The following is a 71,025-nucleotide window of genomic DNA, read 5'->3' on the forward strand; positions in this document are numbered from 1 at the left end:
ATGGGGATTGTGGAAGAGAGGTGAAAAAGGCGGGGTGGAATGGGTGGAGAAGAGTGTCAGGAGTAATTTGTGACAGACGGGTATCAGCAGGAGTGAAAGGGAAGGTCTACAGGACGGTAGTGAGACCAGCTGTGTTATATAGGTTGGAGACCGTGGCACTGACCAGAAAGCAGGAGACAGAGCTGGAGGTGGCAGAGTTAAAGAAGCTAAGATTTGCACTGGGTGTGACGAGTATGGATAGGATTAGAAATGAGTACATTAGAGGGTCAGCTCAAGTTATACGGTTAGGAGACAAAGTCAGAGAGGTGAGATTGCGTTGGTTTGGACATGTGCAGAGGAGAGATGGTGGGTATATTGTGAAAAGGATGCTAAGGATAGAGCTGCCAGGGAAGAGGAAAAGAGGAAGGCCTAAGCGAAGGTTTATGGATGTGGTGAGAGAGGGCATGCAGGTGATGGGTGTAACAGAGCAAGATGCAGAGGACAGAAAGACATGGAAGAAGATGATCCACTGTGGCAACCCCTAACGGGAGCAGCCGAAAGAAGATGTTTTTCCCCCCACTTTCCTGTCCTTTTACCAAATTGGGGAGGTGGTAAGGTATACCTAGCAGCCAAAATACTAGGAAAGTTTTTTTTAGATACCCCAGTGCTGAATATTTGTCTTTGTTCACTTAAATAATACTTACACCTGCATTATAGGGCTGAACTGCTATATTTGTCTCATCTCAGTGTTTGATACATCATTGTGATTTTGTATTTTTTTTTTACCTCTAAATGGATATTTTTGCATATGTAAGTAAATGTTGTATAGCTTTATATTTTTCCCATATTCTTGAATTTTTTTTTCAGTAATTCTTTCCTGAGGTTATATAAACAACTCAATTATGCCTTTTGCTTGTAATAGTGAAAATAAGCAACAGCACAATCGATGGCACTTTTGGGTATAATCATTATTGATTCCTTGGGTGTCCTAGGGGACCTGCCTGCCACTATCATTCTACAGCCCTTTCAGGACATTTACTGTATATGGTTTATACTCCGAACAACTCAATGATACCGCAAAAGGAAAATGTTCCTATTATACCTTAATATGTGGCCCTGTTGACTGTTAATGATAAAGTCTAAATCCAAGCAAATTTACCATGATATGCCACTCTGTCTATAGTATGAATGCCTTTCTAATTTAAATCCATCTTAGAAACATGACAATGGGTTATATAGTTATCACAGAAGAAAAGTATACAAAACAGCTGAAGTATCAGCTTGCATAGTTCTTGTTAGAAAAGTAAGTCAGATCTTGTCAGTTCTGCATGGAAACTTAGTAAAAGAATTCTTATCTCCTGCAGAAAAATTTGGGTCCCTATGCGTTTGCAAGTACTTACTGTAATTTTCTTTCAGCTGTCTACAATCTACACGGTATGCTCAAATGTATTAAGTACATCGACCTCAAGCTCAGTCCCAACATGTGTGAACAGCTGCATATTGTGCCTATTGTGCACATTCTTTTAGGCTTCCTTTAAACTAGTATTTTTGTTCTTGTTTTACCATTTTTAAATTTTGCTTCTGCCTTTTGCCTTTATCATCTGTATTGAGTACACAGGAATGGACCAGGTAATAAACAGACAGGTCCTTCCATGACTTTATAATAGATAGGTAAATTCATTCAGATAATGTTCAAAAAGCCAGGTGGTCACAGCACATAGAAAACAGAAGATGACACAAGAAAGGAACTGAAGTGTACATATTTAGTAAGAAAATACCTCAAAGAAACTCTGATGTCTATAAGCAAAAACTACCTCAAAGCTCCTGGGCTGCAGCTAAACATGGCAAGAACTATGCCATTTCTGTATTGTGAAGTATTGTTTCACAACTACAGATTAGGACATGCATGCATACTAATCTGCTTTCAAATGAGAAAATATGATGAGATTATGAGCCGAGAAAGAGAGAGCTGGACAGAGATAAGGGTAAATGTTTTTTAAGAAAAAATAAGTAGTGTGAATAGCAGAGAATGAAAGAAGTGGTCATTTGCTTTAATTTTAATTCTACTTTTCATTAAAACCAGAATTCATGTTTTTCTATTATAGGATATGAATAACACTATTTCTGCTTTTTCCGAATGGCAAATCACCAAGTGTGGCATACTGGCTAAAGCAATGGTTTTCACCTTTTTTCTATTACACCACAGTTACAGTTTCAAGGAGTCAAGCTGCCCATGCACAAGAAAAAATCACTGCATTCTTATGAGCAGAAATATTGAATGAAAAACATAGGAACAACAACACCATTTATTTACGTAGCACATACTCGTTTAAAGAATGTAGGTGCTTTACAAGATGTCAACGATAAAGTTGAAAAACAAAACTAAAAAATTAAAATAGGTAAATTTAAGACTAAGTAAATGGTATAACAAGAATAACACATAAGAAAAAATCAATACATGGTTACATAATAGTTCTTTACTTTTTGTATAGCATTTTTTTCACTACTCAAGGAGCTCTCCACACAAGGAAGGAGACAGGACATGAGCCCATGATCTCCTGACCGCAAAACAGCAGTACTACCACTGCGCCACTTCACTAAGATATACAAATAATGCAAAAAGTACAATCCTTATTCATTGATTAGTATTTAAATCTCTCTATTATATAAAAAAATCTTTCGACGCGACAAGACTTTTTAAGAGATGAGACTATTTGGAAAAGATGTTTTCAAGTCCTGCGAGATGAGAATATTTATATGAGATTCTTTCAGGTCACGCCCTTCTATCAACCATTTTCAAACAAGACCATGGTACTCACACCTCTCAGTCTTGTGAATGCTTTTGTTAGACACACTTCCTGCGCTCTCAGCTCTTATAAATTTTAATGTTTTCCTCACTTTCAGTTCCCAATTAAAGAAGACCCCATACGTGAGTGGCAGAACCACAGAGGCTAATGCGTAGTATTGGCCTGGGGGTTGGCGAACGAAGCGAGCAGGGGACAAAGCCCCCTAGCCTAATAAATCCAAGTTTTATGGTCAGATGACTGTGGAGTATAGAAAAAATAATAAAAGCTCTGAAATGCTTGATTAAGAAAACAAAATCTTCTGGGTTTCCAAGCACAGAAGTCCACCAAGGTCATACTGGAAATTCTAACAAAAATTTCATAATTTAAGTGAATATTGAATAACATGGGTGATGAAAGCAGGTTTTATATTCTTTCTTAAAGATTAAAGTCCTGAAAAATTGTGACACACTACTACTCCATTCAATCTCTGAAGGCTGAAGGCAGATCAGTTCCATGTGAAAGTGTAAGTTGGAATTTCTGTACGATGGGACTAGAAGAAGTGTGAACATTCATAAACATCTGCTTCCATTACTATATTCCAAACTGCAACATCTAACTGGGATAACTAATACAGAATGTTAAAATAACTCATTGCTGAAAAACACAATTGAACAAGGGCCCTTTAGATTTCCAATTTAATGCTATCCCAACTGCACTATTTCAGCCACCTGAAGTTTCTTCATGTATATATGGATAGTAAAAAATATCACAGCTTACTGAAGTATAGCATTTAATTCAGATTTCTAAGGTTCAATCTTTCCTCAAGTTCGATTTAATATGGATCTGTGGTAAATGCATTAAAGCAGTTTTTCAGGGGATTTTACTACATCCATCATAAGATTTTAAGTGTGCCACCTTTTTCTGTTTCACAGCTACATACGGCCTGTTTACTCTATTAACAGATATTCAAAACAAATGTCAAAACAAAATGCTGCATTTCCAAATCCATATTCTAAATTAACATCTGCTAGGCTTAGTTCTTCAAGGTTGATATGGTGGTCTCCAGTATCCAACTGTTAACTCAAACATATGTAAGGGATGGTATTTTTTTCCGTCATGAAAGCCACCAAGGTGATGTCCGTGCATTTGTAATGGTACAAGTTTCTTGTGAAGGGAAATTCATGTGAGAATACGCAGAACATCCTTCTTTTCGTGTCCCGCATTGTTAAAATTTCAGAAAGACTTGTTTTGGAATGAGAGAAAAATTTCATCATTAAAGCTAATATTGGTAAAGCTAGGTGTTGAAAATAGGTTTTTGTATCTGCTGCTCATTCTGTTTTTCTTAAAGAAAAAAGCATTTGCACTGCTTCTGTGAACAATTGTGACACACGATTTAAATTGCTACCCAATTCTGTCTCTACAGGTGAAGGTAGACCGGTTCCACTCGAAGATGTTATTCAGAAATTGTATACTCTGGGAGAAGTGGACGTGTGAACATTCATGAACCTTGACTTCCATTACTGTTTTTCCTACTGCAACATATGACCGGGACAAGTTGTACGCAATGTTAAAACAGGTCACTGCCGAAACCCGGGATCTTTAGATCTTCAGTCTAACACTCTCCCAACTGAGCTATTTCGACCACAAATATCACTGTGTTTTTCATTAAGATTTTCGGCGACATGGTAAAAAATATCACGCTGTCCTGAAGTATAGCATTTAATTCAGATATGTAAGGGTCAATCTTCCTTCAAGTGCGATTTAATGTGGATCTGTGGTAAATGCATTAAAGCAGTTTTTCAGGGGATTTTAGTGCATCCATTGTAAGATTTTAAGTGTGCCACCTTTTTCTGCTACACTGCTACATGTGGCCTGTTTATTCCATTAACAGATATTCAAAACAAATATCTAAACATAATGGAGCATTTCCAAATCCATATTCTAAATTAACATCTGCTAGGCTTAGTTCTTCAAGGTTGATATGGTCGTCTCCAGTATCCAACTGTTAACTCAAACATATGTAAGGGATGGTATTTTTTTCCTTCATGAAAGCCACCAAGGTTATGTCTGTGCATTCGTAATGGTACAAGTTTCTTGTGAAGTGAAATTCATGTGAGATTACGCAGAACATCCTTCCTTTCGTGTCCCGCATTGTCAAAATTTCAGACAGACTTGTTTTGGAATGAGAGAAAAATTTCATCATTAAAGCTAATATTGGTAAAGCTTGGTGTCGAAAATAGGTTTTGTATCTGCTGCTCATTCTGTTTCTTTCTTAAAGAAAACAGCATTTGCACTGCTTTTGTTAACAATTGTGACACAATTTCAATTGCTACCCAATTCTGTCTCTGCAGGTGAAGGCAGACCGGTTCCACTCGAAGATGTTATTCAGAAATTGTTTACTCTGGGAGAAGCGGATGTGTGAACGTTCATGAACCTTGACTTCCATTACTGTTTTTCCTACTGCAACATATGACTGGGACAAGTTGTACACCATGTTAAAACAGGTCACTGCCGAAACCCGGGATCGAACCAGGGACCTTTAGATCTTCAGTCTAATGCTCTCCCAACTGAGTGCCAAGGATATCGCGTATTATTCGAGGTATAGCTGCGATTCTTGAGAGACAATCTACCAGATATTATTGCAGGGATCCGGGTTTGAATCCCGCTCATGGCACATTGCTGAGTGAAAGAATATATCTCTAAAATATATATTTTTTAAACTTTCTCTTTGACGAACGGTGCTTTGAATTCTACTTTGCAGATTTAGTTGTTTATTTTTATTTTTTGATTAAACAAAAACTGTTTAATGAATGATTGATTTGTTAAGGAACATATGGACAACAAGCATAGTTAAAACCACAATTAAACAAACTGCCTGCAAATTCTATTGAATCATAATTATAACAAAAAATTACGCATTTCACTTACTTATATAGCACCTTTACCATGGTCTCAGACGGCCGCACAGATAATCAAGAGGGGTACAATAAAAATGAAAGCACAATAAGAATGTATAAATAATAGTTCACAGCCTTGTGTTTGTATGTATTTATAAAATTTGGGAAGTAATATATTCTAGTTGATGCTGACATTTAATTAATTTGAAGTAGGTAAAAATAAATATTTGGAAATATTGCAAAGGGAAATGTTTATATACTTATAGTAAACAGCACACACATCATTTAGTTAATTATATACATCTTCTTCTTCTTCATTCGGCTGCTCCCATCAGGGAATGCCACAGCGGATCATCTTTTATATACAGGTGCTGGTCATAAAATTAGAATATCATGACAAAGTTGATTTATTTCAGTAATTCCATTCAAAAAGTGAAACTTGTATATTTGATTCATTCATTACACACAGAATGATGTATTTCAAATGTTTATTTCTTTTAATGTTGATGATGATAACTGACAACTAATGAAAGTCCCAAATTCAGTATCTCAGAAAATTAGAATATTGTGAAAAGGTTCAATATTGAAGACACGTGGTGCCACACTCTAATCAGCTAATTAACTCAAAACACCTGCAAAAGCCTTTAAATGGTCTCTCAGTCTAGTTCTGTAGGCTACACAATCATGGGGAAGACTGCTGACTTGACAGTTGTCCAAAAGATGACCATTGACACCTTGCACAAGGAGGGCAAGACATAAAAGGTCATTGCTAAAAAGGCTGGCTGTTCACAGAGCTCTGTGTCCAAGCACATTAATAGAGAGGCGAAGGGAAGGACAAGATGTGGTAGAAAAAAGTGTACAAGCAATAGGGATAACCGCACCCTGGAGAGGATTGTGAAACAAAACCCATTCAAAAATGTGGGGGAGATTCACAAAAAGTGGACTGCAGCTGGAGTCAGTGCTTCAAGAACCACCATGCACAGACGTATGCAAGACGTGGGTTTCAGCTGTTGCGTTCCTTGTGTCAAGCCACTCTTGAACAAGAGACAGCGTCAGAAGCGTCTATCCTGGGCTAAAGACAAAAAGGACTGGACTGCTGCTGAGTGGTCCAAAGTTATGTTCTCTTATGAAAGTAAATTTTGCATTTCCTTTGGAAATCAAGGTCCCAGAGTCTGGAGGAAGAGAGGAGAGGCACAGAATCCACGTTGCTTGAGGTCCAGTGTAAAGTTTCCACAGTCAGTGATGGTTTGGGGTGCCATGTCATCTGTTGGTGTTGATCCATTGTGTTTTCTGAGGTCCAAGGTCAACGCAGCCGTCTACCAGGAAGTTTTAGAGCACTTCATGCTTCCTGCTGCTGACAAACTTTATGGAGATGCAGATTTCATTTTCCAACAGGACCTGGCACAAAAGCTACCAGTACCTGGTTTAAGGACCATGGTATCCCTGTTCTTGATTGGCCAGCAAACTCGCCTGACCTTAACCCCATAGAAAATCTATGGGGTATTGTGAAGAGGAAGATGCAATACGCCAGACCCAACAATTCAGGAGAGCTGAAGGCCACTATCAGAGCAACATGGGCTCTCATAACACCTGAGCAGTGCCACAGACTGATCGACTCCATGCCACGCCGCATTGCTGCAGTAATCCAGGCCAAAGGAGCCCCAACTAAATACTGAGTGCTGTACATGCTCATACTTTTCATGTTCATACCTTTCAGTTGGCCAACATTTCTAAAAATCCTTTTTTTGCATTGGTCTTAATTGATATTCTAATTTTCAGAGATACTGAATTTGGGACTTTCATTAGTTGTCAGTTATAATCGTCAACATTAAAAGAAATAAACATTTGAAATACATCAGTCTGTGTGTAATGAATGAATCTAATATACAAGTTTCACTTTTTGAATGGAATTACTGAAATAAATCAACTTTGTCATGATATTCTAATTTTATGACCAGCACCTGTATATCCTGGCCAAATCAGGCATCAGAATAGCACAGAAACCCGCGAACAATCTGCGCACTGTCCTTTTCAACGCTATAAACAAGAAATTGACAGCAGAAACACGAAACGAAGTTTATAGCATTCCATGCAGTTCTTGCCCAGCGGTATACACAGGACAAACGTCAAAAAGAATTACAACTCGCATACAAGAACATCGCAACGCCGTTAAAAGGAAGGACTCACAATCACAGATCTATACGCATACAAAATCAACAGGACATATGTTTAACTGGGACAATGTACAAGTAAGATTTAAGGCCAGTACTAAAAGTGCCAGAGAACTGGCTAAATCTTGGCTATCAGACAAAAACGCCATTAACAAACATTTGGACATGAACCCAGCATATGCAAACTTAAGTAGAACATGTTCATAATAAATAAAACGTTACGACCTGTACCCCATATATATGCTGTTCTACAGCACAATTAGAATCGTCTTAAGTATTAAAGGTGTAGGTCTGTTTTATAAGCATATTTTATAACATCAATGTTAATATCAAGTATAACTATAATTATTATTATTCTGTATTAGCATTGATATGAACGATTTGTGAAATTAGTGTTAAGTATAAAAAATGAAACTATGATTATACAATTCAATGTTTATTATATTTATACATTATTATATCTGTCTTTACACGTTTTGCACACATATTTAATAAATGTAAAAAACTGCACCAAGAATGGATAAAACATCATTGAAAAAATGTGTACGTGAATGTAAATATATCTGCACAAACCGACACTCGTGAGTAACATTTTTAGAAAGTTCAAAATGAAACGCAAATCACAAAGTGTCTGTGTGCAGACTTGAACAAGCTTTTGCAGAATACATTAACTGACAAGAGGTTGGCTCGCCCTTTCTGAGTTTTGGTAGCCAACACGAGCTGTGATTTGCCAATTCTTGGTAGCCGACCGAGCCATCACTGGCCAATTATTGGTAGCCGAACCGGGTTGTGAATAGTCAATTCTTGGTAGCCGATATGGGCCGCGATTGGCCCGAGCTTTCAATTCTTGGTAGAATCTTGGTAGCAGAAAGCGATCTGATTGGTTTTCGCTACCAAGAATTACCTTGACTCATGGCTGCTCATAGGCGCTATTCGGCCACAAATGTCACTGCGTTTTTCATTAACATTGTCAGTGACATGGTAAAAAATATCACGCTGTCCTGAAGTATAGCATTTAATTCAAATTTTTAAGGGTCAATCTTCCTTCAAGTGCAATTTAATATGGATCTGTGGTAAATGCATTAAAGCAGTTTTTAAGGAGATTTTAGTGCATCCATCGTAAGATTTTAAGTGTGCCACCTTTTCTGTTACACAGCTACATATGGCCTGTTTACTCCCTTAAAAGATATTCAAAACAAATGTCTAAACATAATGGTGCATTTCCAAATCCATATTCGAAATTAACATCTGCTAGGCGTAGTTCTTCAAGGTTGATATGGTGGTCTCCAGTATCCAACTGTTAACTCAAACATATGTAAGGTGTGTTTTCGTCTATTTACCCTTTTCTTTGTCAAGTGCGTTATTGGATTGGTCTGCTCCCACACCCTAAATAATAACACACTAATGCTTTAGGTATAACACAACTTGTCACTCTCTCAGCACATCAAGAGACTTATTTATTATCGTCACAAACAACATGCGATGTTTTAAATAGACCTCAGACCTAAATGTTACTTTTGGTCTCCAAGAAAATATTAAAACATACAAAGACTCAGTATCCTTGACTATAGGCCATTTATCAGCCAAGAATACCTTCTTGTCGTACTGTCCCTAACTATTGAGTGGCGCCCTCACTCTCAGCCTTAAAAACCCGCAGCACAGAGCTAATGGCAAAATCTCCAGCTACGCCAGGTGCTCTTAGAAATCTACCTTATTACTTCAATCACTCTAGACATTAAGACAAAGCATAGAAAGATGAAAACAAGTTACTATTTATTAAAGAACAATAAGTAATAGAAAATAAGATCGATAGTAAAGTCTGGATAAAATAGTCTTAAAAAAGCTTACTGATGTCAAGGATGAAAGTCCCAGGGCGGAGTTTGATTTAGCAATCGATGTTCATGAGAATGCTGTTAACTGATGATCGGATGAAAACTGGTCACACGTGCCTTTGTTTTATTCTCTGATGTCACTCTTCTGTCGTCACTGTTTCTCTTCTTCTGCTGACGTTTCTTTCAAATTGAGGCATATTTATTATAATGTTTCATGCCATGGTTTCACAGCACATGAATGTTCCATGCACCTGATTGGCTGGCTGTCAATATGATGGATGAATTTTGATCCCCAGGTAATAAAGTTCTTTGATATTGCCTCAGCCTTCCTTTCCCACGCCGTAAACCCAATTGTTGTCCCAGATGTCCATCCATAAAGTAATCAATAGCCTGAGGTATCAGCTCAGGCTTCCTTTCCCAGGCTGTAAACCAAATTAGCACTAAGCTATGAACAACTGTTATAAAAGTCAGGTATAAGGGAAGAGGATATGCCTTTTTTATTATAATGCCTCCTACATCTAAATTCATCTTGTTGGGATTGAGCAAAATATAATACAGAATAAGATGTAGATTTTATACACCATAACATAAGGGATGTTTTTTTTTTTTTTGTCATGAAAGCCACCAAGGTTATGTCCATGCATTTGTAATGGTACAAGTTTCTTGTGAAGTGAAATTTATGTGAGATTACGCAGAACATCCTTCTTTTCGTGTCCCGCATTGTTAAAATTTCAGAAAGATTTGTTTTGGAATGAGAGAAAAATTTCATCATTAAAGCTAATATTAATAAAGCTAGGTGTCAAAAATAGGATTTGTATCTGCTGCTCATTCTGTTTCTTTCTTAAAGAAAAAAGCATTTGCACTGCTTTTGTGAACAAATGTGACACACGATTTCAATTGCTACCCAATTCTGTCTCTACAGGTGAAGGCAGACCGGTTCCACTCGAAGATATTATTCAGAAATTGTTTATAATAATAATAATACAGTGCATCCGGAAAGTATTCACAGCATATCACTTTTTCCACATTTTGTTATGTTACAGCCTTATTCCAAAATGGATTAAATTCATTTTTTTCCTCAGAATTCTACACACAACACCCCATAATGTCAATGTGAAAAAAGTTTACTTGAGGTTTTTGCAAATTTATTAAAGATAAAAAAACTGAGAAATCACATGTACATAAATATTCACAGCCTTTGCTCAATACTTTGTCGATGCACCTTTGGCAGCAATTACAGCCTCAAGTCTTTTTGAATATGATGCCACAAGCTTGGCACACCTGTCCTTGGCCAGTTTCGCCCATTCCTCTTTGCAGCACCTCTCAAGCTCCATCAGGTTGGATGGGAAGCGTCGGTGCGCAGCCATTTTAAGATCTCTCCAGAGATGTTCAATCGGATTCAAGTCTGGGCTCTGGCTGGGCCACTCAAGGACATTCACAGAGTTGTCTTGAAACCACTCCTTTGATATCTTGGCTGTGTGCTTAGGGTCATTGTCCTGCTGAAAGATGAACCGTCGCCTCAGTCTGAGGTCAAGAGCGCTCTGGAGCAGGTTTTCATCCAGGATGTCTCTGTACATTGCTGCAGTCATCTTTCCCTTTATCCTGACTAGTCTCCCAGTCCTTGCCGCTGAAAAACATCCCCACAGCATGATGCTGCCACCACCATGCTTCACTGTAGGGATCATATTGGTCTGGTGATGAGCGGTGCCTGGTTTCCTCCAAACGTGACGCCAGGCATTCACACCAAAGAGTTCAATCTTTGTCTCATCAGACCAGAGAATTTTCTTTCTCATGGCCTGAGAGTCCTTCAGGTGCCTTTTGGTAAACTCCAGGCGGGCTGCAATGTGACTTTTACTAAGGAGTGGCTTCCGTCTGGCCACTCTACCATACAGGCGTGATTGGTGGATTGCTGCAGAGATGGTTGTCCTTCTGGAAGGTTCTCCTCTCTCCACAGAGGACCTCTGGAGCTCTGACAGAGTGACCATCAGGTTCTTAGTCACCTCCCTGACTAAGGCCCTTCTCCCCTGATCGTTCAGTTTAGATGGCTGGCCAGCTGTAGGAAGAGTCCTGGTGGTTTCGAACTTCTTTCACTTACAGATGATGAAGGCCACTGTGCTCATTGGGACCTTCAAAGTGGCAGAATTTTTTCTGTAACTTTCCCCAGATTTGTGCCTCGAGACAATCCTGTCTCGGAGGTCTACAGACAATTCCTTTGACTTCATGCTTGGTTTGTGCTCTGACATGAACTGTCAACTGTGGGACCTTATATAGACAGGTGTGTGCCTTTCCAAATCATGTCCAATCAACTGAATTTACCACAGGTGGACTCCAATTAAGCTTCAGAAACATCTCAAGGATGATCAGGGGAAACAGGATGCACCTGAGCTCAATTTTGAGGTTCATGGCAAAGGCTGTGAATACTTACGTACATGTGCTTTCTCAATTTTTTTATTTTTAATAAATTTTCAAAAATCTCAAGTAAACTTTTTTTATGTTGTCATTATGGGGTGTTGTGTGTAGAATTCTGAGGGAAAAAATGAATTTAATCCATTTTGGAATAAGGCTGTAACGTAACAAATTGTGGAAAAAGTGCTGCGCTGTGAATACTTTCCGGATGCACTGTACATTTTATTTATACAAGGCGCCTTTCAGGGAACTAAAGGACACCGAACAAACAATAAATAAATAAATAAAAGACACAATTATAAACAACTTAAAACATCAGAAAATCTAAAAATTAAAACCAAACAAAACCACTATAATCAGGAGGAAAAAGGAAAAGCCATTTTAAACAGATGTGTTTTAAGTTTACATTTGAAGGATGAATATGATTTGACATTTCAGAGATCCGCAGGTAATGAATTCCAGAGCTTGGGAGCAGAACGGCTGAAAGCACTGCTCCCCATGGTGGTTAGACGGGCGGGAGGGACGGTCAGATGGGTGGAGGAAGAGGATCTAAGGTTACGGGATGGAATGGCAACATGAAGAAGGTCAGACAGATATGGAGGGGCGAGGTTATGGATGGCCTTAAATGTTAATAGCAGAATCTTAAAATCAGTACGAAACTTGATCGGGAGCCAATGAAGCTGCTGCAAGACCGGAGTAATATGGTGAATAGATGGGGTTTGAGTGATGATACGTGCTGCAGAATTCTGGACTAACTGAAGCTTATGAAGAGATTTATTAGGGAGACCAAAGAGGAGTGAATTGCAGTAGTCCAGCCGAGAAGTGACAAGACTATGAACAAGAATGGCAGTGGTATGAGGTGGGAGGGAGGGGCGAATGTGATTAATATTACGTAGGTGGAAGTAAGCAGACCGGGTGATGTTATTAATGTGACATTGGAAAGATAGAGTACTGTCGAGGATGACACCCAGACTCTTGACCTGAGATGATGGGGAAACAACAGAGTTATCAATAATAAGAGAAAGATTATTGGTTTTGGATAATGATGATTTTGAACCAATGAGGAGAACCTCAATTTTGTCACTGTTTAATTTAAGAAAATTCGAAGAAAACCAGGATTTAATTTCAGAAATGCAGTCAATAAGAGAGGGTGGTGGAAAAGAGGAGGTGGGTTTACCAGCAAGGTAGAGCTGGGTGTCATCAGCATAACAGTGAAAATTAATGTTATATTTGTGAAAAATATTGCCAAGGGGAAGAAGGTAAATAATAAAATGAAGAGGCCCCAGGACAGAGCCCTGGGGCACACCAGAAGTAACAGCGGTGGGTTGGGATGTGAAGGTTTTAAGCTGTATGAATTGAGTGCGGCCTGAGAGGTAGGATCTAAACCAATCAAATGAAGTGTGAGTAATGCCAATCAAAGATAATCTATTACGGAGAGTGGTATGACAAGTAGTATCAAAGGCCGCACTCAGATCAAGGAGGATGAGAATAGTGATTAGACCAGAATCAGCAGCCATAAGGAGGTCATTGGTAATTTTAACAAGTGCAGTTTCTGTACTATGAAGGGGGCGAAAACCAGACTGGAACTTTTTATATAGATTATTGTGAGATAAGTGGGTGTGAAGTTGGATAGCTACTATTTTTTCAAGAATTTTGGAGATAAATGGCAAGTTAGAAATGGGTCGAAAATTATTGAAATTTGTAGGATCAGCATCAGTTTTTTTTAGTATTGGGGTTATAGCAGCAGTTTTGAAAGATGAGGGAATAATACCAGTAGTAAGAGAAGAGTGAATGATGGCAGAAACAAGAGGGACTAGAGAGGGGAGGCAGGTTTTAACCAGAACTGTAGGCAGGGGTTCCAGCTGACAAGTAGATGACTTGGATTTACAGATAAGATCTGAGATTTCAGAGAGGTGGGAAGCTGGAAAGAAGAGAAAGAGTGAATAGGCGAGTGTAGTTCAGACGGAATACAGAGAGGATCTGGACCAAGGTGCTGATGTATCTTTTGGATTTTCTCATTGAAAAAAGACATAAGAGAATTACAGAAAGCAGTTGAGTAAAGGTGAGATGGTAAAGAGTCTGGAGGTTGTGTAACATTATTAAGTAAAGAAAACAAAGACTTGGTGTTACCTGTATTACAAGTAATTAACTGAGTGTAATAATTAGATTTAGTTTGAGCTATACAATCCTTGTAATAGAGTAGATGATTTTTGTACATCTCTTTGTGGACAAAGAGTCTGGATTTTTTAAACAACCTTTCAAGTTGCCTGCCCTTAGCTTTCAGAAGCCAAAGTTCAGGCGTAAACCAGGGGGCAGAAAAAGAAAAAGAAACATCTGGTTTTTAGCGGAGCCAGAGAATTAAGAATACCATTAAGACAAGTGTTATAATATGAGACCAGTTCTATGGGAGTGAATAAATTATAAAAGTCCATTTGGGAATCAATTCTAGAAGACAGCAGATTCAAGTTAATATTCTTAATGTTACGAAAGGCTATGAGACGTGGAAGCTTAGGAACAGAAAAGGTAAGTTTGGCATTGAATGAAAGGAGAAAATGGTTGGTTATAGTGAGTTCATCTGCTGTAAGATCAAAAGAAAAAACACCAGAGCAGCAGATCAGGTCCAAGATATGTCCTTTACAATGGGTAGGAACATCAGTGTGCTGCTGGTATCCAAAACTCTCCAGACAAGATAAAAGGTCTCTAGTGAGAGGGATATTGATATTGTCCAGATGTATATTAAAATCCCCCAGCAGAATTATATTTGGAGTAGTTACAGATAAATGGGTAAGGAAGGTAACAAGATCGTTCAAAAAATTGTTGTTTGACTTAGGAGGACGGTAGACAGTGACAGTTGATGGTAGGGACTGACCCAGACAACTGACACACAGTTGATTCAAAAGAGCTAACAGCAGGAGCAGACAATGGCAGGACTTTACACTTCTCACGATAAATTATCGCGACACCTCCTCCACGGCCAGAGGCATGGGGTTGACAAGTGTAAACAAACCCCGTGGGTGTGCATTCATTAAGTTGTGAAAAGTCTTGAGGTTGCTGCCAAGTCATAGTTAAACAGAGAAAGTCAAACTTACGGTCAATGAGGAGATCCTGAATGAGATGTCCCTTGCTCGTGAGTGAGCAGATGTTCAGTAGACCAAAGCTGACAATGTTGCTATCGCATTTGACAGTGGTGTTAGTCGACCGAGCTAAGCTGGCCAACACGCTATGGTCAGCGTTCCTATCTGTGTTATGAGGAGGGTGCCGAAAATCAGACCAAAAAGAATTACTTCCTTTCGAGGCGTCCGTTCAGAATCTCCAGCGGGACCCACGGTGGATGTATCTGCGATGAGGGAGAAGTATGACGTCCGGGTCGAAATACAGCACCGACAGCAGAGGCACAGACTGGAGAAGACGCAGTCGAAGAAGCTCAGCAACTGGGTACTAGAGGAGGCCAGTCGCAGATTGGATAATGAGTGACAAAAGACTCCAAACAAACATTAACCAGGCGAATATCCTACCAGTCCACATTGTAGGCGAGGAGGCCACAGGCAGCTCAGACGTCCAGAGAATAAACCGGTAAGTTTCAAACGAAATGGAGGTTAGGCTGAAGCTAAATGCATACACAGCATATAAAGCCAAACAGAGATGTCAGCAAAAATGGCAAAAAATACCATCAAAATCACTAGTCTAGCAAAATCACATAGTCTAGTTACCGGCAAGCACCGGCGACCAGTCCCGGAAGCATTCACTGAAACTGGAAGTTACTCAATTTAGGATTTCTGGGAGAAGCGGACATGTGAACATTCTGTTTCTTTCTTAGAGAAAAAAGCATTTGCACTGCTTTTGTGAACAATTGTGACACACGATTTCAATTGCTACCCAATTCTGTCTCTACAGGTGAAGGAAGACCAGTTCCACTCGAAGATGTTATTCAGAAATTGTTTACTCTGGGAGAAGCGGACGTGTGAACGTTCATGAACCTTGACTTCCGTTACTGTTTTTCCTACTGCAACATATGACTGGGACAAGTTGTACACCATGTTAAAACAGGTCATTGCCGAAACCTGGGATCGAACTAGGGACCTTTAGATCTTCAGTCTAACGCTCTCCCAACTGAGCTATTTCAGCCACAAATATCACTGCGTTTTTCATTAACATTGTCGGCGACATGGTAAAAAATATCACGTCGTCCTGAAGTATAGCATTTAATTCATTTAATTTACGCAGAACATCCTTCTTTTCGTGTCCCGCATTGTTAAATTTTCAGAAAGACTTGTTTTGGAATGAGAGAAAAATTTCATCATTAAAGCTAATATTGGTAAAGCTAGGTGTCGAAAATAGGTTTTGTATCTGCTGCTCATTCTGTTTCTTTCTTAGAGAAAAAAGCATGTGCACTGCTTTTGTGAACAATTGTGACACACGATTTCAATTGCTACCCAATTCTGTCTCTACAGGTGAAGGAAGACCAGTTCCACTCGAAGATGTTATTGAGAAATTGTTTACTCTGGGAGAAGCGGACGTGTGAACGTTCATGAACCTTGACTTCCGTTACTGTTTTTCCTACTGCAACATATGACTGGGACAAGTTGTACACCATGTTAAAACAGGTCATTGCCGAAACCCGGGACATTTAGATCTTCAGTCTAACGCTCTCCCAACTGAGCTATTTCGGCCACATATATCACTGCGTTTTTCATTAACATTGTCGGCGACATGGTAAAAAATATCACGTCGTCCTGAAGTATAGCATTTAATTCATTTAATTTACGCAGAACATCCTTCTTTTCGTGTCCCGCATTGTTCAAATTTCAGAAAGACTTGTTTTGGAATGAGAGAAAAATTTCATCATTAAAGCTAATATTGGTAAAGCTAGGTGTCGAAAATAGGTTTTGTATCTGCTGCTCATTCTGTTTCTTTCTTAGAGAAAAAAGCATTTGCACTGCTTTTTTGAACAATTGTGACACACGATTTAAATTGCTACCCAATTCTGTCTCTACAGGTGAAGGAAGACCAGTTCCACTCGAAGATGTTATTCAGAAATTGTTTACTCTGGGAGAAGCGGACTGGTGAACGTTCATAAACCTTGACTTCCGTTACTGTTTTTCCTACTGCAACATATGACTGGGACAAGTTGTACACCATGTTAAAACAGGTCATTGCCGAAACCCGGCATCGAACCAGGGACCTTTAGATCTTCAGTCTAACGCTCTCCCAACTGAGCTATTTCGGCCACATATATTACTGCGTTTTTCATTAACATTGTCGGCGACATGGTAAAAAATATCACGTCGTCCTGAAGTATAGCATTTAATTCATTTAATTTACGCAGAACATCCTTCTTTTCGTGTCCCGCATTGTTCAAATTTCAGAAAGACTTGTTTTGGAATGAGAGAAAAATTTCATCATTAAAGCTAATATTGGTAAAGCTAGGTGTCGAAAATAGGTTTTGTATCTGCTGCTCATTCTGTTTCTTTCTTAGAGAAAAAAGCATTTGCACTGCTTTTCTGAACAATTGTGACACACGATTTCAATTGCTACCCAATTCTGTCTCTACAGGTGAAGGAAGACCAGTTCCACTCGAAGATGTTATTCAGAAATTGTTTACTCTGGGAGAAGCGGACGTGTGAACGTTCATGAACCTTGACTTCCGTTACTGTTTTTCCTACTACAACATATGACTGGGAGAAGTTGTACACCATGTTAAAACAGGTCATTGCCGAAACCCGGGACATTTAGATCTTCAGTCTAACGCTCTCCCAACTGAGCTATTTCGGCCACAAATATCACTGCGTTTTTCATTAACATTGTCGGCGATATGGTAAAAAATATCACGTCGTCCTGAAGTATAGCATTTAATTCATTTAATTTACGCAGAACATCCTTCTTTTCGTGTCCCGCATTGTTCAAATTTCAGAAAGACTTGTTTTGGAATGAGAGAAAAATTTCATCATTAAAGCTAATATTGGTAAAGCTAGGTGTCGAAAATAGGTTTTGTATCTGCTGCTCATTCTGTTTCTTTCTTAGAGAAAAAAGCATGTGCACTGCTTTTGTGAACAATTGTGACACACGATTTCAATTGCTACCCAATTCTGTCTCTACAGGTGAAGGAAGACCAGTTCCACTCGAAGATGTTATTCAGAAATTGTTTACTCTGGGAGAAGCGGACTGGTGAACGTTCATAAACCTTGACTTCCGTTACTGTTTTTCCTACTGCAACATATGACTGGGACAAGTTGTACACCATGTTAAAACAGGTCATTGCCGAAACCCGGGACATTTAGATCTTCAGTCTAACGCTCTCCCAACTGAGCTATTTCGGCCACATATATCACTGCGTTTTTCATTAACATTGTCGGCGACATGGTAAATAATATCACGTCGTCCTGAAGTATAGCATTTAATTCATTTAATTTACGCAGAACATCCTTCTTTTCGTGTCCCGCATTGTTCAAATTTCAGAAAGACTTGTTTTGGAATGAGAGAAAAATTTCATCATTAAAGCTAATATTGGTAAAGCTAGGTGTCGAAAATAGGTTTTGTATCTGCTGCTCATTCTGTTTCTTTCTTAGAGAAAAAAGCATTTGTACTGCTTTTGTGAACAATTGTGACACACGATTTCAATTGCTACCCAATTCTGTCTCTACAGGTGAAGGAAGACCAGTTCCACTCGAAGATGTTATTCAGAAATTGTTTACTCTGGGAGAAGCGGACTGGTGAACGTTCATAAACCTTGACTTCCGTTACTGTTTTTCCTACTGCAACATATGACTGGGACAAGTTGTACACCATGTTAAAACAGGTCATTGCCGAAACCCGGGATCGAACCAGGGACCTTTAGATCTTCAGTCTAACGCTCTCCCAACTGAGCTATTTCAGCCACATATATCACTGCGTTTTTCATTAACATTGTCGGCGACATGGTAAAAAATATCACGTCGTCCTGAAGTATAGCATTTAATTCATTTAATTTACGCAGAACATCCTTCTTTTCGTGTCCCGCATTGTTAAATTTTCAGAAAGAGTTGTTTTGGAATGAGAGAAAAATTTCATCATTAAAGCTAATATTGGTAAAGCTAGGTGTCGAAAATAGGTTTTGTATCTGCTGCTCATTCTGTTTCTTTCTTAGAGAAAAAAGCATTTGCACTGCTTTTGTGAACAATTGTGACACACGATTTCAATTGCTACCCAATTCTGTCTCTACAGGTGAAGGAAGACCAGTTCCACTCGAAGATGTTATTCAGAAATTGTTTACTCTGGGAGAAGCGGACGTGTTAACGTTCATGAACCTTCACTTCCGTTACTGTTTTTCCTACTACAACATATGACTGGGACAAGTTGTACACCATGTTAAAACAGGTCATTGCCGAAACCCGGGACATTTAGATCTTCAGTCTAACGCTCTCCCAACTGAGCTATTTCGGCCACAAATATCACTGCGTTTTTCATTAGCATTGTCGGCGACATGGTAAAAAATATCATGTCGTCCTGAAGTATAGCATTTAATTCATTTAATTTACGCAGAACATCCTTCTTTTCGTGTCCCGCATTGTTCAAATTTCAGAAAGACTTGTTTTGGAATGAGAGAAAAATTTCATCATTAAAGCTAATATTGGTAAAGCTAGGTGTCGAAAATAGGTTTTGTATCTGCTGCTCATTCTGTTTCTTTCTTAGAGAAAAAAGCATTTGTACTGCTTTTTTGAACAATTGTGACACACGATTTAAATTGCTACCCAATTCTGTCTCTACAGGTGAAGGAAGACCAGTTCCACTCGAAGATGTTATTCAGAAATTGTTTACTCTGGGAGAAGCGGACTGGTGAACGTTCATAAACCTTGACTTCCGTTACTGTTTTTCCTACTGCAACATATGACTGGGACAAGTTGTACACCATGTTAAAACAGGTCATTGCCGAAACCCGGGATCGAACCAGGGACCTTTAGATCTTCAGTCTAACGCTCTCCCAACTGAGCTATTTCGGCCACATATATTACTGCGTTTTTCATTAACATTGTCGGCGACATGGTAAAAAATATCACGTCGTCCTGAAGTATAGCATTTAATTCATTTAATTTACGCAGAACATCCTTCTTTTCGTGTCCCGCATTGTTAAATTTTCAGAAAGACTTGTTTTCCAATGAGAGAAAAATGTCATCATTAAAGCTAATATTGGTAAAGCTAGGTGTCGAAAATAGGTTTTGTATCTGCTGCTCATTCTGTTTCTTTCTTAGAGAAAAAAGCATTTGCACTGCTTTTCTGAACAATTGTGACACACGATTTCAATTGCTACCCAATTCTGTCTCTACAGGTGAAGGAAGACCAGTTCCACTCGAAGATGTTATTCAGAAATTGTTTACTCTGGGAGAAGCGGACGTGTGAACGTTCATGAACCTTGACTTCCGTTACTGTTTTTCCTACTACAACATATGACTGGGAGAAGTTGTACACCATGTTAAAACAGGTCATTGCCGAAACCCGGGACATTTAGATCTTCAGTCTAACGCTCTCCCAACTGAGCTATTTCGGCCACAAATATCACTGCGTTTTTCATTAACATTGTCGGCGACATGGTAAAAAATATCACGTCGTCCTGAAGTATAGCATTTAATTCATTTAATTTACGCAGAACATCCTTCTTTTCGTGTCCCGCATTGTTCAAATTTCAGAAAGACTTGTTTTGGAATGAGAGAAAAATTTCATCATTAAAGCTAATATTGGTAAAGCTAGGTGTCGAAAATAGGTTTTGTATCTGCTGCTCATTCTGTTTCTTTCTTAGAGAAAAAAGCATTTGCACTGCTTTTGTGAACAATTGTGACACACGATTTCAATTGCTACCCAATTCTGTCTCTACAGGTGAAGGAAGACCAGTTCCACTCGAAGATGTTATTCAGAAATTGTTTACTCTGGGAGAAGCGGACTGGTGAACGTTCATAAACCTTGACTTCCGTTACTGTTTTTCCTACTGCAACATATGACTGGGACAAGTTGTACACCATGTTAAAACAGGTCATTGCCGAAACCCGGGACATTTAGATCTTCAGTCTAACGCTCTCCCAACTGAGCTATTTCGGCCACAAATATCACTGCGTTTTTCATTAACATTGTCGGCGACATGGTAAATAATATCACGTCGTCCTGAAGTATAGCATTTAATTCATTTAATTTATGCAGAACATCCTTCTTTTCGTGTCCCGCATTGTTCAAATTTCAGAAAGACTTGTTTTGGAATGAGAGAAAAATTTCATCATTAAAGCTAATATTGGTAAAGCTAGGTGTCGAAAATAGGTTTTGTATCTGCTGCTCATTCTGTTTCTTTCTTAGAGAAAAAAGCATTTGTACTGCTTTTGTGAACAATTGTGACACACGATTTCAATTGCTACCCAATTCTGTCTCTACAGGTGAAGGAAGACCAGTTCCACTCGAAGATGTTATTCAGAAATTGTTTACTCTGGGAGAAGCGGACTGGTGAACGTTCATAAACCTTGACTTCCGTTACTGTTTTTCCTACTGCAACATATGACTGGGACAAGTTGTACACCATGTTAAAACAGGTCATTGCCGAAACCCGGGATCGAACCAGGGACCTTTAGATCTTCAGTCTAACGCTCTCCCAACTGAGCTATTTCGGCCACATATATCACTGCGTTTTTCATTAACATTGTCGGCGACATGGTAAAAAATATCACGTCGTCCTGAAGTATAGCATTTAATTCATTTAATTTACGCAGAACATCCTTCTTTTCGTGTCCCGCATTGTTCAAATTTCAGAAAGACTTGTTTTGGAATGAGAGAAAAATTTCATCATTAAAGCTAATATTGGTAAAGCTAGGTGTCGAAAATAGGTTTTGTATCTGCTGCTCATTCTGTTTCTTTCTTAGAGAAAAAAGCATTTGCACTGCTTTTGTGAACAATTGTGACACACGATTTCAATTGCTACCCAATTCTGTCTCTACAGGTGAAGGAAGACCAGTTCCACTCGAAGATGTTATTCAGAAATTGTTTACTCTGGGAGAAGCGGACGTGTTAACGTTCATGAACCTTCACTTCCGTTACTGTTTTTCCTACTACAACATATGACTGGGACAAGTTGTACACCATGTTAAAACAGGTCATTGCCGAAACCCGGGACATTTAGATCTTCAGTCTAACGCTCTCCCAACTGAGCTATTTCGGCCACAAATATCACTGCGTTTTTCATTAGCATTGTCGGCGACATGGTAAAAAATATCATGTCGTCCTGAAGTATAGCATTTAATTCATTTAATTTACGCAGAACATCCTTCTTTTCGTATCCCGCATTGTTCAAATTTCAGAAAGACTTGTTTTGGAATGAGAGAAAAATTTCATCATTAAAGCTAATATTGGTAAAGCTAGGTGTCGAAAATAGGTTTTGTATCTGCTGCTCATTCTGTTTCTTTCTTAGAGAAAAGAGCATTTGCACTGCTTTTTTGAACAATTGTGACACACGATTTAAATTGCTACCCAATTCTGTCTCTACAGGTGAAGGAAGACCAGTTCCACTCGAAGATGTTATTCAGAAATTGTTTACTCTGGGAGAAGCGGACTGGTGAACGTTCATAAACCTTGACTTCCGTTACTGTTTTTCCTACTGCAACATATGACTGGGACAAGTTGTACACCATGTTAAAACAGGTCATTGCCGAAACCCGGGATCGAACCAGGGACCTTTAGATCTTCAGTCTAACGCTCTCCCAACTGAGCTATTTCGGCCACATATATCACTGCGTTTTTCATTAACATTGTCGGCGACATGGTAAAAAATATCACGTCGTCCTGAAGTATAGCATTTAATTCATTTAATTTACGCAGAACATCCTTCTTTTCGTGTCCCGCATTGTTAAATTTTCAGAAAGACTTGTTTTCCAATGAGAGAAAAATGTCATCATTAAAGCTAATATTGGTAAAGCTAGGTGTCGAAAATAGGTTTTGTATCTGCTGCTCATTCTGTTTCTTTCTTAGAGAAAAAAGCATTTGCACTGCTTTTGTGAACAATTGTGACACACGATTTCAATTGCTACCCAATTCTGTCTCTACAGGTGAAGGAAGACCAGTTCCACTCGAAGATGTTATTCAGAAATTGTTTACTCTGGGAGAAGCGGATGTGTGAACGTTCATGAACCTTCACTTCCGTTACTGTTTTTCCTACTACAACATATGACTGGGAGAAGTTGTACACCATGTTAAAACAGGTCATTGCCGAAACCCGGGACATTTAGATCTTCAGTCTAACGCTCTCCCAACTGAGCTATTTCGGCCACAAATATCACTGCGTTTTTCATTAACATTGTCGGCGACATGGTAAAAAATATCACGTCGTCCTGAAGTATAGCATTTAATTCATTTAATTTACGCAGAACATCCTTCTTTTCGTGTCCCTTATTGTTAAAATTTCAGAAAGACTTGTTTTGGAATGAGAGAAAAATTTCATCATTAAAGCTAATATTGGTAAAGCTAGGTGTCGAAAATAGGTTTTGTATCTGCTGCTCATTCTGTTTCTTTCTTAGAGAAAAAAGCATTTGCACTGCTTTTGTGAACAATTGTGACACACGATTTCAATTGCTACCCAATTCTGTCTCTACAGGTGAAGGAAGACCAGTTCCACTCGAAGATGTTATTCAGAAATTGCTTACTCTGGGAGAAGCGGACTGGTGAACGTTCATAAACCTTGACTTCCGTTACTGTTTTTCCTACTACAACATATGACTGGGACAAGTTGTACACCATGTTAAAACAGGTCATTGCCGAAACCCGGGACATTTAGATCTTCAGTCTAACGCTCTCCCAACTGAGCTATTTCGGCCACAAATATCACTGCGTTTTTCATTAGCATTGTCGGCGACATGGTAAAAAATATCATGTCGTCCTGAAGTATAGCATTTAATTCATTTAATTTACGCAGAACATCCTTCTTTTCGTGTCCCGCATTGTTCAAATTTCAGAAAGACTTGTTTTGGAATGAGAGAAAAATTTCATCATTAAAGCTAATATTGGTAAAGCTAGGTGTCGAAAATAGGTTTTGTATCTGCTGCTCATTCTCTTTCTTTCTTAGAGAAAAGAGCATTTGCACTGCTTTTTTGAACAATTGTGACACACGATTTAAATTGCTACCCAATTCTGTCTCTACAGGGGAAGGAAGACCAGTTCCACTAGAACAGGGGTGGGCAGATTCAGTCCTGGAGGGCCGCAGTGGCTGCAGGTTTTTGCTCCAACCCAGTTGCTTAATAAGAAGCCCTTATTGCTCAAGTAACACTTCAGCTTCACTTTAGTTGTCTCGCTCGTTAAGATTTTGAACCCTTATTGCTTATTTTAGTCTTAAACAGCTGTACTCTCGGTTTTTAATTGCTCCTAATTAGCAATAAAAGGCAAATGACAAAAGAGACCAGCATTTCTCCATTTAGCTTGTTACCATTTACACCTGTGTGTACTTATCATGCACTATTGGGTTTAATAAAATACTTGGAAAGTGAAGAGAAAAAAGTGAAGCACTGAGAATAACTCAAATCTTTTGGATGATATCCTTAGAAAGGAAAAAAAATCTAGGATATGAGAATGACTTGACATGGAAGAGTTAAAGAAATAGCAAGCCATGAAATTAAATAATTGACAAGGATTGTTTTTTAATTAAGCAACTGGGTTGGAACAAAAACCTGCAACCACTGCGGCCCTCCAGGACTGAATCTGCCCACCCCTGCACTAGAAGATGTTATTCAGAAATTGTTTACTCTGGGAGAAGCGGACTGGTGAACGTTCATAAACCTTGACTTCCGTTACTGTTTTTCCTACTGCAACATATGACTGGGACAAGTTGTACACCATGTTAAAACAGGTCATTGCCGAAACCCGGGACATTTAGATCTTCAGTCTAACGCTCTCCCAACTGAGCTATTTCGGCCACATATATCACTGCGTTTTTCATTAACATTGTCGGCGACATGGTAAAAAATATCACGTCGTCCTGAAGTATAGCATTTAATTCATTTAATTTACGCAGAACATCCTTCTTTTCGTGTCCCGCATTGTTCAAATTTCAGAAAGACTTGTTTTGGAATGAGAGAAAAATTTCATCATTAAAGCTAATATTGGTAAAGCTAGGTGTCGAAAATAGGTTTTGTATCTGCTGCTCATTCTGTTTCTTTCTTAGAGAAAAAAGCATTTGCACTGCTTTTTTGAACAATTGTGACACACGATTTAAATTGCTACCCAATTCTGTCTCTACAGGTGAAGGAAGACCAGTTCCACTAGAAGATGTTATTCAGAAATTGTTTACTCTGGGAGAAGCGGACGTGTGAACGTTCATGAACCTTGACTTCCGTTACTGTTTTTCCTACTGCAACATATGACTGGGAGAAGTTGTACACCATGTTAAAACAGGTCATTGCCGAAACCCGGGATCGAACTAGGGACCTTTAGATCTTCAGTCTAACGCTCTCCCAACTGAGCTATTTCGGCCACATACATCACTGCGTTTTTCATTAACATTGTCGGCGACATGGTAAAAAATATCACGTCGTCCTGAAGTATAGCATTTAATTCATTTAATTTACACAGAACATCCTTCTTTTCGTGTCCCGCATTGTTCAAATTTCAGAAAGACTTGTTTTGGAATGAGAGAAAAATTTCATCATTAAAGCTAATATTGGTAAAGCTAGGTGTCGAAAATAGGTTTTGTATCTGCTGCTCATTCTGTTTCTTTCTTAGAGAAAAAAGCATTTGCACTGCTTTTTTGAACAATTGTGACACACGATTTAAATTGCTACCCAATTCTGTCTCTACAGGTGAAGGAAGACCAGTTCCACTCGAAGATGTTATTCAGAAATTGTTTACTCTGGGAGAAGCGGACTGGTGAACGTTCATAAACCTTGACTTCCGTTACTGTTTTTCCTACTGCAACATATGACTGGGACAAGTTGTACACCATGTTAAAACAGGTCATTGCCGAAACCCGGGATCGAACCAGGGACCTTTAGATCTTCAGTCTAACGCTCTCCCAACTGAGCTATTTCGGCCACATATATTACTGCGTTTTTCATTAACATTGTCGGCGACATGGTAAAAAATATCACGTCGTCCTGAAGTATAGCATTTAATTCATTTAATTTACGCAGAACATCCTTCTTTTCGTGTCCCGCATTGTTCAAATTTCAGAAAGACTTGTTTTGGAATGAGAGAAAAATTTCATCATTAAAGCTAATATTGGTAAAGCTAGGTGTCGAAAATAGGTTTTGTATCTGCTGCTCATTCTGTTTCTTTCTTAGAGAAAAAAGCATTTGCACTGCTTTTCTGAACAATTGTGACACACGATTTCAATTGCTACCCAATTCTGTCTCTACAGGTGAAGGAAGACCAGTTCCACTCGAAGATGTTATTCAGAAATTGTTTACTCTGGGAGAAGCGGACGTGTGAACGTTCATGAACCTTGACTTCCGTTACTGTTTTTCCTACTACAACATATGACTGGGAGAAGTTGTACACCATGTTAAAACAGGTCATTGCCGAAACCCGGGACATTTAGATCTTCAGTCTAACGCTCTCCCAACTGAGCTATTTCGGCCACAAATATCACTGCGTTTTTCATTAACATTGTCGGCGACATGGTAAAAAATATCACGTCGTCCTGAAGTATAGCATTTAATTCATTTAATTTACGCAGAACATCCTTCTTTTCGTGTCCCGCATTGTTCAAATTTCAGAAAGACTTGTTTTGGAATGAGAGAAAAATTTCATCATTAAAGCTAATATTGGTAAAGCTAGGTGTCGAAAATAGGTTTTGTATCTGCTGCTCATTCTGTTTCTTTCTTAGAGAAAAAAGCATTTGCACTGCTTTTGTGAACAATTGTGACACACGATTTCAATTGCTACCCAATTCTGTCTCTACAGGTGAAGGAAGACCAGTTCCACTCGAAGATGTTATTCAGAAATTGTTTACTCTGGGAGAAGCGGACTGGTGAACGTTCATAAACCTTGACTTCCGTTACTGTTTTTCCTACTGCAACATATGACTGGGACAAGTTGTACACCATGTTAAAACAGGTCATTGCCGAAACCCGGGATCGAACCAGGGACCTTTAGATCTTCAGTCTAACGCTCTCCCAACTGAGCTATTTCGGCCACATATATCACTGCGTTTTTCATTAACATTGTCGGCGACATGGTAAAAAATATCACGTCGTCCTGAAGTATAGCATTTAATTCATTTAATTTACGCAGAACATCCTTCTTTTCGTGTCCCGCATTGTTCAAATTTCAGAAAGACTTGTTTTAGAATGAGAGAAAAATTTCATCATTAAAGCTAATATTGGTAAAGCTAGGTGTCAAAAATAGGTTTTGTATCTGCTGCTCATTCTGTTTCTTTCTTAGAGAAAAAAGCATTTGCACTGCTTTTGTGAACAATTGTGACACACGATTTCAATTGCTACCCAATTCTGTCTCTACAGGTGAAGGAAGACCAGTTTCACTCGAAGATGTTCTTCAGAAATTGTTTACTCTGGGAGAAGCGGACGTGTTAACGTTCATGAACCTTCACTTCCGTTACTGTTTTTCCTACTACAACATATGACTGGGAGAAGTTGTACACCATGTTAAAACAGGTCATTGCCGAAACCCGGGATCGAACCAGGGACCTTTAGATCTTCAGTCTAACGCTCTCCCAACTGAGCTATTTCGGCCACATATATCACTGCGTTTTTCATTAACATTGTCGGCGACATGGTAAAAAATATCACGTCGTCCTGAAGTATAGCATTTAATTCATTTAATTTACGCAGAACATCCTTCTTTTCGTGTCCCGCATTGTTAAATTTTCAGAAAGACTTGTTTTGGAATGAGAGAAAAATTTCATCATTAAAGCTAATATTGGTAAAGCTAGGTGTCGAAAATAGGTTTTGTATCTGCTGCTCATTCTGTTTCTTTCTTAGAGAAAAAAGCATTTGCACTGCTTTTGTGAACAATTGTGACACACGATTTCAATTGCTACCCAATTCTGTCTCTACAGGTGAAGGAAGACCAGTTCCACTCGAAGATGTTATTCAGAAATTGTTTACTCTGGGAGAAGCGGACGTGTTAACGTTCATGAACCTTCACTTCCGTTACTGTTTTTCCTACTACAACATATGACTGGGACAAGTTGTACACCATGTTAAAACAGGTCATTGCCGAAACCCGGGACATTTAGATCTTCAGTCTAACGCTCTCCCAACTGAGCTATTTCGGCCACAAATATCACTGCGTTTTTCATTAGCATTGTCGGCGACATGGTAAAAAATATCATGTCGTCCTGAAGTATAGCATTTAATTCATTTAATTTACGCAGAACATCCTTCTTTTCGTATCCCGCATTGTTCAAATTTCAGAAAGACTTGTTTTGGAATGAGAGAAAAATTTCATCATTAAAGCTAATATTGGTAAAGCTAGGTGTCGAAAATAGGTTTTGTATCTGCTGCTCATTCTGTTTCTTTCTTAGAGAAAAAAGCATTTGCACTGCTTTTTTGAACAATTGTGACACACGATTTAAATTGCTACCCAATTCTGTCTCTACAGGTGAAGGAAGACCAGTTCCACTCGAAGATGTTATTCAGAAATTGTTTACTCTGGGAGAAGCGGACTGGTGAACGTTCATAAACCTTGACTTCCGTTACTGTTTTTCCTACTGCAACATATGACTGGGACAAGTTGTACACCATGTTAAAACAGGTCATTGCCGAAACCCGGGATCGAACCAGGGACCTTTAGATCTTCAGTCTAACGCTCTCCCAACTGAGCTATTTCGGCCACATATATCACTGCGTTTTTCATTAACATTGTCGGCGACATGGTAAAAAATATCACGTCGTCCTGAAGTATAGCATTTAATTCATTTAATTTACGCAGAACATCCTTCTTTTCGTGTCCCGCATTGTTCAAATTTCAGAAAGACTTGTTTTGGAATGAGAGAAAAATTTCATCATTAAAGCTAATATTGGTAAAGCTAGGTGTCGAAAATAGGTTTTGTATCTGCTGCTCATTCTGTTTCTTTCTTAGAGAAAAAAGCATTTGCACTGCTTTTGTGAACAATTGTGACACACGATTTCAATTGCTACCCAATTCTGTCTCTACAGGTGAAGGAAGACCAGTTCCACTCGAAGATGTTATTCAGAAATTGTTTACTCTGGGAGAAGCGGATGTGTGAACGTTCATGAACCTTCACTTCCGTTACTGTTTTTCCTACTACAACATATGACTGGGAGAAGTTGTACACCATGTTAAAACAGGTCATTGCTGAAACCCGGGACATTTAGATCTTCAGTCTAACGCTCTCCCAAGTGAGCTATTTCGGCCACAAATATCACTGCGTTTTTCATTAACATTGTCGGCGACATGGTAAAAAATATCACGTCGTCCTGAAGTATAGCATTTAATTCATTTAATTTACGCAGAACATCCTTCTTTTCGTGTCCCTTATTGTTAAAATTTCAGAAAGACTTGTTTTGGAATGAGAGAAAAATTTCATCATTAAAGCTAATATTGGTAAAGCTAGGTGTCGAAAATAGGTTTTGTATCTGCTGCTCATTCTGTTTCTTTCTTAGAGAAAAAAGCATTTGCACTGCTTTTGTGAACAATTGTGACACACGATTTCAATTGCTACCCAATTCTGTCTCTACAGGTGAAGGAAGACCAGTTCCACTCGAAGATGTTATTCAGAAATTGCTTACTCTGGGAGAAGCGGACTGGTGAACGTTCATAAACCTTGACTTCCGTTACTGTTTTTCCTACTGCAACATATGACTGGGACAAGTTGTACACCATGTTAAAACAGGTCATTGCCGAAACCCGGGACCTTTAGATCTTCAGTCTAACGCTCTCCCAACTGAGCTATTTCGGCCACATATATCACTGCGTTTTTCATTAACATTGTCGGCGACATGGTAAAAAATATCACGTCGTCCTGAAGTATAGCATTTAATTCATTTAATTTACGCAGAACATCCTTCTTTTCGTGTCCCGCATTGTTCAAATTTCAGAAAGACTTGTTTTGGAATGAGAGAAAAATTTCATCATTAAAGCTAATATTGGTAAAGCTAGGTGTCGAAAATAGGTTTTGTATCTGCTGCTCATTCTGTTTCTTTCTTAGAGAAAAAAGCATTTGCACTGCTTTTGTGAACAATTGTGACACACGATTTCAATTGCTACCCAATTCTGTCTCTACAGGTGAAGGAAGACCAGTTCCACTCGAAGATGTTATTCAGAAATTGTTTACTCTGGGAGAAGCGGACTGGTGAACGTTCATAAACCTTGACTTCCGTTACTGTTTTTCCTACTGCAACATATGACTGGGACAAGTTGTACACCATGTTAAAACAGGTCATTGCCGAAACCCGGGATCGAACCAGGGACCTTTAGATCTTCAGTCTAACGCTCTCCCAACTGAGCTATTTCGGCCACATATATCACTGCGTTTTTCATTAACATTGTCGGCGACATGGTAAAAAATATCACGTCGTCCTGAAGTATAGCATTTAATTCATTTAATTTACGCAGAACATCCTTCTTTTCGTGTCCCGCATTGTTCAAATTTCAGAAAGACTTGTTTTGGAATGAGAGAAAAATTTCATCATTAAAGCTAATATTGGTAAAGCTAGGTGTCGAAAATAGGTTTTGTATCTGCTGCTCATTCTGTTTCTTTCTTAGAGAAAAAAGTATTTGCACTGCTTTTGTGAACAATTGTGACACACGATTTCAATTGCTACCCAATTCTGTCCCTACAGGTGAAGGAAGACCAGTTCCACTCGAAGATGTTATTCAGAAATTGTTTACTCTGGGAGAAGCGGACGTGTTAACGTTCATGAACCTTCACTTCCGTTACTGTTTTTCCTACTACAACATATGACTGGGACAAGTTGTACACCATGTTAAAACAGGTCATTGCCGAAACCCGGGACCTTTAGATCTTCAGTCTAACGCTCTCCCAACTGAGCTATTTCGGCCACATATATCACTGCGTTTTTCATTAACATTGTCGGCGACATGGTAAAAAATATCACGTCGTCCTGAAGTATAGCATTTAATTCATTTAATTTACGCAGAACATCCTTCTTTTCGTGTCCCGCATTGTTCAAATTTCAGAAAGACTTGTTTTGGAATGAGAGAAAAATTTCATCATTAAAGCTAATATTGGTAAAGCTAGGTGTCGAAAATAGGTTTTGTATCTGCTGCTCATTCTGTTTCTTTCTTAGAGAAAAAAGCATTTGCACTGCTTTTGTGAACAATTGTGACACACGATTTCAATTGCTACCCAATTCTGTCTCTACAGGTGAAGGAAGACCAGTTCCACTCGAAGATGTTATTCAGAAATTGTTTACTCTGGGAGAAGCGGACTGGTGAACGTTCATGAACCTTCACTTCCGTTACTGTTTTTCCTACTACAACATATGACTGGGAGAAGTTGTACACCATGTTAAAACAGGTCATTGCCGAAACCCGGGATCGAACCAGGGACCTTTAGATCTTCAGTCTAACGCTCTCCCAACTGAGCTATTTCGGCCACATATATCGCTGCGTTTTTCATTAACATTGTCGGCGACATGGTAAAAAATATCACGTCGTCCTGAAGTATAGCATTTAATTCATTTAATTTACGCAGAACATCCTTCTTTTCGTGTCCCGCATTGTTCAAATTTCAGAAAGACTTGTTTTAGAATGAGAGAAAAATTTCATCATTAAAGCTAATATTGGTAAAGCTAGGTGTCAAAAATAGGTTTTGTATCTGCTGCTCATTCTGTTTCTTTCTTAGAGAAAAAAGCATTTGCACTGCTTTTGTGAACAATTGTGACACACGATTTCAATTGCTACCCAATTCTGTCTCTACAGGTGAAGGAAGACCAGTTTCACTCGAAGATGTTATTCAGAAATTGTTTACTCTGGGAGAAGCGGACGTGTTAACGTTCATGAACCTTCACTTCCGTTACTGTTTTTCCTACTACAACATATGACTGGGACAAGTTGTACACCATGTTAAAACAGGTCATTGCCGAAACCCGGGACATTTAGATCTTCAGTCTAACGCTCTCCCAACTGAGCTATTTCGGCCACAAATATCACTGCGTTTTTCATTAGCATTGTCGGCAACATGGTAAAAAATATCATGTCGTCCTGAAGTATAGAATTTAATTCATTTAATTTACGCAGAACATCCTTCTTTTCGTGTCCCGCATTGTTCAAATTTCAGAAAGACTTGTTTTGGAATGAGAGAAAAATTTCATCATTAAAGCTAATATTGGTAAAGCTAGGTGTCGAAAATAGGTTTTGTATCTGCTGCTCATTCTGTTTCTTTCTTAGAGAAAAAAGCATTTGCACTGCTTTTGTGAACAATTGTGACACACGATTTCAATTGCTACCCAATTCTGTCTCTACAGGTGAAGGAAGACCAGTTCCACTCGAAGATGTTATTCAGAAATTGTTTACTCTGGGAGAAGCGGACTGGTGAACGTTCATAAACCTTGACTTCCGTTACTGTTTTTCCTACTGCAACATATGACTGGGACAAGTTGTACACCATGTTAAAACAGGTCATTGCCGAAACCCGGGACATTTAGATCTTCAGTCTAACGCTCTCCCAACTGAGCTATTTCGGCCACAAATATCACTGCGTTTTTCATTAGCATTGTCGGCGACATGGTAAAAAATATCATGTCGTCCTGAAGTATAGCATTTAATTCATTTAATTTACGCAGAACATCCTTCTTTTCGTGTCCCGCATTGTTCAAATTTCAGAAAGACTTGTTTTGGAATGAGAGAAAAATTTCATCATTAAAGCTAATATTGGTAAAGCTAGGTGTCGAAAATAGGTTTTGTATCTGCTGCTCATTCTGTTTCTTTCTTAGAGAAAAAAGCATTTGCACTGCTTTTGTGAACAATTGTGACACACGATTTCAATTGCTACCCAATTCTGTCTCTACAGGTGAAGGAAGACCAGTTCCACTCGAAGATGTTATTCAGAAATTGTTTACTCTGGGAGAAGCGGACTGGTGAACGTTCATAAACCTTGACTTCCGTTACTGTTTTTCCTACTGCAACATATGACTGGGACAAGTTGTACACCATGTTAAAACAGGTCATTGCCGAAACCCGGGACATTTAGATCTTCAGTCTAACGCTCTCCCAACTGAGCTATTTCGGCCACAAATATCACTGCGTTTTTCATTAGCATTGTCGGCGACATGGTAAAAAATATCATGTCGTCCTGAAGTATAGCATTTAATTCATTTAATTTACGCAGAACATCCTTCTTTTCGTGTCCCGCATTGTTCAAATTTCAGAAAGACTTGTTTTGGAATGAGAGAAAAATTTCATCATTAAAGCTAATATTGGTAAAGCTAGGTGTCGAAAATAGGTTTTGTATCTGCTGCTCATTCTGTTTCTTTCTTAGAGAAAAAAGCATTTGCACTGCTTTTGTGAACAATTGTGACACACGATTTCAATTGCTACCCAATTCTGTCTCTACAGGTGAAGGAAGACCAGTTCCACTCGAAGATGTTATTCAGAAATTGTTTACTCTGGGAGAAGCGGACTGGTGAACGTTCATAAACCTTGACTTCCGTTACTTTTTTTCCTACTGCAACATATGACTGGGACAAGTTGTACACCATGTTAAAACAGGTCATTGCCGAAACCCGGGATCGAACCAGGGACCTTTAGATCTTCAGTCTAACGCTCTCCCAACTGAGCTATTTCGGCGACAAATATCACTGCGTTTTTCATTAACATTGTCGGCGACATGGTAAAAAATATCACGTCGTCCTGAAGTATAGCATTTAATTCATTTAATTTACGCAGAACATCCTTCTTTTCGTGTCCCGCATTGTTCAAATTTCAGAAAGACTTGTTTTGGAATGAGAGAAAAATTTCATCATTAAAGCTAATATTGGTAAAGCTAGGTGTCGAAAATAGGTTTTGTATCTGCTGCTCATTCTGTTTCTTTCTTAGAGAAAAAAGCATTTGCACTGCTTTTGTGAACAATTGTGACACACGATTTCAATTGCTACCCAATTCTGTCTCTACAGGTGAAGGAAGACCAGTTCCACTCGAAGATGTTATTCAGAAATTGTTTACTCTGGGAGAAGCGGACTGGTGAACGTTCATAAACCTTGACTTCCGTTACTGTTTTTCCTACTGCAACATATGACTGGGACAAGTTGTACACCATGTTAAAACAGGTCATTGCCGAAACCCGGGACATTTAGATCTTCAGTCTAACGCTCTCCCAACTGAGCTATTTCGGCCACAAATATCACTGCGTTTTTCATTAGCATTGTCGGCGACATGGTAAAAAATATCATGTCGTCCTGAAGTATAGCATTTAATTCATTTAATTTACGCAGAACATCCTTCTTTTCGTATCCCGCATTGTTCAAATTTCAGAAAGACTTGTTTTGGAATGAGAGAAAAATTTCATCATTAAAGCTAATATTGGTAAAGCTAGGTGTCGAAAATAGGTTTTGTATCTGCTGCTCATTCTGTTTCTTTCTTAGAGAAAAAAGCATTTGCACTGCTTTTGTGAACAATTGTGACACACGATTTCAATTGCTACCCAATTCTGTCTCTACAGGTGAAGGAAGACCAGTTCCACTCGAAGATGTTATTCAGAAATTGTTTACTCTGGGAGAAGCGGACTGGTGAACGTTCATAAACCTTGACTTCCGTTACTGTTTTTCCTACTGCAACATATGACTGGGACAAGTTGTACACCATGTTAAAACAGGTCATTGCCGAAACCCGGGATCGAACCAGGGACCTTTAGATCTTCAGTCTAACGCTCTCCCAACTGAGCTATTTCGGCGACAAATATCACTGCGTTTTTCATTAACATTGTCGGCGACATGGTAAAAAATATCACGTCGTCCTGAAGTATAGCATTTAATTCATTTAATTTACACAGAACATCCTTCTTTTCGTTTCCCGCATTGTTCAAATTTCAGAAAGACTTGTTTTGGAATGAGAGAAAAATTTCATCATTAAAGCTAATATTGGTAAAGCTAGGTGTCGAAAATAGGTTTTGTATCTGCTGCTCATTCTGTTTCTTTCTTAGAGAAAAAAGCATTTGCACTGCTTTTGTGAACAATTGTGACACACGATTTCAATTGCTACCCAATTCTGTCTCTACAGGTGAAGGAAGACCAGTTCCACTCGAAGATGTTATTCAGAAATTGTTTACTCTGGGAGAAGCGGACTGGTGAACGTTCATAAACCTTGACTTCCGTTACTGTTTTTCCTACTGCAACATATGACTGGGACAAGTTGTACACCATGTTAAAACAGGTCATTGCCGAAACCCGGGACATTTAGATCTTCAGTCTAACGCTCTCCCAACTGAGCTATTTCGGCCACAAATATCACTGCGTTTTTCATTAGCATTGTCGGCGACATGGTAAAAAATATCATGTCGTCCTGAAGTATAGCATTTAATTCATTTAATTTACGCAGAACATCCTTCTTTTCGTGTCCCGCATTGTTCAAATTTCAGAAAGACTTGTTTTGGAATGAGAGAAAAATTTCATCATTAAAGCTAATATTGGTAAAGCTAGGTGTCGAAAATAGGTTTTGTATCTGCTGCTCATTCTGTTTCTTTCTTAGAGAAAAAAGCATTTGCACTGCTTTTGTGAACAATTGTGACACACGATTTCAATTGCTACCCAATTCTGTCTCTACAGGTGAAGGAAGACCAGTTCCACTCGAAGATGTTATTCAGAAATTGTTTACTCTGGGAGAAGCGGACTGGTGAACGTTCATAAACCTTGACTTCCGTTACTGTTTTTCCTACTGCAACATATGACTGGGACAAGTTGTACACCATGTTAAAACAGGTCATTGCCGAAACCCGGGACATTTAGATCTTCAGTCTAACGCTCTCCCAACTGAGCTATTTCTGCCACAAATATCACTGCGTTTTTCATTAGCATTGTCGGCGACATGGTAAAAAATATCATGTCGTCCTGAAGTATAGCATTTAATTCATTTAATTTACGCAGAACATCCTTCTTTTCGTGTCCCGCATTGTTCAAATTTCAGAAAGACTTGTTTTGGAATGAGAGAAAAATTTCATCATTAAAGCTAATATTGGTAAAGCTAGGTGTCGAAAATAGGTTTTGTATCTGCTGCTCATTCTGTTTCTTTCTTAGAGAAAAAAGCATTTGCACTGCTTTTGTGAACAATTGTGACACACGATTTCAATTGCTACCCAATTCTGTCTCTACAGGTGAAGGAAGACCAGTTCCACTCGAAGATGTTATTCAGAAATTGTTTACTCTGGGAGAAGCGGACTGGTGAACGTTCATAAACCTTGACTTCCGTTACTGTTTTTCCTACTGCAACATATGACTGGGACAAGTTGTACACCATGTTAAAACAGGTCATTGCTGAAACCCGGGACATTTAGATCTTCAGTCTAACGCTCTCCCAACTGAGCTATTTCGGCCACAAATATCACTGCGTTTTTCATTAGCATTGTCGGCGACATGGTAAAAAATATCATGTCGTCCTGAAGTATAGAATTTAATTCATTTAATTTACGCAGAACATCCTTCTTTTCGTATCCCGCATTGTTCAAATTTCAGAAAGACTTGTTTTGGAATGAGAGAAAAATTTCATCATTAAAGCTAATATTGGTAAAGCTAGGTGTCGAAAATAGGTTTTGTATCTGCTGCTCATTCTGTTTCTTTCTTAGAGAAAAAAGCATGTGCACTGCTTTTGTGAACAATTGTGACACACGATTTCAATTGCTACCCAATTCTGTCTCTACAGGTGAAGGAAGACCAGTTCCACTCGAAGATGTTATTCAGAAATTGTTTACTCTGGGAGAAGCGGACTGGTGAACGTTCATAAACCTTGACTTCCGTTACTGTTTTTCCTACTGCAACATATGACTGGGACAAGTTGTACACCATGTTAAAACAGGTCATTGCCGAAACCCGGGATCGAACCAGGGACCTTTAGATCTTCAGTCTAACGCTCTCCCAACTGAGCTATTTCGGCGACAAATATCACTGCGTTTTTCATTAACATTGTCGGCGACATGGTAAAAAATATCACGTCGTCCTGAAGTATAGCATTTAATTCATTTAATTTACGCAGAACATCCTTCTTTTCGTATCCCGCATTGTTCAAATTTCAGAAAGACTTGTTTTGGAATGAGAGAAAAATTTCATCATTAAAGCTAATATTGGTAAAGCTAGGTGTCGAAAATAGGTTTTGTATCTGCTGCTCATTCTGTTTCTTTCTTAGAGAAAAAAGCATTTGCACTGCTTTTGTGAACAATTGTGACACACGATTTCAATTGCTACCCAATTCTGTCTCTACAGGTGAAGGAAGACCAGTTCCACTCGAAGATGTTATTCAGAAATTGTTTACTCTGGGAGAAGCGGACTGGTGAACGTTCATAAACCTTGACTTCCGTTACTGTTTTTCCTACTGCAACATATGACTGGGACAAGTTGTACACCATGTTAAAACAGGTCATTGCCGAAACCCGGGACATTTAGATCTTCAGTCTAACGCTCTCCCAACTGAGCTATTTCAGCCACAAATATCACTGCGTTTTTCATTAGCATTGTCGGCGACATGGTAAAAAATATCATGTCGTCCTGAAGTATAGCATTTAATTCATTTAATTTACGCAGAACATCCTTCTTTTCGTGTCCCGCATTGTTCAAATTTCAGAAAGACTTGTTTTGGAATGAGAGAAAAATTTCATCATTAAAGCTAATATTGGTAAAGCTAGGTGTCGAAAATAGGTTTTGTATCTGCTGCTCATTCTGTTTCTTTCTTAGAGAAAAAAGCATTTGCACTGCTTTTGTGAACAATTGTGACACACGATTTCAATTGCTACCCAATTCTGTCTCTACAGGTGAAGGAAGACCAGTTCCACTCGAAGATGTTATTCAGAAATTGTTTACTCTGGGAGAAGCGGACTGGTGAACGTTCATAAACCTTGACTTCCGTTACTGTTTTTCCTACTGCAACATATGACTGGGACAAGTTGTACACCATGTTAAAACAGGTCATTGCCGAAACCCGGGACATTTAGATCTTCAGTCTAACGCTCTCCCAACTGAGCTATTTCGGCCACAAATATCACTGCGTTTTTCATTAGCATTGTCGGCGACATGGTAAAAAATATCATGTCGTCCTGAAGTATAGCATTTAATTCATTTAATTTACGCAGAACATCCTTCTTTTCGTGTCCCGCATTGTTCAAATTTCAGAAAGACTTGTTTTGGAATGAGAGAAAAATTTCATCATTAAAGCTAATATTGGTAAAGCTAGGTGTCGAAAATAGGTTTTGTATCTGCTGCTCATTCTGTTTCTTTCTTAGAGAAAAAAGCATTTGCACTGCTTTTGTGAACAATTGTGACACACGATTTCAATTGCTACCCAATTCTGTCTCTACAGGTGAAGGAAGACCAGTTCCACTCGAAGATGTTATTCAGAAATTGTTTACTCTGGGAGAAGCGGACTGGTGAACGTTCATAAACCTTGACTTCCGTTACTGTTTTTCCTACTGCAACATATGACTGGGACAAGTTGTACACCATGTTAAAACAGGTCATTGCCGAAACCCGGGATCGAACCAGGGACCTTTAGATCTTCAGTCTAACGCTCTCCCAACTGAGCTATTTCGGCCACAAATATCACTGCGTTTTTCATTAACATTGTCGGCGACATGGTAAAAAATATCACGTCGTCCTGAAGTATAGCATTTAATTCATTTAATTTACGCAGAACATCCTTCTTTTCGTGTCCCGCATTGTTCAAATTTCAGAAAGACTTGTTTTGGAATGAGAGAAAAATTTCATCATTAAAGCTAATATTGGTAAAGCTAGGTGTCGAAAATAGGTTTTGTATCTGCTGCTCATTCTGTTTCTTTCTTAGAGAAAAAAGCATTTGCACTGCTTTTGTGAACAATTGTGACACACGATTTCAATTGCTACCCAATTCTGTCTCTACAGGTGAAGGAAGACCAGTTCCACTCGAAGATGTTATTCAGAAATTGTTTACTCTGGGAGAAGCGGACTGGTGAACGTTCATAAACCTTGACTTCCGTTACTGTTTTTCCTACTGCAACATATGACTGGGACAAGTTGTACACCATGTTAAAACAGGTCATTGCCGAAACCCGGGACATTTAGATCTTCAGTCTAACGCTCTCCCAACTGAGCTATTTCGGCCACAAATATCACTGCGTTTTTCATTAGCATTGTCGGCGACATGGTAAAAAATATCATGTCGTCCTGAAGTATAGCATTTAATTCATTTAATTTACGCAGAACATCCTTCTTTTCGTATCCCGCATTGTTCAAATTTCAGAAAGACTTGTTTTGGAATGAGAGAAAAATTTCATCATTAAAGCTAATATTGGTAAAGCTAGGTGTCGAAAATAGGTTTTGTATCTGCTGCTCATTCTGTTTCTTTCTTAGAGAAAAAAGCATTTGCACTGCTTTTTTGAACAATTGTGACACACGATTTCAATTGCTACCCAATTCTGTCTCTACAGGTGAAGGAAGACCAGTTCCACTCGAAGATGTTATTCAGAAATTGTTTACTCTGGGAGAAGCGGACTGGTGAACGTTCATAAACCTTGACTTCCGTTACTTTTTTTCCTACTGCAACATATGACTGGCACAAGTTGTACACCATGTTAAAACAGGTCATTGCCGAAACCCGGGATCGAACCAGAGACCTTTAGATCTTCAGTCTAACGCTCTCCCAACTGAGCTATTTCGGCCACAAATATCACTGCGTTTTTCATTAACATTGTCGGCGACATGGTAAAAAATATCACGTCGTCCTGAAGTATAGCATTTAATTCATTTAATTTACGCAGAACATCCTTCTTTTCGTGTCCCGCATTGTTCAAATTTCAGAAAGACTTGTTTTGGAATGAGAGAAAAATTTCATCATTAAAGCTAATATTGGTAAAGCTAGGTGTCGAAAATAGGTTTTGTATCTGCTGCTCATTCTGTTTCTTTCTTAGAGAAAAAAGCATTTGCACTGGTTTTCTGAACAATTGTGACACACGATTTCAATTGCTACCCAATTCTGTCTCTACAGGTGAAGGAAGACCAGTTCCACTCGAAGATGTTATTCAGAAATTGTTTACTCTGGGAGAAGCGGACGTGTTAACGTTCATGAACCTTCACTTCCGTTACTGTTTTTCCTACTACAACATATGACTGGGACATGTTGTACACCATGTTAAAACAGGTCATTGCCGAAACCCGGGACATTTAGATCTTCAGTCTAACGCTCTCCCAACTGAGCTATTTCTGCCACAAATATCACTGCATTTTTCATTAGCATTGTCGGCGACATGGTAAAAAATATCATGTCGTCCTGAAGTATAGCATTTAATTCATTTAATTTACGCAGAACATCCTTCTTTTCGTGTCCCGCATTGTTCAAATTTCAGAAAGACTTGTTTTGGAATGAGAGAAAAATTTCATCATTAAAGCTAATATTGGTAAAGCTAGGTGTCGAAAATAGGGTTTGTATCTGCTGCTCATTCTGTTTCTTTCTTAGAGAAAAAAGCATTTGCACTGCTTTTCTGAACAAATGTGACACACGATTTCAATTGCTACCCAATTCTGTCTCTACAGGTGAAGGAAGACCAGTTCCACTCGAAGATGTTATTGAGAAATTGTTTACTCTGGGAGAAGCGGACTGGTGAACGTTCATAAACCTTGACTTCCGTTACTGTTTTTCCTACTGCAACATATGACTGGGACAAGTTGTACACCATGTTAAAACAGGTCATTGCCGAAACCCGGGATCGAACCAGGGACCTTTAGATCTTCAGTCTAACGCTCTCCCAACTGAGCTATTTCGGCCACATACATCACTGCGTTTTTCATTAACATTGTCGGCGACATGGTAAAAAATATCACGTCGTCCTGAAGTATAGCATTAATTCATTTAATTTACGCAGAACATCCTTCTTTTCGTGTCCCGCATTGTTAAATTTTCAGAAAGAGTTGTTTTGGAATGAGAGAAAAATTTCATCATTAAAGCTAATATTGGTAAAGCTAGGTTTCGAAAATAGGTTTTGTATCTGCTGCTCATTCTGTTTCTTTCTTAGAGAAAAAGCATTTGCACTACTTTTGTGAACAATTGTGACACACGATTTCAATTGCTACCCAATTCTGTCTCCACAGGTGAAGGAAGACCAGTTCCACTCGAAGATGTTATTCAGAAATTGCTTACTCTGGGAGAAGCGGACTGGTGAACGTTCATAAACCTTGACTTCCGTTACTGTTTTTCCTACTGCAACATATGACTGGGACAAGTTGTACACCATGTTAAAACAGGTCATTGCCGAAACCCGGGACCTTTAGATCTTCAGTCTAACGCTCTCCCAACTGAGCTATTTCGGCCACATAAATCACTGCATTTTTCATTAACATTGTCGGCGACATGGTAAAAAATATCACGTCGTCCTGAAGTATAGCATTTAATTCATTTAATTTACGCAGAACATCCTTCTTTTCGTGTCCCGCATTGTTCAAATTTCAGAAAGACTTGTTTTGGAATGAGAGAAAAATTTCATCATTAAAGCTAATATTGGTAAAGCTAGGTGTCGAAAATAGGTTTTGTATCTGCTGCTCATTCTGTTTCTTTCTTAGAGAAAAAAGCATTTGCACTGCTTTTGTGAACAATTGTGACACACGATTTCAATTGCTACCCAATTCTGTCTCTACAGGTGAAGGAAGACCAGTTCCACTCGAAGATGTTATTCAGAAATTGTTTACTCTGGGAGAAGCGGACTGGTGAACGTTCATAAACCTTGACTTCCGTTACTGTTTTTCCTACTGCAACATATGACTGGGACAAGTTGTACACCATGTTAAAACAGGTCATTGCCGAAACCCGGGACATTTAGATCTTCAGTCTAACGCTCTCCCAACTGAGCTATTTCGGCCACAAATATCACTGCGTTTTTCATTAGCATTGTCGGCGACATGGTAAAAAATATCATGTCGTCCTGAAGTATAGCATTTAATTCATTTAATTTACGCAGAACATCCTTCTTTTCGTGTCCCGCATTGTTCAAATTTCAGAAAGACTTGTTTTGGAATGAGAGAAAAATTTCATCATTAAAGCTAATATTGGTAAAGCTAGGTGTCGAAAATAGGTTTTGTATCTGCTGCTCATTCTGTTTCTTTCTTAGAGAAAAAAGCATGTGCACTGCTTTTGTGAACAATTGTGACACACGATTTCAATTGCTACCCAATTCTGTCTCTACAGGTGAAGGAAGACCAGTTCCACTCGAAGATGTTATTCAGAAATTGTTTACTCTGGGAGAAGCGGACTGGTGAACGTTCATAAACCTTGACTTCCGTTACTGTTTTTCCTACTGCAACATATGACTGGGACAAGTTGTACACCATGTTAAAACAGGTCATTGCCGAAACCCGGGATCGAACCAGGGACCTTTAGATCTTCAGTCTAACGCTCTCCCAACTGAGCTATTTCGGCCACAAATATCACTGCGTTTTTCATTAACATTGTCGGCGACATGGTAAAAAATATCACGTCGTCCTGAAGTATAGCATTTAATTCATTTAATTTACGCAGAACATCCTTCTTTTCGTGTCCCGCATTGTTCAAATTTCAGAAAGACTTGTTTTGGAATGAGAGAAAAATGTCATCATTAAAGCTAATATTGGTAAAGCTAGGTGTCGAAAATAGGGTTTGTATCTGCTGCTCATTCTGTTTCTTTCTTAGAGAAAAAAGCATTTGCACTGCTTTTGTGAACAATTGTGACACACGATTTCAATTGCTACCCAATTCTGTCTCTACAGGTGAAGGAAGACCAGTTCCACTCGAAGATGTTATTCAGAAATTGTTTACTCTGGGAGAAGCGGACGTGTGAACGTTCATGAACCTTCACTTCCGTTACTGTTTTTCCTACTACAACATATGACTGGGAGAAGTTGTACACCATGTTAAAACAGGTCATTGCCGAAACCCGGGACATTTAGATCTTCAGTCTAACGCTCTCCCAACTGAGCTATTTCGGCCACAAATATCACTGCGTTTTTCATTAACATTGTCGGCGACATGGTAAAAAATATCACGTCGTCCTGAAGTATAGCATTTAATTCATTTAATTTACGCAGAACATCCTTCTTTTCGTGTCCCTTATTGTTAAAATTTCAGAAAGACTTGTTTTGGAATGAGAGAAAAATTTCATCATTAAAGCTAATATTGGTAAAGCTAGGTGTCGAAAATAGGTTTTGTATCTGCTGCTCATTCTGTTTCTTTCTTAGAGAAAAAAGCATTTGCACTGCTTTTGTGAACAATTGTGACACACGATTTCAATTGCTACCCAATTCTGTCTCTACAGGTGAAGGAAGACCAGTTCCACTCGAAGATGTTATTCAGAAATTGCTTACTCTGGGAGAAGCGGACTGGTGAACGTTCATGAACCTTCACTTCCGTTACTGTTTTTCCTACTACAACATATGACTGGGACAAGTTGTACACCATGTTAAAACAGGTCATTGCCGAAACCCGGGACATTTAGATCTTCAGTCTAACGCTCTCCCAACTGAGCTATTTCGGCCACAAATATCACTGCGTTTTTCATTAGCATTGTCGGCGACATGGTAAAAAATATCATGTCGTCCTGAAGTATAGCATTTAATTCATTTAATTTACGCAGAACATCCTTCTTTTCGTGTCCCGCATTGTTCAAATTTCAGAAAGACTTGTTTTGGAATGAGAGAAAAATTTCATCATTAAAGCTAATATTGGTAAAGCTAGGTGTCGAAAATAGGTTTTGTATCTGCTGCTCATTCTGTTTCTTTCTTAGAGAAAAGAGCATTTGCACTGCTTTTTTGAACAATTGTGACACACGATTTAAATTGCTACCCAATTCTGTCTCTATAGGTGAAGGAAGACCAGTTCCACTAGAACAGGGGTGGGCAGATTCAGTCCTGGAGGGCCGCAGTGGCTGCAGGTTTTTGCTCCAACCCAGTTGCTTAATAAGAAGCCCTTATTGCTCAAGTAACACTTCAGCTTCACTTTAGTTGTCTCGCTCGTTAAGATTTTGAACCCTTATTGCTTATTTTAGTCTTAAACAGCTGTACTCTCGGTTTTTAATTGCTCCTAATTAGCAATAAAAGGCAAATGACAAAAGAGACCAGCATTTCTCCATTTAGCTTGTTACCATTTACACCTGTGTGTACTTATCATGCACTATTGGGTTTAATAAAATACTTGGAAAGTGAAGAGAAAAAAGTGAAGCACTGAGAATAACTCAAATCTTTTGGATGATATCCTTAGAAAGGAAAAAAAATCTAGGATATGAGAATGACTTGACATGGAAGAGTTAAAGAAATAGCAAGCCATGAAATTAAATAATTGAAAAGGATTGTTTTTTAATTAAGCAACTGGGTTGGAACAAAAACCTGCAACCACTGCGGCCCTCCAGGACTGAATCTGCCCACCCCTGCACTAGAAGATGTTATTCAGAAATTGTTTACTCTGGGAGAAGCGGACTGGTGAACGTTCATGAACCTTCACTTCCGTTACTGTTTTTCCTACTACAACATATGACTGGGACAAGTTGTACACCATGTTAAAACAGGTCATTGCCGAAACCCGGGACATTTAGATCTTCAGTCTAACGCTCTCCCAACTGAGCTATTTCGGCCACAAATATCACTGCGTTTTTCATTAACATTGTCGGCGACATGGTAAAAAATATCACGTCATCCTGAAGTATAGCATTTAATTCATTTAATTTACGCAGAACATCCTTCTTTTCGTGTCCCGCATTGTTCAAATTTCAGAAAGACTTGTTTTGGAATGAGAGAAAAATTTCATCATTAAAGCTAATATTGGTAAAGCTAGGTGTCGAAAATAGGTTTTGTATCTGCTGCTCATTCTGTTTCTTTCTTAGAGAAAAAAGCATTTGCACTGCTTTTTTGAACAATTGTGACACACGATTTAAATTGCTACCCAATTCTGTCTCTACAGGTGAAGGAAGACCAGTTCCACTAGAAGATGTTATTCAGAAATTGTTTACTCTGGGAGAAGCGGACGTGTGAACGTTCATGAACCTTGACTTCCGTTACTGTTTTTCCTACTGCAACATATGACTGGGAGAAGTTGTACACCATGTTAAAACAGGTCATTGCCGAAACCTAGGATCGAACCAGGGACCTTTAGATCTTCAGTCTAACGCTCTCCCAACTGAGCTATTTCGGCCACATACATCACTGCGTTTTTCATTAACATTGTCGGCGACATGGTAAAAAATATCATGTCGTCCTGAAGTATAGCATTTAATTCATTTAATTTACACAGAACATCCTTCTTTTCGTTTCCCGCATTGTTCAAATTTCAGAAAGACTTGTTTTGGAATGAGAGAAAAATTTCATCATTAAAGCTAATATTGGTAAAGCTAGGTGTCGAAAATAGGTTTTGTATCTGCTGCTCATTCTGTTTCTTTCTTAGAGAAAAAAGCATTTGCACTGCTTTTTTGAACAATTGTGACACACGATTTAAATTGCTACCCAATTCTGTCTCTACAGGTGAAGGAAGACCAGTTCCACTCGAAGATGTTATTCAGAAATTGTTTACTCTGGGAGAAGCGGACTGGTGAACGTTCATAAACCTTGACTTCCGTTACTGTTTTTCCTACTGCAACATATGACTGGGACAAGTTGTACACCATGTTAAAACAGGTCATTGCCGAAACCCGGGACATTTAGATCTTCAGTCTAACGCTCTCCCAACTGAGCTATTTCGGCCACAAATATCACTGCGTTTTTCATTAACATTGTCGGCGACATGGTAAAAAATATCACGTCGTCCTGAAGTATAGCATTTAATTCATTTAATTTACGCAGAACATCCTTCTTTTCGTGTCCCGCATTGTTAAATTTTCAGAAAGACTTGTTTTGGAATGAGAGAAAAATTTCATCATTAAAGCTAATATTGGTAAAGCTAGGTGTCGAAAATAGGTTTTGTATCTGCTGCTCATTCTGTTTCTTTCTTAGAGAAAAAAGCATTTGCACTGCTTTTGTGAACAATTGTGACACACGATTTCAATTGCTACCCAATTCTGTCTCTACAGGTGAAGGAAGACCAGTTCCACTCGAAGATGTTATTCAGAAATTGTTTACTCTGGGAGAAGCGGACTGGTGAACGTTCATAAACCTTGACTTCCGTTACTGTTTTTCCTACTGCAACATACATCACTGCGTTTTTCATTAACATTGTCGGCGACATGGTAAAAAATATCACGTCGTCCTGAAGTATAGCATTAATTCATTTAATTTACGCAGAACATCCTTCTTTTCGTGTCCCGCATTGTTCAAATTTCAGAAAGACTTGTTTTGGAATGAGAGAAAAATTTCATCATTAAAGCTAATATTGGTAAAGCTAGGTGTCGAAAATAGGTTTTGTATCTGCTGCTCATTCTGTTTCTTTCTTAGAGAAAAAGCATTTGCACTACTTTTGTGAACAATTGTGACACACGATTTCAATTGCTACCCAATTCTGTCTCTACAGGTGAAGGAAGACCAGTTCCACTCGAAGATGTTATTCAGAAATTGTTTACTCTGGGAGAAGCGGACGTGTGAACGTTCATGAACCTTGACTTCCGTTACTGTTTTTCCTACTACAACATATGACTGGGAGAATTTGTACACCATGTTAAAACAGGTCATTACCGAAACCCGGGACATTTAGATCTTCAGTCTAACGCTCTCCCAACTGAGCTATTTCGGCCACAAATATCACTGCGTTTTTCATTAACATTGTCGGCGACATAGTAAAAAATATCACGTCGTCCTGAAGTATAGCATTTAATTCATTTAATTTAAGCAGAACATCCTTCTTTTCGTGTCCCTTATTGTTAAAATTTCAGAAAGACTTGTTTTGGAATGAGAGAAAAATTTCATCATTAAAGCTAATATTGGTAAAGCTAGGTGTCGAAAATAGGTTTTGTATCTGCTGCTCATTCTGTTTCTTTCTTAGAGAAAAAAGCATTTGCACTGCTTTTGTGAACAATTGTGACACACGATTTCAATTGCTACCCAATTCTGTCTCTACAGGTGAAGGAAGACCAGTTCCACTCGAAGATGTTATTCAGAAATTGTTTACTCTGGGAGAAGCGGACTGGTGAACGTTCATAAACCTTGACTTCCGTTACTGTTTTTCCTACTGCAACATATGACTGGGACAAGTTGTACACCATGTTAAAACAGGTCATTGCCGAAACCCGGGATCGAACCAGGGACCTTTAGATCTTCAGTCTAACGCTCTCCCAACTGAGCTATTTCGGCCACATATATCGCTGCGTTTTTCATTAACATTGTCGGCGACATGGTAAAAAATATCACGTCGTCCTGAAGTATAGCATTTAATTCATTTAATTTACGCAGAACATCCTTCTTTTCGTGTCCCGCATTGTTCAAATTTCAGAAAGACTTGTTTTGGAATGAGAGAAAAATTTCATCATTAAAGCTAATATTGGTAAAGCTAGGTGTCGAAAATAGGGTTTGTATCTGCTGCTCATTCTGTTTCTTTCTTAGAGAAAAAAGCATTTGCACTGCTTTTGTGAACAATTGTGACACACGATTTCAATTGCTACCCAATTCTGTCTCTACAGGTGAAGGAAGACCAGTTCCACTCGAAGATGTTATTCAGAAATTGTTTACTCTGGGAGAAGCGGACGTGTTAACGTTCATGAACCTTCACTTCCGTTACTGTTTTTCCTACTACAACATATGACTGGGACAAGTTGTACACCATGTTAAAACAGGTCATTGCCGAAACCCGGGACATTTAGATCTTCAGTCTAACGCTCTCCCAACTGAGCTATTTCTGCCACAAATATCACTGCGTTTTTCATTAGCATTGTCGGCGACATGGTAAAAAATATCATGTCGTCCTGAAGTATAGCATTTAATTCATTTAATTTACGCAGAACATCCTTCTTTTCGTGTCCCGCATTGTTCAAATTTCAGAAAGACTTGTTTTGGAATGAGAGAAAAATTTCATCATTAAAGCTAATATTGGTAAAGCTAGGTGTCGAAAATAGGTTTTGTATCTGCTGCTCATTCTGTTTCTTTCTTAGAGAAAAAAGCATTTGCACTGCTTTTGTGAACAATTGTGACACACGATTTCAATTGCTACCCAATTCTGTCTCTACAGGTGAAGGAAGACCAGTTCCACTCGAAGATGTTATTCAGAAATTGTTTACTCTGGGAGAAGCGGACTGGTGAACGTTCATAAACCTTGACTTCCGTTACTGTTTTTCCTACTGCAACATATGACTGGGACAAGTTGTACACCATGTTAAAACAGGTCATTGCCGAAACCCGGGATCGAACCAAGGACCTTTAGATCTTCAGTCTAACGCTCTCCCAACTGAGCTATTTCAGCCACATATATCACTGCGTTTTTCATTAACATTGTCGGCGACATGGTAAAAAATATCACGTCGTCCTGAAGTATAGCATTTAATTCATTTAATTTATGCAGAACATCCTTATTTTCGTGTCCCGCATTGTTCAAATTTCAGAAAGACTTGTTTTGGAATGAGAGAAAAATTTCATCATTAAAGCTAATATTGGTAAAGCTAGGTGTCAAAAATAGGTTTTGTATCTGCTGCTCATTCTGTTTCTTTCTTAGAGAAAAAAGCATTTGCACTGCTTTTGTGAACAATTGTGACACACGATTTCAATTGCTACCCAATTCTGTCTCTACAGGTGAAGGAAGACCAGTTCCACTCGAAGATGTTATTCAGAAATTGTTTACTCTGGGAGAAGCGGACTTGTTAACGTTCATGAACCTTCACTTCCGTTACTGTTTTTCCTACTACAACATATGACTGGGACAAGTTGTACACCATGTTAAAACAGGTCATTGCCGAAACCCGGGACATTTAGATCTTCAGTCTAACGCTCTCCCAACTGAGCTATTTCTGCCACAAATATCACTGCGTTTTTCATTAGCATTGTCGGCGACATGGTAAAAAATATCATGTCGTCCTGAAGTATAGCATTTAATTCATTTAATTTACGCAGAACATCCTTCTTTTCGTGTCCCGCATTGTTCAAATTTCAGAAAGACTTGTTTTGGAATGAGAGAAAAATTTCATCATTAAAGCTAATATTGGTAAAGCTAGGTGTCGAAAATAGGTTTTGTATCTGCTGCTCATTCTGTTTCTTTCTTAGAGAAAAAAGCATTTGCACTGCTTTTTTGAACAATTGTGACACATGATTTAAATTGCTACCCAATTCTGTCTCTACAGGTGAAGGAAGACCAGTTCCACTCGAAGATGTTATTCAGAAATTGTTTACTCTGGGAGAAGCGGACTTGTGAACGTTCATGAACCTTCACTTCCGTTACTGTTTTTCCTACTACAACATATGACTGGGACAAGTTGTACACCATGTTAAAACAGGTCATTGCTGAAACCCGGGACATTTAGATCTTCAGTCTAACGCTCTCCCAACTGAGCTATTTCGGCCACAAATATCACTGCGTTTTTCATTAACATTGTCGGCGACATGGTAAAAAAATATCACGTGGTCCTGGAGTATAGCATTTAATTCATTTAATTTAAGCAGAACATCCTTCTTTTCGTGTCCCTTATTGTTAAAATTTCAGAAAGACTTGTTTTGGAATGAGAGAAAAATTTCATCATTAAAGCTAATATTGGTAAAGCTAGGTGTCGAAAATAGGTTTTGTATCTGCTGCTCATTCTGTTTCTTTCTTAGAGAAAAAAGCATGTGCACTGCTTTTGTGAACAATTGTGACACACGATTTCAATTGCTACCCAATTCTGTCTCTACAGGTGAAGGAAGACCAGTTCCACTCGAAGATGTTATTCAGAAATTGTTTACTCTGGGAGAAGCGGACTGGTGAACGTTCATAAACCTTGACTTCCGTTACTGTTTTTCCTACTGCAACATATGACTGGGACAAGTTGTACACCATGTTAAAACAGGTCATTGCCGAAACCCGGGATCGAACCAGGGACCTTTAGATCTTCAGTCTAACGCTCTCCCAACTGAGCTATTTCGGCCACATATATCACTGCGTTTTTCATTAACATTGTCGGCGACATGGTAAAAAATATCACGTCGTCCTGAAGTATAGCATTTAATTCATTTAATTTATGCAGAACATCCTTCTTTTCGTGTCCCGCATTGTTCAAATTTCAGAAAGACTTGTTTTGGAATGAGAGAAAAATTTCATCATTAAAGCTAATATTGGTAAAGCTAGGTGTCAAAAATAGGTTTTGTATCTGCTGCTCATTCTGTTTCTTTCTTAGAGAAAAAAGCATTTGCACTGCTTTTGTGAACAATTGTGACACACGATTTCAATTGCTACCCAATTCTGTCTCTACAGGTGAAGGAAGACCAGTTCCACTCGAAGATGTTATTGAGAAATTGTTTACTCTGGGAGAAGCGGACTGGTGAACGTTCATAAACCTTGACTTCCGTTACTGTTTTTCCTACTGCAACATATGACTGGGACAAGTTGTACACCATGTTAAAACAGGTCATTGCCGAAACCCGGGATCGAACCAGGGACCTTTAGATCTTCAGTCTAACGCTCTCCCAACTGAGCTATTTCGGCCACATACATCACTGCGTTTTTCATTAACATTGTCGGCGACATGGTAAAAAATATCACGTCGTCCTGAAGTATAGCATTAATTCATTTAATTTAAGCAGAACATCCTTCTTTTCGTGTCCCTTATTGTTAAAATTTCAGAAAGACTTGTTTTGGAATGAGAGAAAAATTTCATCATTAAAGCTAATATTGGTAAAGCTAGGTGTCGAAAATAGGTTTTGTATCTGCTGCTCATTCTGTTTCTTTCTTAGAGAAAAAAGCATTTGCACTGCTTTTGTGAACAATTGTGACACACGATTTCAATTGCTACCCAATTCTGTCTCTACAGGTGAAGGAAGACCAGTTCCACTCGAAGATGTTATTCAGAAATTGTTTACTCTGGGAGAAGCGGACTGGTGAACGTTCATAAACCTTGACTTCCGTTACTGTTTTTCCTACTGCAACATATGACTGGGACAAGTTGTACACCATGTTAAAACAGGTCATTGCCGAAACCCGGGACATTTAGATCTTCAGTCTAACGCTCTCCCAACTGAGCTATTTCAGCCACAAATATCACTGCGTTTTTCATTAACATTGTCGGCGACATGGTAAAAAATATCACGTCGTCCTGAAGTATAGCATTTAATTCATTTAATTTACGCAGAACATCCTTCTTTTCGTGTCCCGCATTGTTCAAATTTCAGAAAGACTTGTTTTGGAATGAGAGAAAAATTTCATCATTAAAGCTAATATTGGTAAAGCTAGGTGTCGAAAATAGGTTTTGTATCTGCTGCTCATTCTGTTTCTTTCTTAGAGAAAAAAGCATTTGCACTGCTTTTGTGAACAATTGTGACACACGATTTCAATTGCTACCCAATTCTGTCTCTACAGGTGAAGGAAGACCAGTTCCACTCGAAGATGTTATTCAGAAATTGTTTACTCTGGGAGAAGCGGACGTGTGAACGTTCATGAACCTTGACTTCCGTTACTGTTTTTCCTACTACAACATATGACTGGGACAAGTTGTACACCATGTTAAAACAGGTCATTGCCGAAACCCGGGACCTTTAGATCTTCAGTCTAACGCTCTCCCAACTGAGCTATTTCGGCCACAAATATCACTGCGTTTTTCATTAACATTGTCGGCGACATGGTAAAAAATATCACGTCGTCCTGAAGTATAGCATTTAATTCATTTAATTTACGCAGAACATCCTTCTTTTCGTGTCCCGCATTGTTCAAATTTCAGAAAGACTTGTTTTGGAATGAGAGAAAAATTTCATCATTAAAGCTAATATTGGTAAAGCTAGGTGTCGAAAATAGGTTTTGTATCTGCTGCTCATTCTGTTTCTTTCTTAGAGAAAAAAGCATTTGCACTGCTTTTGTGAACAATTGTGACACACGATTTCAATTGCTACCCAATTCTGTCTCTACAGGTGAAGGAAGACCAGTTCCACTCGAAGATGTTATTCAGAAATTGTTTACTCTGGGAGAAGCGGACTGGTGAACGTTCATGAACCTTGACTTCCGTTACTGTTTTTCCTACTACAACATATGACTGGGACAAGTTGTACACCATGTTAAAACAGGTCATTGCCGAAACCCGGGATCAAACCAGGGACTTTTAGATCTTTAGGGCCACACTCTCCTACCTGAGCTATTTCGGGTATGAGTCTCCCACTCCCACTTGAATTTTTCATTAACATTGTCGGCAACATGGTAAAAAATGTCACGCTTTCCTGACGTATAAAATTTAATTCAAATTTTTAAAGTTCAATCTTGTTTCAAGTTCCACCTTTTTCTGTTAAACAGCTTCATACGGCCTGTTTGCTCTGTTAAAAGATTTTCAAAACCTGTCAGAACAATATGCTACATTTCCAAATACATACTCTTAAGCCCATATAACTGCTTTGTACATTTTAATATATATATATATATATATATATATATATATATACAGTATATTTATTTACCAAGCTTAGTTTTGTAATTTCTGTATTGTTCCCAAAACTCAGAACTTGCTAAATATCACATCACTTAATTAGCCCAGGAGTCAATTTAAAAGTAGAAGCTGGTTGAAAGAAAAAGCTGCAGAGACAGGGGGGCCACAGGACCAATTTTGGGAAACACTGATGTGTAGCAATTTTCATTCTTCACACTGGTATTGTCAGGACACAATTAGGACGTTGGATTTTTCAACCTTATATTCCATCATACAATATAATAGATCTTTATCAGTAATGGAATTATGGACCCGGTGATAAGGAAGTATTTGTGTTTTCAGTGTTTGAGTGTCTGCTCCCTTTTAAATATCACTGCCTGTCAGTTTAATGTTGGAACTGCAGTGTTTGATGTGGATCAGTTGATATGTCTTCAATCTGGTTTAATTTTTGTGAGATCCTTTTGTTTTTGACAGGAGTGGTGGAAACTTTGTCATATTGTTCGACTATTTATTCTGGAAGCCTTTTGGTCATGCAGCAGTGTATAGGCATTTAGAGGGTTTTGCATAGAGCTAGAATCTAGCACTCCCCAATTTTCTTTACCAGTGGTTTACAGGTGTCACTAGCATTACCACTACTGTTTTCTGACCAGTCTTGACCTGTAACAAGTGCAATTGAAGGATTAGTCACCACTACCGGAAACTCTTGGGAGGACCCCAGAGCTGTAGTGGACATCACAAGTGAATGTGTGAGTACACCTGAATGCATGTAAATTTGTCCTTTTCTTTCAAGACATATTGCAATAATACCATTGGCCAACAATGGTAGTTGTTGCTGCCTGAGTCAGATATGATATTTACCTGTTGTTCACCCATACAATATCTACAGAATAAAAGAGAGCATGGCACCATTTGGATCTTGCCCAGCCACACTCCATTGGCTCATGTAAATTCTGGAAGTCTGGGATGAGGTGTTCATGCTCACAGTACTAGGGTTGGAGGGAAGAAGTCTATGCACTAAGCCTGTATACCAGTTCTCATACATCACACTGGTATTGGCAGGGTACAAGTTGGAACTGGCATTTTTCACCCAGATGGTCCATCAAATCATACAAAATATCTTTATCAGTAGATGGGTCTTGCTGTACAGGGTATTTAGTTTGATTCTGACAGCAGTGGTTGAGTTGTCCTGTGGTGGTTGATCTGCTTCTTATATTGGGCTTTTCAGAGCCCTTGATAATTCTATGCTGCTCAATCACATTTCCTAATTCTTCTATGTCTTTCCATGTCTGCTGGAGGAACAACCTGACAACACATTCAGGCAGAGCATTAACTAGGAAATCACAGGAGGTAATCTCAACTACTTGTGTACTGAAGTACTCCTTATTTTGTCCCTTTGATTGAATGTCTACTCTCTTACAGTGCATTCACAGTCAAAGCACAACTCTCAGCATTTCATGGCATGGAAACTTGAGGCAACACCATAATAAGTAAGAATCTTTTTTTTTGATTACTGAGTAGCTGGCTGATAGTCTGTTATCCAAGTCATATTGAGCGTCTCTGGTCAGAAAAGGAGTCAGGATATGTACCCATTCTGACTATGGATACCGCTGGCAATTAGTAGGACACACGAAGACCAGTAAGTACACTTTGAGGCACTTTTCTTAAGTGGAAAGAGTACCTAAGACTTTCTCCGCCTTTTGAGTGATCTCTGCAGCTCATCTTGCTGCTGCTTTGGTGAAATGTTGATTTGCAGCATGTATCTACAGCTGTTGTACTTGTTTCATAAGGTTTTGCACTAGGATTGTGAAGTCTTTTGGATTGGTTAAACAACCCTGATAACTATGTCACTATGAAAAAACAAAACAGAGAACAAAATGAGGTTTGAGGTCCCAGAGAATGCCATTGTTAATGTGGATGTCTGGTAGACAAAAGAAAAACCAAGAGTTTGCAATACATTATCACCAATATTAAAATGAGTACTGGCTGTTGTTTTTTATTGTTTAAGATTATAGAACACAATTTTTTAACCCATTTTTTTTATCACTAGCTAAAGATTTTCTTTTGCCTCTCGCTGATAAAACAGAAAAATGTGGACAAATGGAATGGTAATTTAAATTTATTATATTGATTCTTGTCATTTTCAATAGTATAGCTTTTCATGTTTCTATTTTCTAATAAACATATCAGATTCGCTTAAATAGGAATTCAGAAACATCAGATATGCTAAAAATAGCATGGTGTTGGCTCAAGATTTATTTGAATAGCTGTACACAGGATTGTTCCCATGTTTTCATACAAAGATTGGATGCTAGTCCACGTCCTTCCATATCTTTTATAATGGTGGTTGAATGACGTCATGCATTGCATCGTCTTCAGCCACATGGCTGGCACACAGGAAAACATTAAATAAAATGATAGTATGATGACACCACAAAATAACAATAGAATAAGCAACAACACTAATAAAATAATATTTAATCCAAAAAATAAACAATGATTAAGGATATTACCAACAGTGACAAAATTCTGGTGCATAAAATATTCAATATTATCACAAAATAGTAACATTTACATTCTGAAAGATTACTTTTTATTTCTGATGACAACATCAGACAAAGTATCACCAGCGTTTAATCCATTCCACCTGGTCACCTTGAAGCAAAAGAAGCATGAATTCCAAGAAGTATCAGAATTTAGAAATTAAATCCATGAACTAGAGGCAGCAGTATTGACTTAGGACTATGATATTGTAGGAACTGCAGAGTCATGGCTAAATGAGAGTGATGGATAGGAATACTGTATATTAGTGGCTACATATACTTCAGGAGATATAGACAAGGAAGGAAAAGAGGGGCTGTTGCGCTGTATGTGAAAAATAATATTCAGGCCCACATCTTTGAAATGGAAGACGGAAACACATAAGAAGCACTGTAGGTTAAACTACAATTGAAGAAAGCCAGAGATTTGGTTATTGGAGTTTGCTACAGGCAGCCAAATTCTGATATGTTAGATAATAACATTATTTAATCAAATAAGACATGTGCAGCAAAGAGGACATAGTGGTCATGGGTGATTTTAACTTTCTAAAAATTGATTGGGAAACCCCTACCAGGAATAAAAAGAGGTAACTGAAGTGGTGGAGTTGACAAATGACTGTTTTTTTCTCCCACTTTGTCTCAAGCCCAAAACATAGTGATACCTGTCAAGATCTCATCTTTTCAAGCAATAAAGACAGAGTAACAAGAACAGATGTTACTGAAAATATAAGCAACAATGATCAAAATGTGGTAACATTTGAGATAATCTTGAAAACAAAAAATGTACACTGTGAAAGATCAGAGGTCGGGACAGCCCCCTATCCTGAATACATACTGGAAGACCACACAAGTCCAAAACCACACGCTTTTATTTTTTTTTTGCTGCCTTTTCACAGCACACAATGCCCACAATTCTCTACAGCATTTAACTCTCAGTCCTTTTCTCTTTCTCTTCTCTTTCTTTCTTTTCTTCTGCCGCCTCCAATCCTCTCCCACAAGCTTTGTCCTCCACCTCCCGACTCTGGCTCCTTGAATGGAGTGAGGAGGACTCCTTTATACTGCACACGGCAGCGCTCCAGGATTTCCCTGACGATCATCCTGCACCACTTCCTGATGTGGTGAAAGTGCTGCATGGGCACCTGGAAGTATTCCAGCTGCACCCGGATCCTCTCCCGGCTGCACTTCTGGGTATGCTGGAAGTGCTGCATTCACAGGCTCAGAAACTGTCCAGGCACCCCCTGGCGTTGGCTATGGGCCCTAGCAGGGCTGAGCTTCCAAGCTCCATGCCCGTGGCCCCGATGCAATCCAGGGGGTTTGCCCTGTCATGTATAGGGGTGATATTGCTTCTCTCCTTCCTTCCATAATAAAGGCATCCAGGCTGGGCAAGGGCCCCAGCCGTCCACCAAAACACCAAAAGAAAGACTCATAACTTGAGGAAAGCAGACTTTATGGGGATGAGGAAGTATCTATAAAATATCAAATGGGAAAGCAAAAACTCGGCAACTATAAATGATAGTTGATCCTGGCTCAAAATAATTTCTTCAAAAAAGCAATAAAGCAAAAAGACTAAAGAACCCCTAAATAGGAGTATAAGTAGGATAAACAGGAGTATTACAAAAATAAAACTGAAAAAAATCACTGTACAAGAAAATTAAAAAATGACAGATAATTCTGACATAGAGGAATACTGGAAACTACAGCAAGAGACTGAGAAAAGCAATCAAAAAGTCAAAAGAGAAACCAAAATAGAAATTGCTAGTGAAGCCAAAACAAACAGCAAGCATTGTTTTCAGTACAACTCCAGTAAAAAGCCGATGAAACAGAATTTAAGAAACATTAGGGACACAAATGGAGAAATCATTGAAAATGAGAAGGAAATCGCAAATGAACTGAACCAATATGTTACCCAAGTATTTATAAAGGAAGACACAAGTGCAGATATAAAAACAAACTGAGTTCAAAGATTTTAAAATGGAACACTAATAAAATCCCTTGATCTGATGAGATTTTACCGATTGTATTGAATGAAATGAAAGACGTTATCTATAAACCCTTACAGTATTAGGCATATTTCTGCAGTCACTTCAAAAAAGAGAAGTACCTGAAGACTGGAAAGATGAAAACGTGACTCCAATCTTCAAGAAGGGAAACAAAATGAATTCTAGTAATTACAGTGAAATGCAAAATTATAGAAACTATAATAGAAAATAAATTAGAAAAAATACTTAAATGAAAATTACAGTAATCCCTCGCTATATCGCGCTTCGCCTTTCGCGGCTTCACTCCATCGCGGATTTTATATGTAAGCATATTTAAATATATATCGCGGATTTTTCGCTGCTTCGCGGGTTTCTGAGGACAATGGGTCTTTTAATTTCTGGTACATGCTTCCTCAGTTGGTTTGCCCAGTTCATTTTATACAAGGGACGCTATTGGCAGATGGCTGAGAAGCTACCCAACTTACTTTTCTTTCTCTCTCTCTTGCGCTGACTATATGTGATCCTGATGTAGGGGGTGTGAGCAGGGGGGGCTGTTCGCACACCTAGACGATACGGACGCTTGTCTAAAAATGCTGAAAGATTATCTTCACGTTGCTGCCTTCTGTGTGCAGCTTTTAAGTATGCTGCACGGTGCTTCGCATACTTAAAAGCTCAAAGGGCACGTATTGATTTTTTTATCTGTCTCTCTCTATCTCTCTCTAACTCTCTCTCTCTCTCTCTCTGCTCCTGACGGAGGGGGTGTGAGCTGCCGCCTTCAACAGCTTTGTGCCGCGGTGCTTCGCATACTTACAAGCCAAACAGCCCTATTGAATTGTTTGCTCCTTTGAAGAGGAAGATATGTTTGCATTCTTTTAATTGTGAGACTGAACTGTCATCTCTGTCTTGTCATGGAGCACAGTTTAAACTTTTGAAAAAGAGACAAATGTTTGTTTGCAGTGTTTGAATAACGTTCCTGTCTCTCAACAACCTCCTGTGTTTCTGCGCAAATCTGTGACCCAAGCATGACAATATAAAAATAACCATATAAAACATATGGTTTCTACTTCGCGGATTTTCTTATTTCGCGGGTGGCTCTGGAACGCAACCCCCGCGATGGAGGAGGGATTACTGTATATTCTAAATAGCAGCCAGCATGTGTTTATGAAAGAAAGATCCTGCCAAGCCAATCTTTGAGATTTTTTTGTTGAGGCAACCAGTATAGTTGACAAAAGCAAAGCATATAAAAATAATTTACCTTGCCTCTCAAAAGCTTTTGATGCATTCTCACAGTAAAGATCAATTTTGAAAATTGAAGCTGTAGGCATAAAAGATAACCTACAAAACAGGTTCTCTAGTTGGTTAACTGGCAGGAGACAAAGAGTACAGGTTAGAGGAGAATGCTCCACATGTAGTGAGGTCTTCAGTGGGGTCCCTCAGAGCTTTGTCCTTGGACCTTTAGTTTTTTGAATTTATATTAATGACATTGTTTCTGGTATAATTATTAAACTTGTGAAATTTGCAGATGACGCTAAACTTGAAGGAATGGCAGACACTGAGGAGACAGCAAAAAGAATTCAAAAAGACCTGGAAATCCATCAGAACTCAGTGAATACCTGGAATATGCAGTTTAATGTAAAAAGTGCAAAGTGCTACACATGGACAAAAGGAACATCAATTATAAATACAAGATGGGAGACATCTGATATAGTAAGCAACGTTTGAAAAGTATTTATGTGTATATATTGACACTACATTTTCTTGGACTAAGCAATGCACAGAAGCAAATAAAATGTTAGGTTATATTATAAAAACCGTGGAATTTAAGTCAAGGGACATTACACTCGAACTATATAATGCACTAGTAAGGCCACATCTGGAGTACTATGTGCAGTTTTTGTCACCGTGGTACAAGAAAGACATAGCAGCATTTGAAACTATGCATAGGAGAGCAACCAGATGCATCTCAGGACTTAAGGACATGTCCTTCTGTCACAGACTCAAGAGAATTAAACCTGTTTAGTCTTGAGCAGAGGAGACAGTGTGAGTACCTAATCCAGGTATTAAAAATCCTCACCAGCAATGGTAAAGTAGATCCAGCAATATTCTTTCATCTTAAGGGTGAATCACATACTCGAAGATATCAGTGGAAATTAAGGAGTACTGCATTTAAAACTGAAGCCAGGAAGCACTTTTTGATGCAAAAAGTTGTGAGACTGGAACAAACTACTAAGACATGTAGTTGAAGCAGAAACCTTGACAACCTTTAGTAAGAATCTGGATGAGATATTGGGACAGCTTAGCTAGTAGCCAAAGAAATGGGGTTGATGGACTGAATGGTCTCCTGCCATTTGTCAAATTTCTTATGCAATGACCTAAGTAAACTCCCAAAGAAGATAAAATGGTCTGAAATTAATCATATGGAGCTCCAGATCATGTGAACTGTAGCGTGGTAAGACTGTTACATTCCTGCTGTCGCACCAGTTGTTGTTGATCATCAGACATGCAATTCCACATTTCGATTTGCTGGACTCCTCTATTCTGTACAGACAATAAACAGAGAGTGGTTCAGCAGGTCGAACAGCATGATTTTGTACCATCAGAGTCAGCCATGTTTCTGTAAGGCAAAATATGTTTCAGTTCCAAATGTCTCACTGGAACTTTATCCTTGCTCTGATGTCATCCACCTTGTTCTCCAGTGATTGAAAATTGGCTATTAGGACAGTAGGCAGCAGTGGTCAATGTTCTCTGATCCTCAACATGTTATGCACTCCCATACATTTCCCATTTTGTTCTGGAGCGTTTGCTGATGTTGTCAGCATTTTTATGATGGATCTCACTCAGGCAAGCTGATTCTGCGAATATGGAGTCAGATGAGTGACCTGAGAACCTATGTTTATGAGTGTCTGGTGATCATAATAAATGCAACCCAAAGTAGTGGGTTTAAAAAAATGTAAATAAAATGACACATATCTACGTATAAGTGAGCACACAGTCTAATTGGCACTGGCAGAATGTACTGAGCCTCGCCATCTTCTGTTATCGTGGTGCCATCTTCTATTGTATGCACTTGAAACATTCTAAACATTAGGCTCACAAATCATAGTATAGTTATTTTTCAACTCTGATTACTGGTCCTGAGTTCAAGGGAGGGCAGAAGGCATGTCTCACAATTAGAGGCACCTCCCTGAGGGTTCTGTCTCGGAAAAATAGCTCATAGGTACATCAGACCTTATATGGTCTTTAAAAGATTCAGTCCTGAGGATTATAAATTAGTTTTACCAATGCATTTTAGGATTCATGTCATATTCTATGTGTCTCAGCTACATCTGGTATACTCTAGTTGGTTCAGATATAAGGTATTTCCATTCACTGCAGTGATGGTGGACAGAGAATCTTGCTTCCGTTAGGGGTTGCCACAGTGGATCATCTTTTTCTATATCTTCCTGTCCTCTGCATCTTGCTCTGTTACACTCATCACCTGCATGTCCTCTCTCGCCACATCCATAAATCTTCTCATAGGCCTTCCTCTTTCCTCTTGCCTTGCAGCTTTAGCCTTAGCATCCTTTTCCCAATATACCCAGCATCTCTCCTCTGCACATGTCCAAGCCAACACAATCTTGCCTCTCTGAATTTGTCTCCAACCTGGGCTCAGCCTCTAATGTACTCATTCCTAATCCTATCCATCCTCATCCCACCCAATGCAAAAGCTAGCGTCTTTAAATCTACTAGTTCCAGCTCTGTCTGCTGTTTTCTGGTCAGTGCCTCCTTCTCCAACTAATATAACATAGCTGGTCTCACTACCGTCCTGAAGACCTTCCCTTTCAATCTTGCTGATACCCGTCTGTGATAAATTACTCCTGACACTCTACTCCACCCTTTCCACACTGCCAGCACTATTCTTTTTCACCTCTTTTCCACAATCCTCATTACTCTGTACTGTTGATCTAAAGTATTTAAAATCATCCACCTTTGTCAGCTCTACTCCCTGCATCCACAACATTCCACTGACCTCCCTCTCATTTACACACATGTATTCTGTCTTGTTCCTACTGACCTTCATTCCTCTCCTCTCTAGAGCATATCTCCACCTCTCTAGGGTCACCTCAACCTGCTCCCTACTCACGCTACAGATCACAATATCATCAGCAAACATCCTGTCTAATCTCATCTGTCAACCTCATATGCTTTTCCCAGGTCCACAAAGACACAATGCAACTCGTTCTCGCCTTCTCTATACTTCTCCAACAATGCCCTCAGAACAAACATCGCATCTGTGGTGCTGTTTCCTGTCCAATTACTTTTGAGCCCCTGAAATGAAGGGATTGTGTTAAAAAAATGCTTCAGTTGCCTCATATTTTTATGCAATCGTTTTGTTCACCCCACTGAATTAAAGCTGAAAGTCTGCACTTCAAGTGCATCTGAGTTGTTTCATTTAAAATTCATTGTGGTAATGTACAGAACCAAAATTAGAAAAAAGTTGTCTCTGTCCAAATATTTATGGACCTAACTGTACATGAGCTGCTGCGAAAATGTCAGGTGAAAAAAATCAAACAGCGAATCAACATCAAATTTCTCGCGAATTTTCTCTTTTTCCTTAAAGCAGTTTTTGACTTACAAAAATATTCCTGTCCTCGATCATCCTCCCTATTCACCCAATTTAGCTCCCTGTGATTTTTACTTGTTCCCGAAAATCAAAAGTGACCTGAAGGGAACACATTTTACTTCAGTGAATGAAGTTAAGACAAAAACGGCAAGCCTGTTGAGGAGCATCAAGCAAGAAGCCTTCCAGCACTGTTTCAATCAATGGAAGATATGTATGGAGCGGTGTAGAGATCAGGAGGGAGAGTATATAGAAGGTGACAATGTTTAGAATGCTGTAATTCATCAATAAATATATTTTTTTTTACCAATCCGGTTATTTTTGTGTCTCACCTTGTATATCAACCTTCCTTCTCTCTATCACATCAGCTAACTCTCTCCCCTTACCAGTCATATTGGCAAGATTCAAAGTTCCTACCCTTAGTTCCACTCTCTTTACGTTCCTCCCCTCCACCTGCCTCCGGAATGTCTCCTCCATCTTATTCTCCTTCTTCAGCCAACAGTAGCCCAATTTCCGCCAACACCCTGTACTGGTGGCAGCCGTTGTTAACCCGGGCCTCAACTGATCCGGTATGGAAAATTGTATTGTTACCCGCATATTGATCTGGCAAAATTTTACACCAGATGCCCTTCCTGATGTAACCCTCCCCATTTATCCGGGCTTTTGGCTGGCACGAAGAAACACACTGGTTTGTGCATCCCCTGTGGCTAGGTTATTGGTGAATAGAGAATAACAGTATGAAATTCAAAAGATGCCAGATTTCAAGCGATGAGACTCAAAAGTATCCTACTTTGTTCACTGCATATTTATGAACCCAAGGATTAGAGTTGCGTTTTCAAACTTGGTGTCAATTAAACACTTGGTGTCCATTCAATGTGGGCATTTGACTCTGGCAAAAATGTTTCTTGTGTACATTTACATTCTGCACATAAAAATCACATCTAATTTTTCTCCAGGACTTCCACCTAACATACCCCCAACTCTTTGTTGGTAAACTTATAAATTGGCTTGTTGATTTTACAGTTTTTATTTTACCACTTAGAATAAGTTCCATATAATTCTTTAGTGTTAAAAAGTACTCGGTTAGAGGAATAACACAAAAAGGTATGGATTAAGTGATTTTCCATAGCTTCAAATGCAATAACAGCAATACATAGATTTTTTAATGTGTGTGGTAAGACAGAATAAAACAAAGATGTTGCTGACCAGGAAGTAATAGCACCTGTAAACACAGCCAATGTCACAAAGAATGAATCTTCTCATTCAATGGATTTTTTATGGGCTGATGTACAGTAAATCCTCATTCTGGGACTGATTACACAATTGGGTTGAGGCAGCAGTTGGCTGCTTGAAACAATTTTTTCTTCATCCTGTAATTTTCTGTTTTTCATTTATTATTATGTCCTTTTTTTCAACCTTTCATATCTTTTTTTAACAACTGGATTTGTCTGTACTTTTCATCTGTTGCCACATTACCCACTTTATTATAAAATCCTTTTTTTTATTTATGCTCATGAATGACTAACTAGCTGCTTTGCCAGACCCTCAGCTACTTAGAAAACAGATTATTACTGTTTTTACTTCATTTCAAAATAATACCTACCAGGTCCAAATTATGTATTTTGCATCACAATTGTTCTTGACTATGAAGCAATCTTAGCACATTCATATGACAAAATTATTTATTAGATATTGAGTGTTTTTTTTTTCTGTAGTACTATAAACAAGTTTAGTAAAATAAAGATGATGTGTACAGTAGAACCTCTGGTCATGAACGTTTCCGAACATGTACAAATGGGGTTACGATCAAAAAGTTTGCCAAAATTTTGCATCTGTTCACAACCACACGCTCTGGTGGCGAACAAAAACACTGACGGCCAGTTTCCCCTATGTGCGTTCATATGCGCCAATGATTTCCCATTCTCCGTTTCCCATTTTCTTTTGTTTGCATATACAGGGCCTAACAAAGCAGCTGATGTTGCAAAAGGAGTTACAATGTTAACCAAGCAGAGGCCTCAAGTGCAGGAAGAGGTGGAAAAACTGTTGCTAGTGTGGTTGAACGAGAAGCAACTTGCAGGGGATAGCGTAAGCGAGCCGATCATATGCGAGAAAGCCAGGAAGATTCATGGCGATTTGCTGAAAAAAAATCCTTCTTCGAGTGGTGAAGGTGAGGAATTTAAAGCCAGTAGAGGATGGTTTGAAAAGTTTCGCAAGAGAAGTGGCTTTTAATTTTTTTTTCCCTGTGCTTAAAACTCATAAAAAAAGTGTTTACAGTGAGCGGTTCGTAAGGGTCTAGCACAAACTCTTTTCTCAGTGTTATTCAATGTTTTTACATTTAGTTTACTATTACACGGTGCATTCTATGGTATAATTAACTATTTTTGTGCTTAAAAAATATATTTACATACAGTTCGTACGGTCTGGAATTGTATTTACATACAATTTTATGGGGAAATTACGTTCGGGTCGTATCCAGAGTTTTGGAACAAATTACGGTCGTGACCAGAGGTACCACTGTACAAGGAAGCATAAACTTCAGTTGTTAAGGAGTAAATGCTTTATTTTTCCTTAATGGGTATAATATATATTTAAATTGTTGGCAGGTGAAAAACAATGTATGAATTTTGGCTGATATTATAAGCAACTTAATGGAGAAACACTTGTGAAAATTGAAGAAGCATTACTTAAAATTCTATTTTATTTGGTGGAAAAGCTTGGTTTAACTTTCAGTGTTTTGCTGAGACTCAAGATATGTCCACTAAAAAAGAGAAGTGTAAAAAAATCTTACTTCACTACTGCCTGTCGCAAACAATGCTACTTTGTGCAGGGTATACACAGTGAAGAATGCTGGTAGAAGAAGACAAGTCTGTTCCCTCTGTCTGATTTTGTACTCTTGCTCTCTACAAATCATAGCATGGTAGGATCCGCTATCAATATCCATCATCAGCAATATATTGTTAATAATCAATCTTACACCATCAAATTTCTCTGCTGCAAGGATCAGGATCTCCTATATAATATCCATTCTTGAACTAAAACTTTTTTAAAAAGTTAGGTCTTTTCATATAAGTCAGTTAAATACATTGGGTAGAAGCAAGGTTAATTAACAGGCTTTGAAACAAGAATGACTTGTTATAAATAAAGAGACAAAACAAATCAATGTTGGTAAACAGTCTTAAGTTAATATGCTGGAATTCTTAAAGAATAAACTACTCAGGAGGAAATTATTTCTCTAAAGCCATTACTTTTTAAATATTACTCAAATTAGCTCTTTAATTGAAGCTCATAAAATGTTTGCAGTAATATCACACTCCTGTCCAAACAGTCAGACATCTGTATCAAACAACAGCAGCCACATCCCTAGTATTCTCTATGATTGAGTACTCAAGGTATCTATACTTCTTAAATGTTAATGTTTGTTTAATAATTTATACGCTTCTTATATCTTCTTCAAATTCTTTTATCAAAATGTTTTACTACTTAATAATTAATATTTGTATAATTTCTATGTTATTGTAAATGCTCTTTATTTGTTCAAAAATAACATTGGTAATTAACAAACTTATTTTATAAATACTACATTTTAGTTTTTTTCCCTTGCACTCAGTGAGTGAAGCCACTGGGTATTTAGCTAGTATTTTTATAAATTTCCAATGGGTGGCCATCGGGGCTGGCTTCTTTCCCACTATGAAGTGAGTTTATCATATCTAGTAATTCTGTAAGTGTCAGTGATTTATCCAGTTCCACAACATTAAGAGAATCTAGCTGTGGTATCTGTAATGGATCAAAAAACTCATTCAATTGTGTCTCATCGTCTTTATACTGAGAAGAATATTAGGACTCCAAATGTGTAAGTTATATTTTTACTAGCCATGTGCGCCCAACTACGTTGCGCGTGTAAAAGTTGTCTGTGAAGGGCTCCCTGTTTAAACGCGGCTGCCAGTCGTGAACTGGGCCCTTCGTCGCACAGCATTATGATTTTTTATAAGGGAAACAAAATTACAAAACAAAACCCTTGGACATTGATTCGATAGGAACAGCCTACTCGGAATCACTGTCTGAATAGTAATTATGTGGTGGTGGAGGAGCATTTCTGCTTCTCTCCGTTCACAGTCCGTCTCGTTTTCATGACGCTGTCGTTTCCTCTCACGATCTCTTCTCAACCTTTCTCCAATCTCGCAGGTTGCTTTGTGGCAATCCAAAGAGTAAGGAAGAACCAATGCTTCTTTCTTGAACTCCAAACGTTGACTGATGGAAAATCACAGAAGTGTGTCTGACTTATATACTCTGGCTGCCGACTCCAAGAAGTGGATGAACATTTGATTTGGACGAAGTGCTGCCAACGACGGTCGATAGAAACACAAAAAACCACAGTCTCGACAACAAAGCAGGTGTCGACGCCAGATCTAAACACAAAGCATGGTGTTGACGCCAGATCTAAACACAAAGAGTGGTGTCGAAGCCAGATCTAAACACAAAGAGTGGTATCGACAGTGTTTGTAAACAAAAGTAACAACCAAGGTGTTGTGTACTCAGCCAGTACAAAAACAGCACGTAGTCTCCTTTAGTTCAATTCTCTTTAATCACCACACTCCAACCTCATCCAACGATCCTCCCCCTCACTTCCTCTCCTCCTCCATCATTACTGCCCTCTACTGAACACAGCAGGAACACCACACAAGGCAGTGAATTCACGGAACAAACAAAGATCAAGATCTAAATGAAGATTATATATAAAGATGGTCAATAATTTTATCTCCATCTGTGTTGTTAATTGCTGTTATTGCATTACGGATTTCGTGCTTGTGGATTTGTTGGGCTAAGATCTTATTGGCCTTCTGTCTGTGTTCATAATAATGATGTCATGATTTAAAGATGAGCTGTTCCATTTCTTTAGTCGTCAACAGGTTAAATTCTGACTACAAAACCTGTCTTTTCTATAAAGTGCCTCATTTGGAGACCTAGCGTATTCCAGATATATTCTGGTAATTTTGCTTATTAACTCAGATGCCTTTTTTGCTTTTCAATTTATTTTTGTGAGTAAGATATGAAATAATCTGTCCTATAAAAAATGCCTTCAGAGTTTCCCAGAGTATACCTGCTGAGACTTCTGAGGATGCATTTGTCTCAAGAAAATAATAAATTTGCTTGGATTTGAATTCTGTACAGTTCTCATCCGCTAATAACATGGAGTTAAAACACCAGCTATTAGATCAGTGTGTAGGGCGTGGTAATTTAAGCTCCATGATCAGAGGGACATGGTCAGAGATAACAATAGTGGTGTACTTGCAAGATGTGAAAGTGGGCAAAAAATTATTGTCTATGAGGAAATAATCAATTCTTGAGTAACAGTGATGTATGGGTGAAAAAAAGGAGTATGCTCTTAGGTTAGGCTTTAAAAACCTCTATGGGTCTAATAAGTTATGATCCATTACAAACTGTGTAATTATGTTTGCAGTATTAAATGTTATTGCCGCTGTTGCTGAGGATCTATCCAGGTCTGGATTTAAAACACAAATAAAGTTTCTGGACATAATAATTTTGTGATTGTTCAAATTATGGATTTTGGAAGAAATTTCTATCATCCACGTTAGGTGCATAGATATTAATCAAAATCACTTTAGTATTAGATAAATTGACCATCAATATCGCACTTCAGAATCGGATATTACTTCTGGCACTACAAATTGAATAGTTTGGTGTAATAAGATTCCCACACCCCTAGTTTTCTTTTTATACCTAGTGTGAAACATTTGGCCAGACCACTCTCTTTGAAACCAAAACTGGTCCTTGCTTAATAAGTGAGTCTCCTTTAAAAACACTTTCTTGGCATTTAGACCTGTTAAGTGAATGAAAACTTTCTCTTTAATTCATGATTGAAACCCTTAACATTCCAGCTCACAAAATTCACTATTTGGTCATAGAAACATTAATTTTGTACTTTTGTTGATATTTTGTAGTCTTAGGTTAAGGTAGTACCATTTTTACATATGATAGGATTAACATGGATTTCTTATCATTGCCAGGTGTTATAGTTATAAAGCCTATTGTTACGTTTGCACTAATGGTTATTGGGGTAGAAGGGATAAAAAAGAAATAGCATTGATTTCTCCCCCCACCCCCATCTTGCCTTTGCATATGAGGCAAATCACACTTTGTGAAGTCCCAGTCCTGTGACATGCCAAGGTGACAGAGCACATCTAGAGCAAAATGAAACAACCAGCAGAGAAGGCTAAAATTGATATATCTTGTGAAGTTACAGTCAACAATTACATCCGGCTAAACGACTAATCCACGTACGGATAAATAAACCAAGGAAATGATCTTAAGCAGTCCCAATTTAATCAACCAAGAGTATGATAAAAAAATTGTAAAAAGCTGGTTTCTTTGTCGTAACCAAAGAGTACATATAATTGATATAAGAAATTTCAATATAATAATTAAAGTTTAACAAAAAGTCAACAGATCAAAACACTAGCGTGGAGAGTCGCTCGCGTACCGAAGAGTCTATAGCTGCAGGTGGAAGTTGCTGCCGCACTTTTAGTGACATTAATACGACATTTGTGAAGGAATGAATTAAAACAAAACTGAATGCCATTATAAACAATTGTGCACATCTTCTCTCTGACACACTAATACAGAGGACTTTCAGCCCACTAATTACTCAGCAGAAGTTTGTCAAGAAATACTACCAACAGCAATATACCTGCATAATGCCTCACTGTGACTGTGACAGACAAGTCAGAAGTTCTCTTTCTTTTGAAGTTCCTTGCTTTATAGTCATTTAGGTTTGTTTATAGACCAAAGTGTGTGTCTGTATTTATGTATGTGTTTATTGACTTACTTATCTACCTATTTATGTATTTATTTATTTAAACAAAAATTTATTTTTCAACAAAAGCCAAATTTCCCACCTGGGGACAAGTAAAGTGCTATCTATCTATCTATCTATCTATCTATCTATCTATCTATCTATCTATCTATCTATCTATCTATCTATCTATCGGTAATCTACAAAACATACATTTCATAAAAGATTAAAATAAATGATTCAGTACAGTAATTAATAAAATGTATCTTTTCAACAGTTATTCCTAGGTATAAATTTTGAGCAGAGTATAGTCTCCATTGTGACTGTTCAAATATAAAATTTACACACAAAATAGAGTTTGTCATATCATTAGAATAGCTTTGCAAAAATAGTTGTATAAAGAAAGCATTGTTGTTTTTGTTTTTTGGATGGTGTATATAATACCTGATATTTCAATGATAAACCTGTAAAAATACAAAAATGTTGAAGGAGAATAAGATGAAGTTAATGACGTTAAAAAAACTTCAAATACATGCGCTTGTCTAAAATAACGTTCTATGGTGAATATTCTTCCAAACACTTCTTCCATTCACATTAAAAAAATGTCAATCAATAACTGGAAGAGCCAAAACCTCTAAATAAACCTTAAAGAAAAGTTGTCTAATATAGCCTTTATATGTGACTGTGAGAAGGATCTGCCTACAATAAAATAACTGGACATTTTTGTTAGCAAATAAATGACTCATATATTAATAAAGAAGGACAGACGTGGAACAATTCTATGTCAGGTGCAAAAGCTAATTCTTTTAACTCCATGTTTACTAAATGTGTATTTAATTATTTCCATATTGTGCTTAAGTGTATACTGCAGTAATAAAATTTATGGTTTTCTTTGATCTACATTTTTGGTTAAAACCCAGTTATATCTTATAGCTGATCCTAACAGCTGTAAAACATGCTAAAATTTCTTGGCTAGTTTACTATATCTGATAAGCTCTGATTTCTTCAGTTGACCATAAACTGGTTTCTGTAAATTTTAAACTTAAAAGAAATATGAACTTTCATACTTTAATATCAGGCATTTTCACAGGACGACAGATGTTTTTGTTCTCACGCCTACCAAGTTAAATTCAGCCAATTATCTACTGAGTATTGTCCTCAGGGCCCAGGAGATCCATTGATTTTTAAATGAAAGAAAAAATAAGCAGGTAGAATATACTAAAGCCTGCTAGTAATTATAGTTAACCATGAAGTCATGAATATCAATGTAATGTTTTTTCTTAGCAAAACAATGACAGCAAAAATTGGAACAGCTGTATTAAACTGAAAACATCTCAGAACTATTTCAACTACTTAATTATGAATAGAATAAATTTTCTACATTGTACATTACAAGCATAAGAGCAGTTGCCTAGTCTCATTAATTTGGTGTGGATAAACAGTGCACCTAAACACTGCCAGTGCTAGTGGTCTGATTAATGCATTTCCAACTAGCACAGCCTTGTAGCTCTCACACTCACATTAGACAGAAGCTGGAAGTAATTTTAATAATCTAAGTGGCAAGGAAAAATAAATATTTCCAGTACTGAACTTTCCTGCTTCATGTGAGAAGTAAAATCTTATGTCCTCTTCCTCTTAAACTTCACTATGAACAAAAATAGGGCTTTTCCCTAAAGAGTGACCCGTGACAGCACAGGATTAATATAGTAAATTAGTAGATGATGCGAAATTATGCTTACTGTTCTGCAAAGTTGCTGGAATGCTGCTGTGGAATGAAGTGGCACAGGTAAATTTTACTCTGTCAACATGTTTTATTTTCCAAGCTGACTACTCAAACTGCTAAGGAAAAATTATTTCTTATTTGAAATTTAGACTGAAAGTGCAGGAAATAAACTAAGATCTGTCCAAAATGTTTTAAGCATCACAGAGCCCATTCTCACATGCCAAGGATATGCTGTATTGTAAATGTTAGGTTGTGATACATTAGGATAATTTTAGTATCAATACCATTTTCAGTTATAGCCACTCAGCCAATAGCAGCATTCAAAGATTTTACGTTTATATTTACTCATTTAGTAGATGCTTTCTTTAAAAAATATTTACAAAATTTTGTGTAATATTATATAAAGTACTTACAACTGACTTTTTAATATGTGTCAATAGGCATTTGGTCCAAAAAAGTTGTGCAACAGAAATAATCAATGACATGGTGCTGCAGTGGTTATCACTGCTACCTAACTATTCTAGAGTCCCTGCCAGCTCTGCCAGTGAATTGGCTCTTCTCACATGAAAAAGATGTAGTAAGCATGTTAGGTTGATTGCCAATGTTAAGTTGGCTCCGCATGAGATGAGATGTGAGTCTTCTATGGGAATTGCCTGTTAGAGACTGGCCCTTCAAGACTATTGGAATAAGCAGTTTTAGAAAGTGAATGGATGCCCCTACAAACTAACCACTGGTAATCA

The 71,025-nt window shown here is 38.3% G+C and overlaps 25 non-coding genes across 25 annotated transcripts; all 25 read right to left on the reverse strand.

Annotated features, from left to right (window-relative positions):
• Positions 1 to 16,123: 16,123 nt before the first annotated feature.
• On the reverse strand, positions 16,124 to 16,196 carry trnaf-gaa (transfer RNA phenylalanine (anticodon GAA)). The gene has a single exon. It is a non-coding gene; the product is annotated as a tRNA-Phe (tRNA).
• A 1,029-nt stretch (positions 16,197 to 17,225) lies between these two features.
• On the reverse strand, positions 17,226 to 17,298 carry trnaf-gaa (transfer RNA phenylalanine (anticodon GAA)). The gene has a single exon. It is a non-coding gene; the product is annotated as a tRNA-Phe (tRNA).
• Positions 17,299 to 18,872: 1,574 nt separating this feature from the next.
• trnaf-gaa (transfer RNA phenylalanine (anticodon GAA)) lies at positions 18,873 to 18,945 on the reverse strand. Its single transcript has one exon. It is a non-coding gene; the product is annotated as a tRNA-Phe (tRNA).
• Positions 18,946 to 19,974: 1,029 nt separating this feature from the next.
• trnaf-gaa (transfer RNA phenylalanine (anticodon GAA)) lies at positions 19,975 to 20,047 on the reverse strand. Its single transcript has one exon. It is a non-coding gene; the product is annotated as a tRNA-Phe (tRNA).
• A 1,574-nt stretch (positions 20,048 to 21,621) lies between these two features.
• Positions 21,622 to 21,694, reverse strand: trnaf-gaa (transfer RNA phenylalanine (anticodon GAA)). The gene has a single exon. It is a non-coding gene; the product is annotated as a tRNA-Phe (tRNA).
• Positions 21,695 to 22,723: 1,029 nt separating this feature from the next.
• On the reverse strand, positions 22,724 to 22,796 carry trnaf-gaa (transfer RNA phenylalanine (anticodon GAA)). The gene has a single exon. It is a non-coding gene; the product is annotated as a tRNA-Phe (tRNA).
• A 2,666-nt stretch (positions 22,797 to 25,462) lies between these two features.
• trnaf-gaa (transfer RNA phenylalanine (anticodon GAA)) lies at positions 25,463 to 25,535 on the reverse strand. Its single transcript has one exon. It is a non-coding gene; the product is annotated as a tRNA-Phe (tRNA).
• Positions 25,536 to 26,019: 484 nt separating this feature from the next.
• trnaf-gaa (transfer RNA phenylalanine (anticodon GAA)) lies at positions 26,020 to 26,092 on the reverse strand. The gene has a single exon. It is a non-coding gene; the product is annotated as a tRNA-Phe (tRNA).
• Positions 26,093 to 27,121: 1,029 nt separating this feature from the next.
• Positions 27,122 to 27,194, reverse strand: trnaf-gaa (transfer RNA phenylalanine (anticodon GAA)). Its single transcript has one exon. It is a non-coding gene; the product is annotated as a tRNA-Phe (tRNA).
• Positions 27,195 to 27,678: 484 nt separating this feature from the next.
• On the reverse strand, positions 27,679 to 27,751 carry trnaf-gaa (transfer RNA phenylalanine (anticodon GAA)). Its single transcript has one exon. It is a non-coding gene; the product is annotated as a tRNA-Phe (tRNA).
• Positions 27,752 to 28,780: 1,029 nt separating this feature from the next.
• trnaf-gaa (transfer RNA phenylalanine (anticodon GAA)) lies at positions 28,781 to 28,853 on the reverse strand. Its single transcript has one exon. It is a non-coding gene; the product is annotated as a tRNA-Phe (tRNA).
• Positions 28,854 to 30,427: 1,574 nt separating this feature from the next.
• trnaf-gaa (transfer RNA phenylalanine (anticodon GAA)) lies at positions 30,428 to 30,500 on the reverse strand. Its single transcript has one exon. It is a non-coding gene; the product is annotated as a tRNA-Phe (tRNA).
• A 1,029-nt stretch (positions 30,501 to 31,529) lies between these two features.
• trnaf-gaa (transfer RNA phenylalanine (anticodon GAA)) lies at positions 31,530 to 31,602 on the reverse strand. The gene has a single exon. It is a non-coding gene; the product is annotated as a tRNA-Phe (tRNA).
• A 2,119-nt stretch (positions 31,603 to 33,721) lies between these two features.
• trnaf-gaa (transfer RNA phenylalanine (anticodon GAA)) lies at positions 33,722 to 33,794 on the reverse strand. Its single transcript has one exon. It is a non-coding gene; the product is annotated as a tRNA-Phe (tRNA).
• A 1,029-nt stretch (positions 33,795 to 34,823) lies between these two features.
• Positions 34,824 to 34,896, reverse strand: trnaf-gaa (transfer RNA phenylalanine (anticodon GAA)). The gene has a single exon. It is a non-coding gene; the product is annotated as a tRNA-Phe (tRNA).
• A 2,119-nt stretch (positions 34,897 to 37,015) lies between these two features.
• Positions 37,016 to 37,088, reverse strand: trnaf-gaa (transfer RNA phenylalanine (anticodon GAA)). Its single transcript has one exon. It is a non-coding gene; the product is annotated as a tRNA-Phe (tRNA).
• A 1,574-nt stretch (positions 37,089 to 38,662) lies between these two features.
• On the reverse strand, positions 38,663 to 38,735 carry trnaf-gaa (transfer RNA phenylalanine (anticodon GAA)). The gene has a single exon. It is a non-coding gene; the product is annotated as a tRNA-Phe (tRNA).
• Positions 38,736 to 39,764: 1,029 nt separating this feature from the next.
• trnaf-gaa (transfer RNA phenylalanine (anticodon GAA)) lies at positions 39,765 to 39,837 on the reverse strand. Its single transcript has one exon. It is a non-coding gene; the product is annotated as a tRNA-Phe (tRNA).
• Positions 39,838 to 40,866: 1,029 nt separating this feature from the next.
• Positions 40,867 to 40,939, reverse strand: trnaf-gaa (transfer RNA phenylalanine (anticodon GAA)). The gene has a single exon. It is a non-coding gene; the product is annotated as a tRNA-Phe (tRNA).
• A 1,572-nt stretch (positions 40,940 to 42,511) lies between these two features.
• Positions 42,512 to 42,584, reverse strand: trnaf-gaa (transfer RNA phenylalanine (anticodon GAA)). The gene has a single exon. It is a non-coding gene; the product is annotated as a tRNA-Phe (tRNA).
• A 2,666-nt stretch (positions 42,585 to 45,250) lies between these two features.
• Positions 45,251 to 45,323, reverse strand: trnaf-gaa (transfer RNA phenylalanine (anticodon GAA)). Its single transcript has one exon. It is a non-coding gene; the product is annotated as a tRNA-Phe (tRNA).
• A 2,011-nt stretch (positions 45,324 to 47,334) lies between these two features.
• Positions 47,335 to 47,407, reverse strand: trnaf-gaa (transfer RNA phenylalanine (anticodon GAA)). The gene has a single exon. It is a non-coding gene; the product is annotated as a tRNA-Phe (tRNA).
• Positions 47,408 to 48,436: 1,029 nt separating this feature from the next.
• Positions 48,437 to 48,509, reverse strand: trnaf-gaa (transfer RNA phenylalanine (anticodon GAA)). The gene has a single exon. It is a non-coding gene; the product is annotated as a tRNA-Phe (tRNA).
• A 1,575-nt stretch (positions 48,510 to 50,084) lies between these two features.
• trnaf-gaa (transfer RNA phenylalanine (anticodon GAA)) lies at positions 50,085 to 50,157 on the reverse strand. Its single transcript has one exon. It is a non-coding gene; the product is annotated as a tRNA-Phe (tRNA).
• Positions 50,158 to 50,641: 484 nt separating this feature from the next.
• On the reverse strand, positions 50,642 to 50,714 carry trnaf-gaa (transfer RNA phenylalanine (anticodon GAA)). Its single transcript has one exon. It is a non-coding gene; the product is annotated as a tRNA-Phe (tRNA).
• Between the last annotated feature and the right edge of the window lie 20,311 nt (positions 50,715 to 71,025).

Source organism: Erpetoichthys calabaricus, chromosome 5 (genome assembly GCF_900747795.2).
Source record: "Erpetoichthys calabaricus chromosome 5, fErpCal1.3, whole genome shotgun sequence".
Classification (NCBI taxonomy): domain Eukaryota; kingdom Metazoa; phylum Chordata; class Cladistia; order Polypteriformes; family Polypteridae; genus Erpetoichthys; species Erpetoichthys calabaricus.